The 71,467-nt window shown below is 49.7% G+C and overlaps 2 protein-coding genes and 2 pseudogenes across 2 annotated transcripts; 3 read left to right on the forward strand and 1 right to left on the reverse strand.

Moving 5' to 3' along the window:
- Positions 1-18,545: 18,545 nt before the first annotated feature.
- LOC103014712 (keratin-associated protein 10-8-like) lies at positions 18,546-19,230 on the forward strand (annotated as a pseudogene).
- Positions 19,231-21,962: 2,732 nt separating this feature from the next.
- On the forward strand, positions 21,963-22,271 carry LOC103014438 (non-histone chromosomal protein HMG-14-like; annotated as a pseudogene).
- A 280-nt stretch (positions 22,272-22,551) lies between these two features.
- On the reverse strand, positions 22,552-22,890 carry LOC103014157 (60S ribosomal protein L36a-like). Its single transcript, XM_007172749.1, has one exon. The coding sequence runs from the start codon at positions 22,888-22,890 to the stop codon at positions 22,552-22,554; it is 339 nt and encodes a 112-aa protein (XP_007172811.1).
- A 4,126-nt stretch (positions 22,891-27,016) lies between these two features.
- On the forward strand, positions 27,017-27,659 carry LOC130708078 (keratin-associated protein 12-1-like). The gene is made up of 2 exons (XM_057544949.1): positions 27,017-27,080; positions 27,139-27,659. Exons 1-2 carry the CDS (start codon positions 27,017-27,019, stop codon positions 27,657-27,659), a joined length of 585 nt encoding a protein of 194 aa, XP_057400932.1.
- Positions 27,660-71,467: the final 43,808 nt, after the last annotated feature.

Raw genomic sequence — 71,467 nt, forward strand, 5'->3', positions numbered from 1 at the left:
ACCCGCGAGAGATAACTGTCAGTTGTTTATAAGCTTCCCCGTCCCTGGTGTTTTGTCATAGCGGCTGAGCTAAGGCAGACCCTGTCTCACACCATCCCTTCCCTACCTTCCCGGGCAGACTTCTCAGAAGAGCATCCACCACCCCCAGAGTCTCACCAGTCTCCTGCTGTCACGTCTTGCAGCCCGGCACCCACCCAGAACTCTGGAAATTGCTCTAAGTTGGCCCTGGGACCCCCCTTTCAGTCTGTCCTCATCCTCCAGACCGGCAGCTCCTCAATTCTGTCTTCACACTTGACCCTTGAAACGCTTGCCTTCCTTCCACTCTCTTGTTCCCCCTCCAGGCCCCCAGGAGACACACCCGGGAAGTTTCTGGTTCTGTGCCCCTCATTTCTCCCCCCTGGATTCTCTGCCCGTTGGCATCTTGCCTGTTCTGGCTCTGGACCACCGACCGTCCACCCACCCTCTGCCTAAGCTCTGTCTCTCAGGCAACCTTGGGACCAGGAAGCTTGTCTGCTCCATCCCCTGGGGGAGCCACTCAGGCACATCCGAGAGGGACGAGACAGCCCAGGGGGAGCGTCCAGGGGTCTCAGCACCTTCCAGGGGTCTCAGGACAGATGGTAGAGAAGACAGTTCTTTGGGACCCCTCAGCGCAGCTTTAGCCCTGATGATGCCACCAGAAGCCACGGTCTGCCTTCCGCCTGTCTATTCTCCCTTCTCCGTTCTCCCTTTGCCTCCATCGGCTCCAGGGTCAGGCCTCCTTGCTTCCCCAACAGGGGGTCCTGGGAGCCCAAGCTGGTAGATATTCAGCCCCCAGGTTTCAAGGACCCTGGGTAGGTCGTGGGGATTCCAACCAGTGGAGAGGAAGTGGCTCTTGAAGGAAGGTGTCTTCTTAGCTTTTCAGTCTCCAACAAGTTCCAGGCAGACTCCAGATAGCAAGGCATAGGAAGCAGGGGGCGGTGAGAAGCTGCAGTTTGGGAAGTTTGACGGGAAGGTAGGAAAGAGATCTTCTGAGGCCTGGAGGGAGCCAGGTCAGAGAAGAGCCTCAAAGATGGAGAATCCTGTAGGCAACGGCAGGTTCCACCAAGGTGGGAAGAGGAAGGAAGGGAACAGAGAAGCACCACTGAGGAAGTCAAAAGAAAACTGGGTGGCAACAGAGGAAAGGAGGTGCAGGGGTGGTGGTGGTGGGGCTTTACACACGGGAATATTTACAGCACGCACCTCTCCCTCCCTCCCTCCCTCCCTCCCTCTCTCTCTCCTGAAATGAAAGATTAGGAAGAAGTGACAATGCCAAATATTCTTTTTCCACTATGCTTCATTTTAGGTACTTTCCCGAAAGAAGTAGATACTAATATTCTGTTTGATTGCAGACTTGATATATATTTGCAGCTCTAGGATCACGCGTTTCTGTTCAGCGAACATTTACGAATCCACGTTTCGGTGCATCCTGGCATGGGCTCATGACCTGCTTTCCGAGAGCGGCCCGCCAGGTGCATGGGGTTTGCGGTCAGACCTGAACTCGGTGTGAACTCTGCGTCTGGCTTTTCCAGCAGGTGACCCTGGTCACCTTCACCTCTCCCCGGTCTCAGATTCTTGCTGAACCACACTAGAATAATTATTGTCCTATCACCAGAAATGCCTAGAACGCACTTGCCCATCCCTGATACCTTTTTGTATTTTTCCATTGAGTGTAGCAAAATGCTTAGTCTCCAGGGGCGACTGGTGTGGTTTATGAGTCACTAGTCCCTGGAAACCAGAGCAAAGTGTAGCTCCCCAAATGCCTGGTGGTTTCCTTGTTGCTAAATTTATTGCTTTTTTTTTTTTTTTTTTTTTTTTTTTACAGCTTTCTCTTCAAATGGATTTCGACGGGTATTTAGTGTTGCATGAACTTCCCTGGGGTGTCCCCTCGTTCCTTCCCCAAGCCTTCTTCCTCTCTCATGATTTATCAGCCCCAGCAGCTCCAAGCCGCCAACTTGCCTACATTTCCTAGTACCGCAAAATCACCCTTAACACACAGCAGCTTTCCTTCTAGAACTGTCACCTACTGTTCATTTCCCCATTGTCCCTTTCCTTTCCCCAAAATTCTGCCCTAGAGTGGATCCCCTGAGAACATTATTCACATGTGGGTGTTGTGACCTGTGGTGTATCAGTCTGAAAAAAATAGGCAAACATTTTTATGGTAGGATATCTTGTGTCATCTTTCAAACAATTGTCACTGCTTCTTTTTAAATTACGTCTCCCGAAGGCTGTGTCTAAAAGGAGCTGGCAGAATTCAATGCTTGTCGTTGGGACTCCTCTCAAGGACACAAAGTTCAGTGTGGGACCCACTTGCCCTAATGGAACTTTAGATAAGATGTTATTTATTCATGTCTCGGCGTAATAAAAGTGGTCACCATAATCCAATCAAGAAGAATCTAGAAAACACTGATTTTAGATTGACTTTTCGATTTAATGCATGGAGACATATGGGGAGAAAAGAGAAAATGAATAAACTCTGATGTCTAAGCACATCCCCTTCCTGATAAAACCCATCAGTGTTTAGAATAAGGACAAAAGCCCTAATGAAGCTTCACCACCCTCCAGCCTGAAACCTACTCTCCCTGGCTCCTCCCCTCCCCTCCCCCCACTCACTTTGCACTCCCTCCAGCCTAGGGAATCCTGCACGAGCCACCTGGACACTCTTCCCTCGTCTTTGCCTCGTTGACACCCACTGAATCAACCTCAGCTCTGGCCTCAAAGCCCTCATTCCTTGGTGAAGCTTTCCCTGACTTCCCGATGGGCTCAGATCCCCTGAGTTCATGCTTTCATAGCACCCACCGCCCCCCGGCCCACAGGTGGTCTGTGGGGCAAGGTGATGTCTGTCTGCGGTGTTCTCTCTACACCTGCTCCTGCCCAGATGAGCAGCACGGGTCATGCAGAGGCCAAGCATCCTGAACAAATGACCCACCATCCTAAGTACTGTGTTAAGTTTATCACAGCGACTTTACACAATAAACTGATGGGGGTGGGATGGGCCCCACCACCATCGCATTTTATGGATGCGGAGGTTGAGGCTTAGGGATAGTAAATATGCTGTCCAAAGGCCAATGGCTGGTGAGTGATAGAGTCCAAATTCTAGTGACATTTTATCATTGAGCTGAAGATTCCCCAATTTCTTCTTAAATTAGGTCTGGCTTTGGCTGAGTTATCCACACAATTGTCCTATAATTGACTTCCCTCAGAATCCTTGGACCTTGATTTGTAATCCAAAGGGCAGATTGCAGACCTCCAGGAGAAGATGCAGGAGGTAATCAATTAGACTCTTTCCCAAGGACTTTGGCTAACTACCTGCCCTTTGCTTGGCTTCTGGAATCCATGGCATGGTGAGCTGTGTGAAAAGGCTTAGAGAAAAGCCAGAGCTGCTCGCATTGGGAGCAGGGGTGAGGCTGGGTGAGGGTGAGGGGAGTCAGGCGGGAGCCTTTGACCAGCTACCGAGAGAGGAGAGGGGATTTTAAGCAGTTTTTCCTATGTGCTATATAATTCATCCTGCGTACAGAGAATTCATAAAGGATTAAACAGCTTTTTCCTTTTTTCTTTTTACTTTTCATCAGTCATGCGGCTGGTGTTTTCTGAATACCATATCTTACGAAGATGAGCTTTGCAAAAGGAGCAGAAAGGTTCCAATTTGGAATCTTCACATTATCCTAAAGCACCTGGATACCACGCAAGGATTAAGCTGCAGCGTGTTTTATGAGACCGCGGTCACTGCAGCAGAGAAACTGGATGGGAAGAGTCAAGGTCAGGTTAGGGAAGAGACAAATAGTTTATCGGATAGAGAACAGACTTGGGGTTGCCAAGGGGGTGAGGGAGGAGGGGAGGGAAGGAATGGAAGTTTGGGATTAGCAGGGGCAACCTATTGTATATAGGATGGATGAACAACAAGGTCCTACTGTAGAGCAGTGGAAACAATATTCAGTATTCTGTGACAAACCTTAATGGAAAAGAATGTGAAGAAGAATATATATATGCGTATACCTGAGTCACTTTGCCGTACAGAAGAAATTAACACAACATTGTAAATCAACTTACTTCAATACATTTTTAAAAAAGTTCATCAGGATAGTCTGGGGAAGAAAAGTTGGGGACTTGGCTCAGGGCTGGGGCGGGAGGAATGGAGGAGAGGAGAAGGATTTGGGGGTCTGGAGGGAGAAACATGAGGATTTGAAGGTTGACTGGCTGCAGGCGTGAGAGACAAAGGAGTCGAGGACGGCACTGAGGTTTCGCCTGGAGCAGGTGGTGCTTCATTCACTACGATGACAGGAAAGGGGACGCGGAGCCCCAATCTGGATGTGGGGGATCCGCCGTGATGCCTGGGAACAGACTGGGGCCTCAGGAGAGATGCTGGCCTGGGCAGCAGATTCGGACTTTTCAGCAGACACAGAAACCCCCAATCACCAGGCAGAACTCCACTGCCCTCGTGGGTTTCCTGGTGACCACCTAGGACAAGGGTGGCGGGGCATCTCCTCTGCATTCAACTCACACAAAGCGAACCAAGGTTGCCTGTAGAAGAGGGAGAGAAAATGAGACCAGAACCGTCTAAGCAGCACAGGTGCGTGTGCCACCCTAGTTCCCCTTGTAGGAGACGAGCATGCAGGCTAGAACCCTGCCATCCCCCCAAGTCATCTAACTTTACTGATGAAAATGATAAAAGTACTCTTTGCAATTTCCTTTCCTTTAGAGAAAACGTCTACCGTATATACGTTTTAATAGCTTATGTTCCTGTAGTACTCAAAACTTTAAAAATCTGTTCACACCTTACTGTAAAGAGTCACTAATTCTTTTTTTCTAAAAAACGTGCTGAGACACGTCTGCTCTCCTGAGGTCCCCTGGAGTGGTGGCTGGAGCTGGCAGGGACTCTGTGCCCCAAATTCACTGCCGCCGTCTCGTCCAGGAGCGAGGCCTGGCACGTGGTTTGCAGAATCGATGGACAGAGGCCAACGCCACGTCCATTGCATCTGTTCACAGACGGTCCCTCCAGGGGCAGCTGCAGCAGAAGCGGAAGCAATCAGGGTTGGGGGTTACAGGGGTGGGTCTGCAGTGACAGCCAGCCCGCTCTGCTTTTTCCTGAGGAAACGATTGCAGATACAATGCTGGCTCATGACTTCCCCCGTCAGGACGATTCACCCTCACAAAACCCAGCAAACTCGGTGTTGAATTCCGGGGTGGCAGGTCAATGGCTTTCGACTTTCCTTCCTTGTGTCAGAGGTGGCGCTGTCCTGTCTCTGACCACCTGGGAAATCCATTCCAACAACTCAGGATCCCATGGGTTTGCCCCCGAAGGTGCTGGGGTCTCTGGATTCCCCTTCAGTAGACCTGCAAGCTGTCTGGGCTTTGGGAACAGATGCCAGCCTTCGAGGAGGGTAATCGATTGAGGCCGGGAGCCCAGCCACCTGAGAGGGGTGTGGGAGGGGATGAGCAGTTGGGGGCATCTTCCTTCGGGGCCAGGCGGAGGGCAGCAGCCGTGAGAAGGATGGAGAGGAGGGGCCCCTGGACAGGTCGGAGAAAAGGCAGGGGAGGAGGCTGGCCTCGGTTTCTTTACCTGTGCAGTGGGCTCCCAACAGCTCTCCTGTCTCCCTGCTGCGTTGACGACGACCCAGTTCCCTCCCTTCCTGAATGGTTTCTTGCCCAGTGAGCCACCCAGGTGCAACCAGACACAACACACCTGGGAAGGACAGAACGATGGAGCCGGTGGCGCAAGTGCGCTCTGCCTCTTGGATGAGTCAGGGGAGCTGCGGGCCGAGCGGCACCACCGGGACGGCTTCCTCCACAGCCTGCGAGCAGGGTTTAGCCCAGGCCCTTCTGAGAAAGTGGTCATCGAGTTCTTCTGCACACGTATTTTAGATCAAAGCCAGACCTCCCGTGTCACTCTAAGAGGAGCCACCCAGGCCTTCTGATGTCGCAGGGCAGAGCTTTTCCCATGCCCAGCACAGCTATGCACCCCTCAGGAGTCAAGGAGGATCCAATGTCCCACCCGCAGAGTCGCTGTCCTCTGGCAGCTAGAATCCCACGTCTGGAATCGTCAGGGAACAATTCCCCCGAGTCTACAGTGGGTTCTGGGCAGGATGGGCAGGAAGGGGGCGGGCAGCCCCAAAAGAGGGCGAGCAACGAGGCTGGAGCAGTGCCTGGTCCACAGGAAGAATACTCTCCTTTTCTCTCTTTCTTTCTCTCTGCATGTCTCCCCCTGTCTCTCTCTCTCTTTCCTGTCTCTCTCCCATCTCTCTGTCTCTGTCTCTCTCTCTGCATTTACGATGGTGACCAGAGGATACTCCACTGGAGAACCAGCACCTGTCACCAAACCACCCAAACAAAGAGCTGCGCTGGGCAGGTTACTGGAGGGCCAGCGGCCTGTGTGTACTTTCTGGGCAAGGGAGAGGGCTGTGAGGTACCCTCCCGTGACCTACTCGGCCTGGCACTGTGGGCACGTGCCTGGCTTCCCCTCGGCAAGCCACACAGCTCTGCCTCTGTGTGTTACTGACTCATCTTGTTCCGGGGGTTACAGACATCCACAGCATTCGAAAATAAAGTCAGAGCCATAGAGGGGAGTGAAGACAGCAGGCCAGGGAGGAAGGCAGGGCTGCGGCCGGCCCCCAGGGCCCGCACCCTGAGAGCGTCACCCGTCTGCCTGTGAGAGACTCAGGGACCCAGTGTCCACCCTGTGACAACCGATTCTTCAGCCGAAAGCAGCATTTCCACGTGACCTCAAGTGCCTCTGTATCACAGGTGTTTTCCCAGCACCCGCCACGGCCTCATATCTTGGGGGGAGGGGGCCCCTTATTTCCAGGGAGTGGGCCAGGCTTGGGTTTTGAACCCAGGCCCTCAGAAAGGGTGGAGGAGCCAGAAGCCAGAGCCCGGGGAGATGGAGGCGGGGCTGTGAGGCTCTGGGCCGGCACCTTAGAAGCGGGGCAGGGGGGTTGAGGTACCAGAGGCAGGAGGGGACTGGCGCCCGGGCCCAGGGGTGCTCACCGCAGGCGGACCTGGGCCGGAGATGGCGGGGTCCTGGACACTGCCAAGTCACCAGCAGCCTTTCCGAGCCCCCGCCCCACAGGGGACCAAAAGCTGAGCCCGGGCTGATCGGATTCAGACACGGAAGAACGGCGCCGTCCTTCTCTCCAGGGTGCTTCTCACGTTCTGGATTCTGTTTGCTCGACTTAGCGACATCCTGGGTCCCCTGCTGCCCCCAGAGCCTGAGTTCAGGGCCTAGCCTCCCTCCCTCCGGTCAACGACCCTGGGACAAAGACCCCGTGTCCCAGGCCCGCCCGAGCGGCGATCTCCTTACAGGCATGCCAAGAAGATAATCCCCATCTCCCGGTCCCGCGGGGCTGAAACGTGGAAGCTGGTGGGCTGTGTCCTGCGCATGCCGTGCGCTCGGTGGCTGAGGGGCCGCGCTCCCCACAGGAGCAGGAATTAAAGGGGTGTCCAGCAGGAGAACCCACAAAAGTACACCGGGGCAGCTGCCAGACACCGGCGGACGTAGACCACCGTCCTGGGTGGGACCCTGGCTGCCCACAGGTCCTGTCTGGGGGACGTGTGCGGGTGTGGCCCGGGGCCTCGGGGGGCTGCCAGGATGAGTGAGAGCCCCAGTTTCCTCCAGGGTGCAGGGAGGTTGTGACCCAGCCCCCTGTGGCCGGTGTGAGCTCCCAGCACGGCGCTGGCATGTCATCAGGGCTGTGTCAATATTTGCCATTTTGGGTTGTACGTTTTCAACAACCTGGGATTCAGGTTTACGCTTCAGGGGTAAAAGTGGGTCAGGGAAGTTGGATCCAGAATGATGTCACTGTGAGAGGTGTGGTTTCCCCCCTGACCGTGGTCAAAGCCAGAGTGCCTGGCCTGAAAACAGCACAGAGCAGGGTTAAGCAGTGTGGGACCTGGGACTGTGGGATGGGGACCCTGGGGGCCCGCGACCAGCCCTGGGACCCTCTTCCCCATCCAGGCAAGCTCCCACGCTGAGGATGCCCCATCTCTTCCTTTGGCTTCAAGGAGCTCCATTCTCTCCTGTATCTCTTGGTTCCCTGGAATTCTCCAGTTGGCCCAGAGAGAATCTCATTTTGCCAAAATACATCAGCATCTGACATCGTCAGTTCTTTAAGGCTAAAATTCTCTGAACACTCCCTGAAGAGTGCGGGAGTTTAGCAGTAAGATCCTATAATTTTTGCAAAACCCAAAGAAAACAGAGTCCAGTGGTGCATGCCAGCCCATCCCCACACAGAATTTACTTCTTCTTAAAGCACAGACCTCACCACCGGGCAGAGATTCCGGTTTCCTCACTTACCCACTGGGGCAGGCACCATTCGCTGCCAACCCAATATCCATTTCCCCACATCCTAACCATCAGGACCCCAATTATGCCCAGGCAGGTAACATGCCCAGCTAAAGGTACTCGCCTCTTCAGACTCACTTGAAGCTAAGGATGGCCACATGACAGTTCTGGCGAATAAGACATAGACAGAAATCTGCTGGGGCTTCTGAGGAAGTTTTCCTTCCCTGAAACAGGGACCACCCTTCCTTCTCCCATTGTTTCCTCCTCCTTGAACCATAGACACAATGCCTGGAGCTGCAGCAGCCATCTTGCAATCATGAAGCAATTATCTGGGAATGAAAGCCAACATTAAGGGTGGTAGAGCAGAGAGACAGAAAGAGCCAGTGTCCCTGATGGCACTGTTGGGTCACCGCACAAATGCGGGGCCTACCACGTGACTTCTTCTAACATGAGACAAAAGCATTATCAAACCTGGGTTATTTGTGGGGAGAGTGTTATTTGCAGGTGAACGCTCTTAGAATGTACCTGAGTTTATATGGGAGGCTTGGTAATGTGATCAGAATTGACCTGGATTGAAGTCAGGAGGGCATTCTGGCCAGTCACAGGTGTATTGTTGCTGATAAAGACACAGCAGGCAACCACGGACAGGCTTCCTGGATAAAGGTCCACTACTGAGGCCACGCGGCCACATTCTGCCTGTCCCCAGAGCCCTACACGGTGACTGTATGCCCTGGGGTGGTCTTGGAGTCCTATGGGATCTGCTAATGAGTCGAGCAACACAGAGGCAGAAACTCTGCTTCTCTGGACCTCAGTTCTTGTTGATTGATTGCTTTTCTTTTGTTTTTGCTATACATTAGGGTTCCTTCCTGATCCATCCTTCTCTACGCCTGGCTGAGGCTGGCAAGATGGCCAGTAGATGGAGGCGGAAAGGGCAGAGAGAGATTTCACTGGAAAACCGTTTCTAACTCTGGTAAGATAACCACGTATTGTTAGAGGTGTTTCCACATAAAACAGAACTGTTTTTATCAGAGAAGTGTTTTGGTTTTCTTCCTGTTTGATAAGAATGCACAGCAAGTATCACGGGTGTTGGTATGAAATCAGCATCCTGAACCCAAATATTTACATTCCAGGTGAATTAGTCTCGCTCCCGTGTCTGCTGGGTCAGTTCAGGTACCAGCCTGCACACAGGAAAGAATGCCCTGCCCGGGATCCAGAAGGCTCGGGGCCCCTGAGGGAGGTCGCGTGAAGCCTCTGACCCTACTTGCTCAGCGAGAGTCCTGAGAAATCAGAGTGATCCCGTGGCCCTTGCTCTGCAAATACGCAGCTGCAGCCACGGCCAGACACGCCGGGCTGCATTCCGAGAACCGACCACACAGCAGGATGCAGGTCTCAGGTCACCTGGTGAAGGGCTCCCCCCCACCACCACCCGCTGCATCCTTCAGGAAGGGCTGCTCCCGGCGTCCTAGAGGGCCAGCTGCCCAGAGAAATCCAAGCCACGTCAGTTCTGTAAGGCAGGGCTCTGGGGCTTCAGCAGACACCTTTTCTGGATCCCCTGCTCTGTCCTTCTCGCCCCCCTCACCCTGGCATCCCAAATTCAGCAATGTGGGGCATGCCCATCCACCCCTCATATGTGTCATCAATAGGATTTGTGTTTCTACTACTCCTGCAGAAAAACCTGACGGCTCTCAGGACACTTGGGGGCCGGAGATGGAGGAGAGAGGCTGGGACTTACACCTCTCCAACAACAGAAACTACACTGACTCTCCCACCCTGATCCAGGTGAGCTCAGGGAAGCCAGGGCCAAGCTGTTAATTTTGTATCTCTGGCTCCAGACATGGGGCTTGCATACAGTAGGTGCTCAATGCTTGTTCCATTGAGCTATTCCTTTTTTATTTGAAATAAGGGCATGCATTTGGCTTTGAAGAAAAGGCTCTTTTTTTGCTTTTGAAACTCAAAAAGAGATCTATAAGGCTATAATAATTTAGGCATCTTCATTTAGCTTGAGGATTTCAGATAATTTCACATCACAAGGTGTTTGATGTTCACAGTGGGCCCATTTGGGACAAAGTACTAAAGAACACACACACACACACACACATCCTAGACAGGCCGTGTTTTCTCAAGATGTCTTCCATGTAAGATGCTCCATTATTTTATGTACGTCTAAGCGAAAATAGCTGCTACCAAATAAACTATGATATGCCATCATTTGGAGGATGTCTCCCCGTTTCAGAGATGTTAAAATGTGGCCTTGAGTCAAGGAAGTATAGTTACTTATCTTGACTTTATGTGTGCCGTCATACATATACCTGAAATAAATTTAAAAACTGAGACAGTAATTACGAACTATGCGGTTTGGTACAGGTGACACACACCATGGGAATTCAGAGGGCAGAAGTGCCAGCTGGTGCTGAGTCAGATCGAGGAAGGATTTGAAAAGAAGGTGACGTTATTTGGGCCCTGAAGAGTGAAGCTCTAGCTGCAAGGAGAGGCCAGGAAGTGACATCATGGAAAATCCGCAGAGCAAAGGCATAGGGAGAGGGTCAGGGTGGGGCGGGCATAGGCAGGGGCAGCGGATGAAGGGGAGGCAGTCAGACTGACTGCAGCTCAGGTGTGATGGCGAGGATGACCAGTCACCTGTGCATGGAGCTCTTCGCACACTATCACATCTCCCCCATCACGCCCCACAGGTGAGGCAGTTTTCCCCAGGAGCACACGTCGTGTACTCAGGAAGTACTCCCAGGAGAGCCTGGTAAAGGGCTGGGACAACCAGATCAGGGACCAGAAGAAGGTCAAGTCCCAGCCTGATCTCACAGGGGTGCTGAGCGTAGAACACATCTCAGAGAAAGAAGCTGGGTGCGCCCCTGTCAGCCTGGTCTGGGAGCCTGGGTGGGTGCAGATCCCCAGGCATTGCCGACTCACTAAGACGTGTGGCAAAGTGGCTCCTTCAGGCAATCCTCCAAGGAGACCTGCAGATGACGGCTGTTCCAAGCAAACCCACAAGAAAGCCAGGAGGTTCGCAGGTGTGGGGAATGGGTTTTGGGAGCACCTGGGCACAGCTCCAGTGGGGTCAGCCCAACAGGCATCATTCCCCTTGTACAGGTGAAGATGACTGAGGTCTCTAAGGTGACACTACTGAGAGCTAGAAACAAGCTCTCTGACTCTGAATAAAGCACTTATCCATTCAATGAGCAATTTTTTTTCACTTTTTTTTTTGCTACAGCCAACTGCTGAGCAAAGGATTTGATTAAACAGTAAAGAAACTTGAATTAAAATGGGAAAAACAAAACCATCAGTGAGCTGTGGAATTTTTCAACTATCTTTTTTTCCCTTTGTTCTACATTAAAATAGAAAGATATAAAATGGACAACCTGGAAGAAATGGACAGATTCTTAGAAATGCACAAACTGCCGAGACTGAACCAGGAAGAAATAGAAAATATGAACAGACCAATCACAAGCACTGAAATTGAAACTGTGATTAAAAACCTTCCAACAAACAAAAGCCCAGGACCAGATGGCTTCACAGGCGAATTCTATCAAACATTTAGAGAAGAGCTAACACCTATCCTTCTCAAACTCTTCCAAAATATAGCAGAGGAAGGAACACTCCCAAACTCATTCTATGAGACCACCATCACCCTGATACCAAAACCAGACAAAGATGTCACAAAGAAAGAAAACTACAGGCCAATATCACTGATGAACATAGATGCAAAAATCCTCAACAAAATACTAGCAAACAGAATCCAACAGCACATTAAAGGGATCATACACCATGATCAAGTGGGGTTTATGCCAGGAATGCAAGGATTCTTCAATATACACAAATCAATCAATGTGATACACCATATTAACAAATTGAAGGAGAAAAACCATACGATCATCTCAATAGATGCAGAGAAAGCTTTCGACAAAATTCAACACCCATTTATGATAAAAGCCCTGCAGAAAGTAGGCATAGAGGGAACTTTCCTCAACATAATAAAGGCCATATATGACAAACCCACAGCCAACATTGTCCTCAATGGTGAAAAACTGAAACCATTTCCACTAAGATCAGGAACAAGACAAGGTTGCCCACTCTCACCACTATTATTCAACATAGTTCTGGAAGTGTTAGCCACAGCAATCAGAGAAGACAAAGAAATAAAAGAAATCCAAATCGGAAAAGAAGAAGTAAAGCTGTCACTATTTGCAGATGACATGATACTATACATACAGAATCCTAAAGATGCTACCAGAAAACTCCTAGAGCTAATCAATGAATTTGGTAAAGTAGCAGGATACAAAATTAATGCACAGAAATCTCTTGCATTTCTATACACTAATGATGAAAAATCTGAAAGTGAAATTAAGAAAACACTCCCATTTACCATTGCAACAAAAAGAATAAAATATCTAGGAATAAACCTACCTAAGGAGACAAAAGACCTGTATGTAGAAAATTATAAGACACTGATGAAAGAAATTAAAGATGATACAAATAGATGGAGAGATATACCATGTTCCTGGATTGGAAGAATCAACATTGTGAAAATGACTCTACTACCCAAAGCAATCTACAGATTCAATGCAATCCCTATCAAATTACCACTGGCATTTTTCACAGAACTAGAACAAAAAATTTCACAATTTGTATGGAAACACAAAAGACCCCGAATAGCCAAAGCAATCGTGAGAACGAAAAATGGAGCTGGGGGAATCAGGCTCCCTAACTTCAGGCTATATTACAAAGCTTCAGTAATCAAGACAGTTTGGTACTGGCACAAAAACAGAAATATAGATCAATGGAACAGGATAGAAAGCCCAGAGATAAATCCACACACATATGGTCAACTTATCTTTGATAAAGGAGGCAAGCATATACAGTGGAGAAAAGACAGCCTCTTCAATAAGTGGTGCTGGGAAAATTGGACAGGAACATGTAAAAGTATGAAATTAGAACACTCCCTGACACCATGCACAAAAATAAACTCAAAATGGATTAAAGACCTAAGTGTAAGGGCAGACACTATCAAACTCTTAGAGGAAAACATAGGCAGAACACTCTATGACATACATCACAGCAAGATTCTTTTTGACCCAGCTCCCAGAGAAATGGAAATAAGAACACAAATAAACAAATGGGACCTAATGAAACTTAAAAGCTTTTGCACAGCAAAGGAAACCATAAACAAGACCAAAAGACAACCCTCAGAATGGGAGAAAATATTTGCAAATGAAGCAGCTGACAAAGGATTAATCTCCAAGATTTACAAGCAGCTCATGCAGCTCAATAACAAAAAAACGAACAACCCAATCCAAAAATGGGCAGAAGATATAAATAGACATTTCTCCAAAGAAGATATACAGATGGCCTACAGACACATGAAAGAATGCTCAACATCATTAATCATTAGAGAAATGCAAATCAAAACTACAATGAGATATCATCTCATACCGGTCAGAATGGCCATCATCAAAAAATCTAGAAACGGGCTTCCCTGGTGGCGCAGTGGTTGAGAATCCGCCTGCCAATGCAGGGGACACGGGTTCGAGCCCTGGTCTGGGAAGATCCCACATGCCGCGGAGCAACTGGGCCCGTGAGCCACAGTTACTGAGCCTGCGCATCTGGAGCCTGTGCTCCGCAACAAGAGAGGCCACGATAGTGAGAGGCCCGCGCACCGCGATGAAGAGTGGCCCCCGCTTGCCACAACTAGAGAAAGCCCTCGCACAGAAACGAAGACCCAACACAGCCATAAATAAATAAATAAATAAATAAATAAATATTAAAAAAAAAAAATCTAGAAACAATAAATGCTGGAGAGGGTGTGGAGGAAAGGGAACACTCTTGCACTGTTGGTGGGAATGTAAATTGATACAGCCACTATGGAGAACAGTATGGAGGTTCCTTAAAAAACTACAAATAGAACTACCATACGACCCAGCAATCCCACTACTGGGCATATACCCTGAGAAAACCATAGGTCAAAAAGAGTCATGTACCACAATGTTCATTGCAGCTCTATTTACAATAGCCAGGACATGGAAGCAACCTAAATGTCCATCGACAGATGAATGGATAAAGAAGATGTGGCACATATATACAATGGAATATTACTCAGCCATAAAAAGAAACGAAATGGAGGTATTTGTAATGAGGTGGATGGACCTAGAGTCTGTCATACAGAGTGAAGTAAGTCAGAAAGAGAAAAACAAATACAGTATGCTAACACATATATACAGAATCTAAGGGGAAAAAAAAAAAGGCCATGAAGAACCTAGTGGCAAGACGCGAATAAAGACACAGACCTACTAGAGAATGGACTTGAGGATATGGGGAGGGGGTGGGGTGAGATGTGACAGGGTGAGAGAGTGTCATGGACATATATACACTACCAAATGTAAAATAGATAACTAGTGGGAAGCAGCCGCATAGCACAGGGAGATCAGCTTGGTGCTTTGTGACCACCTAGAGGGGTGGGATGGGGAGGGTGGGAGGGAGGGAGATGCAAGAGGGAAGAGAAATGGGAACATATTGTATATGTATAACTGATTCACTTTGTTATAAAGCAGAAGCTAACACACCCTTGTAAGGCAATTATACTTCAATAAAGATGTTTAAAAAAAATAAAATAAAATAAAAATAAAATAGAAAGATATAGATAGATGATAGATAGATAGATACATAGAAGATAAATAGATAGATGGTAGAGTGATAAAATAATACCGTAAGGAAAGTATAAGACAAAAAACAAGTCGGAGAAAACAAAAACAAAAACAAAAACAAGTCGGAGAAAATATTTACAACTTGTACCACAGAAAATGTGCTATATCACTAATATAAGAGCTGCCAAAAATCAGGGAAGAAAAAGACCAACACGTCAATATTTTAAGTGGGCTAGAGATATGAACAGCAACTCACAGAAAATGAAATGCAAATGGACTTGGAAAAGATGCTCAAACTCATATTAAGAGAAAGGTAATATTTTAAAAACCACAAAAGATACTATTTCCTAGCTATCGGAATGACAAAAAGTCAAAAGCTTGATGACACATGCAGTTGGAAAAACTGTACAAAATAGGCATTCTCACACACTGCTTGTGGGAGTGCAAAATGGAACTACCCAATACAGAGGGCAATTTGACAGGGTCTACCAAAATTTCATGTTGATCCAGTGATAAACAATAAATAATAAAATGCTAGAAATGTATCCCAAAGATACACCGGCAAAATCAGTAAATGATATCTATTCATTGCGGTGTTACTCAGAATAGCAAAATACAGGAGGAAAAACAATTGTCCATCAATAAACTGTGTTCCTTTCATATATAGAGTGCTATGCAGCTGTAAAGAGGAGTAAGGAAGGTCTTGAAACCCTGCTACAGAGTGTTCTCCAGGACGTATCAGTAAGGGAAAAATCAAAGTGCAGACCAAGGTGTATAACATGCTACCTTTTTGTAAGAAAGGAGAATAAACAAACACAGATTTTTGGTTACATTAAAAAAAAATGGAAAAATAAATCAAAACTCAATAAACCATTACCCATAGGGGGAATTTAAAAAAACAGGTGGAAGTGACTGGAATGAAAGCCAGACTTCTGTGAAGGCATCTTGCAGGGAGTTATTGAAGGTGGTTCCTAGAACACAGATTCCCACGGGGAACGTGATGGGCAGCCAATCAGCTTAGTGGCAGCAATTGTGTTGGAGCCGTCTGGAGCTGACTTGTACCAAGTTGCAAGAGGCAAGTATTAAATATTCAGGAATTTTGCAAGCTGGTTGTTAAACTACTGGTAACTTTGTACTGGACATGGTCAAGGTGTGCCTGTCCGAGGACTGGCTCAGATCCGGGAGCTGGGAGAGGGACCAAACTTTCTATTGGGGTGATTGTCCTTCCCTTCCTGGTCAACCAGCTTAGATTTCTGTTATTTGGGGGGGTGGGGGGTATTTTGTTTTGTTTTGTTTTTACAGGTTTTTGAAGAGTAGGCGAGTGATATGTTGGGAAACTAGCCTTCCAAAAAAAGGTCGTGATTTGCAGTGTTTCCCAATTTCCTTGATGGAAATGCTCCCACCCCAGAAAGAAGAATCTTTCGATCAAGACAAGTGCATGTAGTAATAATTATCCCAGTTCTTCCCCCCGCCACCGGCCAGCATTCGCTCATGCAGCAATACTGGGGAAGCGGAAGGATGGTTGAGCGCAGAGTTCACTCCTGAAAGAGCATTATGGGCTGTCGACATGAGACAGAGGGAAGGGAGGTCCTTAGTGGAGTCCTGGCAACATCCAGCTCAGAGCGGGTCCACCGGGCCCACAAACCAACCCATCGGTCATTCCTGTGTCCCTGGAGGTGTAATTGGAATGGATGTCCTCGGTGTTTAAAACAACTCCAACATTCATTTCCAAGCTTTGGAAGGAATTATCATATTAAGAAAGGTAAGCCTCTGAAATTGCTTTCCCCTACCCTCCCCCACCCCAAGTCAGGATAGTGATTCAAAATCAGCATTGCAACCTGGGAGGAGTGGCAGAAATTAGTGCTGCTTTAAAGACTAAAGGATGTGGGAGCGGTTCCCGTAATACCTCCATTCGCCAGTCGAGACCCTGCAAAAACCAGTCGGATCCTGGGAAATGACAGTGGACAACTGCAAGTTCAACCAGGGCGTAGCCCCAGTTGCAGCTCCTGTGACAGATGTGCTATGTTTGCTGGAGCAGCTTAACCGAGCATTCAACTGATGGATTTAATAAAATTTAAATAAATTGGATAAATTGGATTTCATAAAAATTTTAAAAGTCTATGGGACTTCCCTGGCGGTCCAGTGGTTAGGACTCCACGCGTCCAATGCAGGGGGTGTGGGTTCGAGCCCTGTTCAGGGAACTAAGATCTCGCCTGCCGCGGGGCACAGCCAAAACATATCGGGCTGGCCGAAAAGTTCGTACGGGTTTTGCTATATACCATCTTACAGAAAAACCTGAACAAACTTGTTGGCCAACCCAATAAATAAAGAAATTTTAAAAATACTAATAATAAAAAGTCTATGTATCAAAGGACACTATCAAGAGAGTGAAAAGACAGCCCATAGAATGAGGGGAAATACCTGCAAATCATAATTCTGATAAGATCCTAGTAACCAGAATACATTAAAAACTCCTATAACTCGACAACAGAAAGACAAACAATCCAATTTAAAATGGGCAAAGCACTTTGACTGACAATTCTCGAAAGAGGATATGCCAACAAGCACGAGAAAGGAAGCCCAGTATCACTGGTCATTAGGGAAATGCAAATCAAAACCACAAGGAGATGCCACCTCATGTCCACTAGGGGGGCTATAATTTAAAACAAACGAATAACAAACAAACAGAAAAGAAATATCAATAAGCATGTGAAGAAATTGGAATCCTTGTACATTACCAGTAGAAATGTAAAATGGTACAGCTGCTATGGAAAATAGTCTAGCAGTTCCTCAAAAGTTTAACACAGCATTACCATATAACCCATCAAATCTACTTCTGTTTTATTTGTAAAGACTTTTAAATTTTATATTGCGAATATTTTCTGGTGGTTCAATATCTTCACTTTGTATACCAAAAAGATTCCTTTTGGGTTCTGATTGAACTTACATCAGCGATGGATCCATCCAGGGAGAGTGGAGATTCTACAGCCTCAAGTTTCTTGCCCACAACTCTCTCGGGTCCCAGTGGACACAGGGTGCGTGTGTTCTTCGGTAAAGTTTACTATTTTGTTCACAACTTAATTTCCTAACATTCCCCTTAGGCGCTTTATAGTTTGGGCTGCAGTAGTGCTGGGCATCTTTCCCTGTCGTGTTCTCACACTGGCACAGCTGGCATGAGGGAGGGGCTGCCTGTGGCTGGGAGTTTATCTCCCGCCCAGCTGGTACCTGGATGTGACTTAAGAACCGTGGCAGTCACTCAGCAGAAATTTGCGTCGTATGTTCCCTACAAGTTTTCCGGAGCCAAAGAACAGATGGGAAAACAGATTCTTGCAACATACAAGTTTAATGACTAAAAGCTGATTGTAGAAAACACAGCAGCCCTAATGAGGGTCTCGTGCAACCAGCTCCAGACATCAACAAGGAAGGGCAGGCGTGGGAGCCTCCTGCTGGGGCCACGCGCACACCCTGGGGTGGGGGGTATAAAGGCGGACATCCCCAGCACCTCACACACACTCACACACACTCACAGTCCTCACACACACACGCTCACCCTCACACTCACACCCACACTCACACCCTCCTCCAGCCCCCCCACCCCCACCATGGCCGCGTCCACCCCGTCCATCTGCTCCAGCGCCCTGAGCAACGGCAGCGGCTCTGCCTGCCCGGTTCCTGCACCGGCTCCTGCTGGCAGGTGGACGACTGCCCAGAGAGCTGCTGCGAGCCCCCGTGCTGCACCCCCAGCTGCTGCACCCCGGCCCCCTGCCTGACCCTCGTCTGTGCCCCAGTGAGCTGTGTGTCCAGCCCCTGCTGCCCACCAGCCTGCACCAGCCCCTGCACGGCCCTGTGCTGCCAGCAGTCTAGCTGCCAGCCCTCCTGCTGCACCTGCTCCCCTGCCAGCAGGCCTGCTGTGTGCCCATCTGCTGCAAGCCTGTCTGCTGCACACCTGTCTGCTGCAAGCCTGTCTGTTGCACACCTGTCTGCTGCACACCTGTCTGCTGCAAGCCCGTTACACACCTGTGTGCTGCAAGCCTGTGTGCTGCAAGCCCGTGTACTGTGATGCCACCCCCTGCTCAGCCCCCTCGTGCTGCCAGCCCACCCCCCGCCCCTCGTCCTGCTGCAGACCCTCCTCCTCCGTGTCCCTCCTCTGCCGCCCCGCCTGCTGTGCCCACCTCCTCCTGCCAGCCCAGCTGCTGCTGCCCGGCCTCCTCCGTGTCCCTGCTCTGCCACCCAGCGTGCTCCTGCCCCACCTGCTGCGTCCCCAACTCGGGCACGTCCTGCTGCTGACCGGCTGGATCGTCTGCCCCCCACAAGCTGCTGTCTCTTGGGAGCCCCTGCCCCTCTGCTGGCGCCGGGACCTCCCCTCTCCCCCTCGCTTGACACTCAGTGGCTGCCCAGAGGGGACCCCCAGAGGGGGTCCTCCTCAAAGACATAGTCTCGAATCCGAGTTCAAGCAGCTGAGAGACCACAGGACCTGAGCACGGGTGCCGTCTGCACGCCCTGTGTCCCTTCCTACCCCAGGGCCCACCCCCCCCAAAGCCGGCAAGGGGGACGGGCGTGGGGGCGGAAGGCTCGGACCCTGAGCGGGCCCTGGGCTCCTCCCATGCCCACCCCGCTGCCTGTGCAGGTTAAAGGTGCGTGCGGAGCAGCAGAAACCCTGCTGGGTCGGGATCTGAGAGTCCAGGACGAGCACTGTTGGAGGGAGGTGCCCACCCAGAGGAGGGCTGCCTGCGTGCTGGTCTGCGCACGAGCGCCTGTGGGCCCCGAGGGCGGTGCAGGGTCGGTTCAGACATCACTCGTTCTACTCAAGATTTCAAGGCCTGAGTGAGGAGGCACAGAGCAAAAATGACACCTTGTGAGCAAACCCTCAGGACAGTAGGAGGATGAGCCTGCAGTCTCAGTGGACCACCAGCACTAGAGTCAAGTGGGCAGCAGTCAGACTGATGACATCAGCATCCAGAACCCTACTTATCCCCCAGTCACGAACAGGCTGATGAGGTCCGTAGGAGCAGAACAGTGGAGGCCAGGCAGGAGGGACCAGGAACTGAAGGTTCCTCCTGGGGGGTCCTGCACCCACCGCAGCTCAGCTCCATCCAGGGAAGAGGGGACAGAGCAAACCGCGAAGAGGACCTTTAAACAGGAAATGGCCAGATTGCAAACCTGCCTCAGCTCTTAAATCTCTTGCCCGAGTTTATTCAAGACCTGTACCCTTTACCTGTTCATTCAAGTTTTAAGAAAATATAACCATCTCCATATGGACAATGGACAAAGGCCTTGATGGACTCTGCATAGCACAAAGAGTTAAAAAGACATAGAGAAGGTTCCACTTCACCCCAACCCAAGAAAAGTGAGGTACAGGGAAGTTAACACACGTGGAAACCAGAACCAACAACCCACAGGGACACCAAATCGTCCATCAGAAGGATGAGCAGGGCGTCTTCGGGGTTCCTGACAGGACAGCAGTGTCGCCACGGACAACACAAGCAGGCACACGTGGCCGCATGTGCACCAAGTGACACCAAGCAGAAAGCAGGCTGACTGCTGGCGCTGTGGGTGTCCACGCCGGTCAGGCCACAGCGCAGACGCGGAAGGAGAGAATCGGTTAGGGACATCCAGGTCTCTACTTTGGAGAGCTTCTCTAGAACATGTTTGTAACAAAACGACATTTCTAAATCCTCCGAGAGCCTCCAGATCTCAGGCGTGCACCTCTGTCACCGTGACACATCTATCATCCATGTGACTAAGACACGGACAGTCACCACCCTCAAAGGCATCCCATGAAACATGAGCAACCCGCGAAGCCTTTCTCCCCTGCCTGGTGGACAGCGCAGGTGACACCCTGGGGGTGTCCGGGAGGGTGTCGGAAAGGCCAGGAGGTGACATAACTTGGATACGGGTGAAAATAAACAGGCCTAGCAGGGAGGTTTGGTTTGAAAGCAAGGATGGTGAGAAAGTGCCGGAGTAGTGGGTGCTCTAAGAATTCCTTCTGCACTTCACACCCTCATGATCATGTGACATCACAGTGATGGAAGTTTCTAGATATGTGCCTTCCAACAGGAAGGATGCCCTGATGGCGCTCCTTGGGCTACTTCTTGGTTCCCAAGGAGCTCCCCGCTGGCACCCGGCTGTGGCAATAGCTTCCTTGTCTTGGGGGCGGTGCCTTCTCTGGGCATCCCCTCAACCCCCTCCCCAGGGTGGCCCCAGTGCCCTTGCGCTCGAGGGGCCCACGTTCACACCACAGGGGCTGAGCCGGCCCTTTCTGGGCCATCCCACACGCGGGCCTGCACCGTCCTCCCATAATCGCCGTGATTCCGGACACGAGTGGGGCCTTTGCGCACGGTGAGCTCGTCAAGTGTCAGGTGAGGCGGGATCCTCAAATTGGACTCTCCTGGTTCCTGAGGAACCAAGAGGTCAGATGCCACAGGACAAGGGGAACGGCGGCACGGCCACGCGGGTGCACGAAGGAGGGGCCGGACTCGTCTTGCAGCTTTGAGCTGCCCCTCTGGTGGGTTGAATTGTGTCCCCCAGCCAAAGACATGTTGAAGTCCTAACTCCCAATACCTCTGAATGTGACCTTAGTTGGAAATGATGTCCTTACAGATGTGATCGTGTTAAAATGAGGCCAGTGGGCTGCGCCTTAATCCAAAGACATATGACGGTGTCTTTATCAGAAAAAAAAAAAAAACAAGGAAACTCTGGACACAGAGGCATGAGCAGAGGGAAGATGTTGTGAAGATGAAGGCAGAGATCGGGGTGATGCCTGTACGAGCCGAGGAGCCCCAGAGATGCCAGCAAACAAACGCCAGGAGCCGGAAGAGGGGATGGATTCTCGCTCGCCGCCCTGGGAAGGGACCAGCCCTGCCCACACCCTGATCTCCAATTCTGGCCTCCACACCGGGACACCATACGTGTGTGCTGTTTAAGACAGTACCCTGGCAGCGGCCAGGCGGCCCAGCTTTGCAAAGGCTCCCCCCTGCACCACAGCCCGCAGGCACCCGGCACGCGCTGGCCCTGCAGCCATGACGCCCAAGAGGAAGGTCAGCTCCCCTGAGGCAGTGGTGAAGGAGGAGCCCAAAGGAGACCGGCGAGGCTGTCAGCTAAACCGCCTCCTGCAAAAGTGGAAACGAAGTCAAAAAAGGTGGCAGGAAAGAATGTATCTTCAGACAAAAAAACTGCAAACAAGAGGGAGAAGGGGAGCAAAGGGAAAACAGGCTGAAGTGGCTAACCAAGAGACTAAAGAAGACTTACCTGCAGAAAACGGAGAAACTAAAAACGAGGACAGCCTGACCTCTGATGAAGGAGGAGAGAAAGAAGCCAAGTCTGATTAATATCACACACACCCAGTCCTATCAGTGGTCCCTATTTCCCTTCTTGTACGACCCAGAGGAATATTTTTATCAACTATTTTGTAAATGCAAGTTTTTTAGTAGCTCAAGAAACAATTTTTAAAAGGAGGGAATCCTACCTCATCCCACTTTTTTTAAGTGTAAATGCTTTTTTTTTTTTTAGTTTCCCAAGGAGAATTTTCTGGATGGCACTAGTTTATTTCCCCTCCAAAAAAACCAACTGAAGCTAAATGAAGTAAACAGTCTCAAATTTGTATTGTCTTCATAATAAAACAAAATATGAAGCTGAGAACTGGATCACTTGGCCCTTTCTCTTCTTATCTCTTCCCAGTTCAAAATGCCTGCATCTCTCAAGAGCCAGCATTCTCTTAGATCTGCAGTTGGGCTCAACGCATTCAAGCCTCAGCACAATCTTCTTTGTAGTTTCAGCCTTTTTCCGGAAAATCGGCTTAGTCTGCCCACCATAGCCACTCTGCTTCCTGTCAGAACGCCGCTGTCCCTGGGCATGCAGAGAATCCTTGCCCTTGTACTGTGTCTCTTTGTGGGGCTGGTGCTTGCCACTCTTACAGAAAGTCCGGTGGGTTTTAGGAATGTTCACCATGTTTGAGAGAGCGCTGTCGGCACGGAAGGAAGGTAAATGCCTTTTTTTAAGATGTGAAATCACTTGCTGTTTATCTTTTGGTACAATGAGAAAATAGTGGGATATTGAATATGGGAGGTTTTGATTGTCTTGAGTGTCAGCTTAACATTCCACTGATGGGGGGTAGCTTCTATATCCTATAATACAAAGCATACTACATGGCAATTTGGAGTCAGTTGCGCATTTAATGTGTTGAACACTTTAAATTACTTCTCTTCCCACGTTGTTTTTGGTAGAATTGTTTCCTAAAGCAAAGCACTCACCCCTTGACCTTGGCTCTCCTGGGCAGAATTTTGTGCACTCTGTAACAACTTTGGTCGTGGTAGTCCAGTTCTTCTAGTAACTTTGTTAATGTGCTGTGAACCATTGACAATTTGAGTATGTAGTGTATGTGATATTAAATTGTGAAATAGTGGGACTTACGATGTAACAGCATATCAATATTTGAAGATATTGGTACTTGGTATCCTGTCAAGGAAAATTGCCTCCAAATTTTAAGCTGGAAAGTCACTCGAATAACTGTTCAGAAAAGAATCACAACTACATGATTTTTTAGATTTTTGGTACGTACGTTAAGAATTGTGTACAAATTGAAATGTCTGTGTACTGATCCTCAAAACAACCAGCAAAATCCAAATACTTTGCAGCCCTGGACGTTACCCCAGCCTCTCCCCAACTCCAGCCCCCTAGAGAGGGTGGAGAAGCCAGGAGGGGGTCTCTGTGTCAGGGGTCCAGGCCCGTGCCTGCCGAGGTCAAGAGCCGTCCCTGGAGAAAGCTATGCCATGTCCCCCGCTCCTGAGGAGGAGGGACTGGGGCAGTTATGTCCTCTGCAGGCAAAGGAGGGGCTCCCAGGGGGTCACCGGGAGTGTGACAGAGTCCCCTGCAGGGAGGCCCAGCACTGCCCAGTGCCAAGGTGCCCAGAACCTGTGCTGGATGCTCAGGGGCAGGGTGGCCTGAGAGTCCCCACACGCGGGAGAGAGGACAGGGCCGACTCAGGCCAGGGGAGAGAGCCTGGAGGGGGACAGACCTGGGCAGAAACAGCATCAGCTACAGCGAGCGCCAGAGAAGGGCAAGGACCAGCTGGAGGGGCTTCCTCCCGCGGCTGGGGGCTGAGGGTCCTACCGCCCAGCAGGAAGGGCCCCCGAGGAAGAATGAGCTCCAAGACTGCACAGCAGGGCGAGGGGAGCCGGCTCCGCAGCCCCGAGTGCCTCCCCTCCTTCCCTTCGTTCCCCGACCTCTGCCCACGGCACTGATGGTCACGGTGCAGCTGGCAGGACCACAGAGGGAGGGTGGAAGTCCGAGGCCGTGCCGTCAAGAAGCTGGACTGTCCTGCGGCTGCCCTAACAAGTGCCAGGGACACGTGGCTGAGACAACACAAAGTGTCACCTCACAGCTGTGGAGGCCAAATCGGGAGTGAGTCTCATGGGCCACAGTCACGACGTGGGCTGCCTGCTTCTCGCCGGAGGCTCTGGGCAGAATCCTCGTGCCTTTCAGCCAGAGGCAACGCATCCTCGGCTCGTGACCTAGCGTCTGGCTTCCCTCTTCCCGCGGCCTCCCCTTCCGTGGCCGTCTCCCTGGCCCCTCTCCCAAGTCCCGCCCGGATGGCTCAGGACCATCGCCCATCACAAGACCCTTATTTTACTCCCGTTGGCAAAATCGCTTTGCCGTGTGAGGGGACGCGTCGCAGTCCTGGGGGCGGGCTGTGGGCATCTCGGGGGGACCACGGAAGGTCCCCACGGGGCTCCTTCCCCCCCATCGGGAGGCGGAGGAGCCCTGCTTGCCAGTGGAGCATCTCGTTTCCACTTAGACTCGGGGTGGGGGGACGCGGGGCACCACGTATCAGCTGCGGAGCAGAAGACCTTTTCACCTAAACGGGGTCAGTTCAGGAAGTTAGTGACTTGCCCTCAATCCACGCAGAGCAGGGTGAGGACTGACCTTGTGAGTTCGGGGGACAGAGTGGGGTCCCTCGGGCTGAGCGCTGGGAGCTCGCCCCTCGGCCAAGAGCCGTCTTCCCATGCTCGGTCACCCAGGGCAGGGCAGGAGGGCTGGCAGCACCCAGAGGACTGGCAGGAGGGGGCCACACACACGATGGGCTTGCAGCTCACGGGCACACACACAGCAGGCTTGTGTCTCAGAGGCACACGGCAAGAAGGCTGGCAGAAGCTGGGCACACAGGAGACCGGCTGGCAGCCCTCAGAGCAGCTGGCGTGGCACACGGCGGCATGGGGCTGGGTGTGGTCAGGGCAGAGGACAGGGCTGGTCCGGAGGCTCCTTCCCCGTGGCAGCTTTCATACCCGGGCTGTGGCGTCCTGGCCACGAGGCACCCGGGTGTCTTCCTTGTGGCGGCCCCCTCGGGTCTCTTCCTGGAGTTTCCGGTTGCAGTGACTCAGTTCAGGAAGCTCCTTCTCAGCTGGAGGCTGACGGTGACCCAGCGGCCCTGTGATTTCTGGAATCAGAGCCTGGCTTGGATGGGGAAGGGCCGTCAGGTGGGGACGGGGGCCCCACTTCATGGTTTTCAAGGCCCTCCCCAGTTTTACACACCCTGTCCTTTGTCCACACAAGTACGGCCACACTCACTGCACCAGCATCCCCCATTTCGATTTGGAAACTCAGTGATCCAGAAGGTTCTCCCTCAGGATCGGGCGCCTCACTGGGGGCTGTGGCCACGTTATGGCCATAATCGTAACGGCGGGTGATGATTCCAGCTTTGTGCCAGGGCTGAGCTAAGCATTTTACGTGGACTCTCTCGTAACTGATCAATTATCAATCCTGCCACCATTCAAGGGGCAGGGGATACCCCATTTGCACAGATGTTCAATCAGGAAGATCTGGAAGGATCCCAGGATGTGTGCACGTTCTCACCACTGCAAATGGAGAAGCAGGCATTGAGGCTGCTCGGCCTCACTCTGGAATCCATGGTCTTTCCATTGTGCCTAACGGTGCTGGGACCTTAGGGGTGGTCTGAGATTCTTGGATCTGTAAACTGGAATATTTTAAAATCAGATTTGGGGATTCTGTCCCGTATTTCTTCAAAATATTCTTAGGCTTCAATGTCATTCTCTTCTCCTTCTTGGGTTGAAATTACTTGCATGTTAGCCTTTCTGATATGGTCTCATAGGCCCTCTTCATTTTTCTTAACTCTTTGTGCCTCTTCTTCAGATTGGATTCTTTCTACTGATGTGTCTTCAATTTACCGAATCTTTCGTCTTCCCTCCATGATGTGAGTCAGTCCCCCTGCACCCGTTCCCCAGCACCCCATGCTGCTCCTGGAACACGCCGGTTTCTGCAGCAGGGTCCTCACACCCCCCTGCCTGCCTCTGCCTGGAGCCCCGCCCCCGCCCCTTCACTGCACCCAGTGCCGGCTCAGCATCGCCTCCTCCCCGAGGCCCCCAGACCACCCACCAGCACCCACGTCTCTCTATCAGCTGAACCTGCTTTCCTTTCCAGGCCTCAGCGCCCCCCAGAATGATTCCATGCATTCATTTTCCATTTATTCATTGCCCTGGAAGGCTCATGAGGCCGGACGTCTCTGTTGCCAGCCCACAGTACAATCTGTTGCATGAACAAATCAGTTCTTGTAGATTACGATAAGGCAGAGCTGGCGAACTTTCTGTAAAGGGCAGAGAGTAAGTATCTCAGGCTTTGCAGCCACATGGTCTCGCTCACAATGACTCAGCGCTGTCAGGGAAAAGCAGCCTTAGACACACTAAATGTACGGACGTGTCTGTGCCCCAGAGAACTTCATTCACACACAGGCAGCAGGACAGACTTGTCTCACAGACGGCAGTTTGCAGACTCCTGTTTCAATGTTTTCCTGTGTGAAATAAAAACCCAAAATATATGACGGCCTCAAAGTCATCATTGACGGCATGAGATAAAAAGGAGTAAAAGGGTGCAGCACTCTGAGTGGATCCTGGGGTGCTCTGTGCACAGCGATGGCCTGGAGAAACACCACGAACCCCACGGGAAGGCAAACCAGAGCATCCTGTTTGCAGAAGGAGGAACTGGCCTCAAAGCCAAACTAATTTATGGTGGAGAGCAGCACAGGAGAGCGTGTCCCAGGATAACAAGATGCTGGGGAAGCACGATGGCCGCAGCCACGAGGAAGTCAACAGCTGTGCTTCTGTGTCGCTGGGACGCCCACGGCCCGGGTATAAAGGCCCCGGGGGAGGCAGCCTGCAGACATCACCACCCTCCTCCCGACACCAGCGCAGCCCCACACCACCGTGTGCCACACCAGCTGCCCCTCGGGCTGCCAGGCCGCCTGCCGCGTGCCCAGCTCCTGCCAGCCGTCCTGCTGCACGTCCAGCCCCTGCCAGGCGACCGGCATGCCCGTGAGCCGCAAGCCAGGTGTATACGTGCCCGTGAGCCGCAAGCCGGTTGTATACGTGCCCGTGAGCCGCAAGCCGGTTGTATACGTGCCCGTGAGCCGCAAGCCAGGTGTATACGTGCCCGTGAGCCGCAAGCCTGCCGTGTGCCTGCCCGCGAGCTACAAGCCTGTGCGCGCGGCCTCCTCCTGCCACTCCTCCGTGTGCTGCCAGCCCTCCCGCCCCGCCCTGCTCTGCAGACCCGCCCCCTGTAGCACCCCTTCCGGCTTCCGATCACGCGGCTCCTCCCAGCGGCTCCCACTGCAGACGGGGTCACACCTGCACCCCTCCCGGCAGGAGTCCTCGGTGGGCCTCCAGGTTCTGCACGTGGCAGGCGACAAGCACGCTCAGCCAACCCTCTGAACTCGGGCGAGGGGGTGGCAGGATGATCTGGACCCTTCTGTGAGCTGGCTCATCCCCCCTGGGAAGCCCTGGTCCCCAGGGTCCTCCTCTGTCCCCAGCAGGAAACCACGCCCCACGTGAGCCACATAAATCATGCTTTCTCAATGCAGCCTGTCCCCCTGTTTTAGCTTCATATATTTTTGAAGTTTCCTTCCTGAAAGTATATACAAATCACAAGCACGGAAGACCCTCCTCAAAGAGCCCCCTTCCCGATGGCTCAGCTGAAGGTGGAGGGTCCTTGGTGGGTGGAGGGTGGGGAAGGTGTGTCCTCACATCCACCACTCGAGACTCACATAGTAGATGGGGAAGGACTTCCCCTCCCTCTGAGTGGGGCACAGGAAACAGGCCTGGGTCCAGGGTCCCACCTGGTGCCTAAAGGATGTCTAAACAGGGAGGGCTGGAAACACTCACACAAACCCACCACCCACACAAAGGGGGTCCGGCCATCCCAGGGAGAAGAGGCAGAAGTCTGAGAAAGCCTCACCCCCAAGCCCCAGGCACACAGGGCCTGCCAAGGCTGACCCTGGGCCGGGACCAGAGACCCCTCCCCCGCCCGCCCCCTGGCTCCAGCCCGGCCAGCACAGATGCCTGAGCAGCGTTGTTCCCCACCAGGGAAAGGCAGATGCGTGTAGAGGTCCCTTCTGTGTGCCGGGCATGCAGGACAGCTGAAAATATAGGACAGAGTGAAAGCACTCTGCTCCCCAGCCCTTATCCTAAGCACAAGGCACAGGTCCCCACAAGGAATCTGAAGTTGCTGGCACCCTGAAGGTCCTCAAATAATAATAAAACCCAAACCGAAGCTTCCCTGGTGGCGCAGTGGTTGCGAGTCTGCCTGCCAATGTAGGGAACACGGGTTCGAGCCCTGGTCTGGGAGGATCCCACATGCCGCGGAGCAACTAGGCCCGTGAGCCACAACTACTGAGCCTGTGCGTCTGGAGCCTGTGCTCCGCAACAAGAGAGGCCGCGACAGTGAGAGGCCCACGCACCGCGATGAAGAGTGGCCCCTGCTTGCCGCAACTAGAGAAAGCCCTCGCACAGAAACGAAGACCCAACACAGCCAAAAATAAATAAATTAATTAAAAAAAAAAAAAACAAAAAAACCCAAACCAAGGTCAAAGCAAGTTGATTCAAACCTCCCCCCACACTGCTGACCTGACAGGATAAGAGACGAGACATACCCATTCCCAGAAGGAAACACTGTTTGTGTCCATTTAAATTAACACATGATATCTGATATTCAACAAAACTAATAGATATACAAAAAAGCAGGGAAAAATCAATCCATTGTCAACAGACAAAGCAATCAACACAACTAGACTGAAAATGACCCAGATGTTGGAGCTGTAGGAATGAAAGTTTAAAGTAACTATGAGTAGTGAACTAAGTGAGACAAAGAAAGACAAATACTGTATGATCTCACTTATATGTGGAATCTAAGGAAGAAACAAAACTCATAGATACAGAGAAGAGATTGGTGATTGTCAGAGGTAGGGAGATGGGTGGGCAAAATGGTAAAGGGGATCAAAAGGTAAGAACGTCCAGCTATAAAACAAATAAGTCCTGGGGATGTAATGTACAGCATGGTGACCATAAGTGGAAAAACATTTAGTTTTAATTATTTACTTTTATTTAGAGAAATAAAAGAGAGAATTATGAAAACAGAGTGATAGTCTATTAAAATAGAAGAAAGAAACAGACTTCAGGAGAAACAAATAGAACTTCTAGAAATAAAAAGTCAAGTCATGGAAATTTAAAACTCAGTTAAACAAAATATTAGACACAGCTGAAGAGAGAATTAGAAAAATTAGAAGGCAGTTATTCGATATCGCTGATCACTTTCTGGGAGTGATAAGGGAGGCTTTCTGGGAGGCTTCAGCTGAAGACGATAGTCTTGACCATGGTCAGACTGCCTTTTCAGGGAAACTCACATCTAATAACTGGTCCAGGGTAATAAAGACCTGGGCTGGGGCCCCAACTCAGGACAGCTCTAAAAGACCCTCCCCTCCACAGATGTTGATCCTGAGAGAGCTCCCTAATAAACCTAATATCTGGGCACCTCTGTCTGCAGCAAAGGACCTGGAAGCAATGGCAGCCCTGTAGCAATGAGTGCCCCAGGATCTCACATGTGGTTGCTAAATCTCATTTCCCACTAAAAAGGACCAGGTGCTCCCTGAAAGAAAGGTAGGCTACTGGGGCAGGAAATGAGCTTAACGAGTCTGGGACACCTTGAGCCCCAAAGCAAGGAAGCTATCAAAGACTACTGAGATTATATCAACAGGACACAGGAGCCAACCTGAAGGGGCTCCCACTGATGCCCACTGAAGAAGGAGTAATTTCATCCTCCAAAAGAATATCTCCTGCTGTAGAGTGAAACACACCAATTATATAAAAATCCTTAAGTGCATAAAATACACAAGATTTTATGCATATAAATATATACATATACATAAAAATATATATATGAGTATATATATACATTTATAAGCATGTATGTATATAATTAGAGATCTACAGAGGTTACTAGGAAACCAAAAATTATTCTGAAAATTGATTAAAAGGACAGAATAAATCATGTATCTGGACTTTCCTGGAAAAAGAGTATTTTAGGGTAACCAAATAGGTGTGGAAGGAAAGTTCTTTATAGAAGGATTCCAGGTTATAAATGTAGAAGGGGTGATAGACTTAGGTAACCGCCACCTTGCAATGCCCAGTGCCATGATAGATCTAAGCCCAGATTCTCAGTGGCTGCTGAAACTGAGCTGAAAGGCTGGTGGGGAACAGGCTGACAGCAGCCATCCCAGGGATGACAGCAGCCCCCAAACCGAGGCACCCAGACATCATCTGCCTTTTGATGTCATACACTTGGAAGCACACAACTCCTGTGAAGTATTCTCGCCAAAGGAGTTGAACCTGCATTTCAGCCCATCCACAGATCTCCCATTCTACAAGAAATACAGGAGACGGAGGATTATTTTAAAGAACATCTAAAGACACAAACAACCTAATCCAGAATGTGGAAAACTCTTCAGGACAAATAACTGAGTTTCTTTAACAAACGCACGCTGTGAGAATTGCTGTCAATCAGAAGGGACTTAAGAGAAGCAACACCCATGTGCTTTGTGTGAGCCTTGTTTGGATTCTGATCTGAAAATACCAACACTTTAAATGTCTTTTTTTTAGACAATCAGAATAAATTGAATAGAATAGGTATTAGGTAACCACTGTTTACAACTCAGTATTTCAAACTTGTATAAATGTTCATAGTATATACATTACATAAGTCTAATAGTGTTGACTGGAAAAAATGCACAACTTGAAAGTCGAGAATTATGTTTTATTTGGTGGACATGCTGCAGAGTTCAAGCCTGGGACACAGCATCTCAGATCACTCAGAGGGACGGCTCCGAAGAGGCAAGGGGGGAACCAGGATATGTAGGAGTTTTTGCAGCAAAGACCAGGTAGTTGGAACATCAAAAGGTTACTGTTAATTAAAGAAAATCAGACATCTCAAGTTAAGGAATTTAGCGCTTTTCTATGTATGGGAAGATGCAAGAGTCTGGGCTCACTGAGATCATTCCTTTGATATGCACCTCAGCTCTCTGGGACCAGTCTCCTGCTTTTCTCCATCCCAAATCCCCACAGGGTGTACAGCTGCGGGTGGCTTCCCTGGCTGAGAGGTGGGCAGTGGGCAACCCATTGGTCTCCATCCCAAGTTCCCTCAGGACTCACCATCCCAGCTGCTGTAACGTGATGGCTTGATGGCTGCAACATCCTTTGTTTACTGATGTGGCAGGCAACATTATTCATTCAAAATAGACACATGTCTATCCATACACACACAGCTTTTTGTAATATACTTATACTTAATCAATTTGCTCCTCTTGGTAAAATATCAAGAGCTTCTTCCCACCTCCACACACATAGATCTACCTCATTCTTCTTAATGCCTGAGTAATATTTCATTACACAGACATGCAGAAATAACAGCATTCCTCTATTAATCACCTTCATCTAGTCTCCTTTTTTTGCTGTTGTTGCTATTGCAATGTGGTCATAAACACCTTCACGCATATCTCTGTGCAAGCATTTCTGTTGGGCTGATTCCTAGGAGAAAATATCCACTTTTTAAAGGAAGTGGAAAGGACCTGGAAAGACCGCTGCCCCAGGCTGCAGTCAGTGTATACACAGCAGAGCTTGATGGAGTCCAAAACCTGGTCTGCGTCTGTCTGTCCAAAAGCTGATCACATCTTCCATCTCCTGCCCTGCCTCCTGCTCTGGGGACTCTTTTAGACGCTGCAATGAACTGACCGTGAAAACCTGGGAAGGGGGCTGCAGCAGCATCCCACCTGGCTGACAGCCCCTGCAAATGTCTGCAACCTGCAGTCAGTGAACTGGGAGATCGCGAACCTCCCCATGGTTGAGCGACACTTCTCAGTTGGAATCCAGTAAACTGATGGAGCCCGTCACCGCCCACTCGGGCCGTCCTGGCAGTAACCAGGTGATGGCAGAGGATGAGACGGGCGGGCATGGAAGAATTCCCCCCGGGATTACACTTGGTAACACACACCAGCCGCACCCAGGGGCTTCAAGTTCTCTTCCATTGAACTGAGGACCCAGGGGAAGAGGGGACAACGATGCCTCTTGAGTGGGTGGCCCCGAGAGAGGCTCCCCTGTCTTGTCCCCTTCCAGGGGGCAGTGGGGCTGACCTGGAATAAGAAGGCTTCTTTTCTGGTATCTCCCCCAACCTGTTTTGTCCATCTCCGCGAAGGAGGCGTTGCCTAGCAACTGGAGAGGGGCAATGACGTCCTTGGACTATTCTGTTCCGCTCCTGTGACACTTAACTCTGGTTGATTATTAGCACACGCACTGGGGAGGCGACAACCAGCCTTAAAGATAAACGAGTTCTATAAAGTCACCAAGGGGCAGAAAAGGGACTTCTAGCCTGGTTTTGGGATGGGGTCTGGCCCATACGAGATTTTTCAATTCTCAGAAAGAATCTTTCTTCCTAAACCTACAAGATTCCTTGGGCAAGAGGACAATAGGTGCTGAGAAAACTCTTTGAAATATGAGCCATTCCATTTACTTTCTAATCTGCAAAGCTGCACAGCAAATGCGATCTTTGCTGGTCTCCCTCCCTTGACAGTTACAGCCTTTATGCTTTCTAAGTATATTAAGCAACTGGAAAATAATATCGTGTAGGTAACTATGATATACCATTAATGGGCTTTCTGTGTCTTTTTGTATAAGAATGTGTTAATAATTTACATTTTAACTCAGTACTGTTGACACAATGGTAGAAAGACTTTTCAAAGAGCCGTTTCTATCACCAGGTAAATAATCCTAGATAAGCTTTGCTTACCCTGAGACTCGGGTATCTTGGAAACTTTAAGGTATGCCCTTTGGCTGCTGTCCTCCCATAGTAAATTGGCACAAGAAAAAAAAAAACAACAACAAGCCACCCGCTTGTTCACACAGAGGAGACGTCAGGCGCTTTCACATAACTCATGGTTCTGGACTTGTGGACGAGGTATGTCGCCTGCCATTTCAGTAAACAAAGGATGCTGTGGCCATCAAGCCAGCAGCCATTGCAGCCACCGGAGACTGTGCATCCTGAGGGGATTCAGGATGGAGAAAAGCAGGATACTGGCCCTAGATTGTTAAGGTGCATATCAAAGGAATGATTTCCATGAGCCCCGACTCTTGCATCTTCCCATACAGAGAAAAGCACTAAGATCATTAACTTGAGGTGTCTGGTTTTCTTTAATTAACAGTAATCTTTTGATGGTCCAAGTACCTGGTTTTTGTTGCAAACACTCCTATACATCCTGGCTCCTTCTTGACCTCTTCAGATCAGTCGCTCGGAGCATCTGAGAGGCTGTGTCCCTGGCTTGAAGTTCTCAGTATGTCCGCCAAATAAAACATAATTCTCAACTTTTAGGTTGTGTGCTTTTTTTCAGTCGACAGCCTCAACGGAGGGCAAGAGTCATGCTTGCCCAGAGCTCGGGACAAACCTCAAGGATTTCTTCAACCCTGCCACTCAGAGTTCCTATAAAAAGGGAGGGAAAGAACTGACCCCACCTCCACACTCCCTATGGTGGGAACCACTGTTGAGATTTTGGTGCATTTTTTAAAAATCCGTTTTCTGTATTGCGTGTGTATGTTGTTAGGGGTGGAGAAGAGTTTGCTTCTTCTTGTTATAAAGATGTGGCTATACTGTTGGTATAACCTTGTTTCCTGCTTTTTTCTCATACGTCTCGTTTGTGACGTAGACCTATTAGCAGAATTAATTGCTATGGTGGCCATCAGCCTCCTGTTTGCAATCCATGATGCTGTTTACATAATGCTTTGCTATTTAAAATAATCTGCTGTATTGGAGTAGGGAGGACCCTGAAAAATAACAAATCAGAATTTGGATTTAGATGACAGTGGAGGGACGTCTCGCCAATGCTGCAAAGCCCCATTGAAAAAGGTTTGAACTTGGGAGCAGTTCACGTCGGCTCTCCTCAAATTTCAGGCTGGTGTTGTTTCTGATCATTTCTGTGATATTCTAATATGTTTGCAGGGTGTAAACTTTGACCCTTTTGGTCAGATGACCAAAACCCCAAGTATACACTGGGATCCCTGCAGTAGTTTGTCTGGTTTCCTTGTTTTCTCCACTGGAGTCTTGATTCCCTTCTGGGTAAAATCCTGACATTTCCATCATGCCGCCTCTTGACTGAAAAAAAATACAGAACCTGAAAGTTAAGAATTACGTTTTATTTGGTGGACTTTCTGAGGACTCAAGCCCGGGAGGCAGCCTCTTAGATAGCCCTGAGAAACTGCTCCAAAGAGGTCAGGGAGGAGCCAGGGTATATAGGAGCGGGTTTTTTTTAACCTTTTTTTAAAACTTTTTAAAAAAATTAAAGCATAGTTAATTTACAATGTTGTGTTACTTTCAGGTGTACAGGTGTACAGCAAAGTGATATATATATACACACATATATGTTGTTATACAGGAGTTTTTGCAACAAAAACCAGATAGTTGGAACATCAAAAGATTACTGTTAATTGAAGAAAAACCAGACATCTCAAGTTAATGAATTTAGGGTTTTTCTGTGTATGGGAAGATGCAGGAGTCTGGGCTCATGGAAATCATTCCTTTGATATGCACCTTAATGATCTGGGGCCAGTATCCTGCTTTTCTCCATCCTGAGCCCCCTCAGGACGCACAGTCAGGGATGGCTGCAGTGGCTGACGGCCTGATGGCCACAACGTCCTTTGTTTACTGATATGGCAGATCTGTCCACACACCTGTTGGAGCTGATGACAGGCAGCTGTGGCCACAATAACCTACCCCCCAAACCGATGAAGAACGAACAGGAGACCCCCTCACAAAGCGCCATCAGCCAGGTGGGGCGCTGCCTGAGGCCTCACCCATGCGGGTGGTTATGGGGTGAATCACGTCCCCCAAAAGAGATGTTGCAGTCCTAACTCCTGGTACTCGTGGGCGTGACCTTGTCTGGAAGTAGGGTCTTTGCAGATGTCACAAAGTTTAGATGAGGTCATGTTGGATTGGGGCAAGCCTATAACAAGTGTCCTTAAAGAAGCAAGAAACGTGGACAGATGCAGAGGGAGAAGGCCTTGGGAACATAGAGGCAGAGACTGTAGTGAAGCATCTACAAGCCGAGGTCACCAAGGACTGCCAGCGGCCCCCAGACGCTGGAAGAGGCCTGGGAGGACCCTCCCTGACTGGTTACAGGGAGAGCAGGACCTACACCTTGATCTTGGATTCTGGCCTCTAGAACCGTGAGGCAATAAACGCCCGTTGTTTAAAGTCACCGTTTGTGGCGCTTGGTCACAGCAGCCCCAGAACACTGGTAAAGGGGTGGTAAAGCAGGGAGCTTGGGGGACAGCTTCCTGTGGCTGTAGGACCCTGGGCTCCCGGGTCTCAGTGGGGACAGAGGGGAGAGAAGCTCACGGGCTGGGAGTGGACCCCTCAGAGCACTGCCTCCAGGAACCCCACTGGGGGGCGGAGCTCTCTCAGCATCCTTCCTCCAAACCACCACCTGGGGGTTCCTGAGCCCCACGTGCTGTCCCACCAGCAGCAGTGGGCCTGCGTCAGCAGCCAGTGACGTCACTGCCCTCTCTATCCCGTCACCAGGGCAGGCTGTGAAGCAAGAGGGCTCAGCGTGGCTGGACCTCGGGTCCTGACCCCTGTGGGTCCCTGGGAGAGTCCCCTGGAGTCGATAGTGACAGATCGAGCCATAACATGGAGGGAGTGACCTCGGCCAGGATGGCCAGCCTGATGGCCTGTGAGCCCTCAGAGCAGGCCCCGCCCCGCCACCTCCTTCTCAGGCCCCCGCTGACCTGCATTCACGGGCTGCTGTGAGAACCAGAGCCCCAGGGGACAGGATCCAGCCACGAGATGCAAAGTCCCTGAAGTCCCACTCCTGATAGGATTCAGACTCAAACCGAGGCTCGGGGTCAGGGCGATGACCTCCGGTCGCCATGTGTGGCCGCCAGAGCGTGGAGCACACCTCGGGCTCTGTCCCAGGAGGGAGCCCTGGGCCCTCCAGAGTGTGACAGCAGGAGGGGAGGAGGTGGAGAGAGGGCCCTCAGCCCGAGGTGTTCTCCAGTGTACCAAGGTCATCCGTGGCTCACTTCGCCGGTCTACACCTGCTCCCTTGCAGGCATCCCTGGGCCCACCTGGAGCCCGACACAGAGGTCACAGGCACCCAGAGCCTGACTACACGACCAAGGGCACCTCTCTGCCTGGCGGCCACCATCTGTGAAAGGCTGAATGATTGTCCCCCAAAGACACCCACGTCCTTCCTAATTCCTGGAACCTGTGACCCTGACCTTATACAGCAAAAAAGGACATTGCAGATATGATTTAGTTAAAGCTCTTGAGATGAGGAGATGATCCTGGATTATCCACACGGGCCCTAAATGTCATCACAGGTGGCCTTACAAAAGGAAGGCAGAGGGAGATTTCACACACACACGCGGAAGAGGAGGAGGCCATGTGACCACACGAATGGAGATTCAAGTGATGGGGCCACAAACCAAGGATACCGGGCAGCCTACAGCAGCTGCAGGAGACAAGGAACAGCTTCTCCCCTAGAGCCTCCGGAGGGACCACAGCCTTGCTGGCACCTTGGCACGCCTTGCCAGCCCAGTGATAGCGATTTTGGACTTCTGGCTTCCAGAACTGTGAGAGAACACATTTCTGTTGTTTTAAAACACCTCAGTTTCTTTCTTTCTTTTTTTTTTTTTAATTTATTTATTTATTTTTGGCTGCATTGGGTCTTCGTTTCTGTGTGAGGACTTTCTCTAGTTGCGGCAAGTGGGCGCCACTCTTCATCGCAGTGCGCGGGCCTCTCACTATCGCGGCCTCTCTTGTTGCGGAGCACAGGCTCCAGACGCGCAGGCTCAGTAATTATGGCTCACGGGTCCAGTTGCTCCGCGGCATGTGGGATCCTCCCAGACCAGGGTTCGAACCCGTGTCCCCTGCATTGGCAGGCAGACTCTCAACCACTGCGCCACCAGGGAAGCCCCCTCAGTTTCTTTTTTTTAAAAAAAATATTGAAGCGGAACCTAATGTTTATTTTTTTTAATTAATTTTTATTGGAGTGTAGTTGATTTACAATGTTGTGTTAGTTTCTGCTGTACAGCACAGTGAATCGGTTATACATATACATCTATCCACTCTTTTTTTAGATTCTATTCCCATGTAGCTCATTACAGAGTATTGAGTGAGGTGTTTTCTTAACAGCAGCCCCAGGAAGCTCATCCACCCTCACGTCTTACAGGCTCTGACTCAGGACATTTCAGCTCTACGTACAGGGAGACCCACAAGATGTAGAGTCCAGGAGAAAATTCCCAACAAAGTGACCTCCTTCAAGGGCACCCTCATGGCTTTCTGGCCCCAAGCACTCTCTCTTTGCTCCTGCTTGTTAAACCAGAGTAAGGAAAACAGAAAGAAATCTGACTTCTAAGGGGCTCCTCTTTCATCTGCAGCATGCAGACCCCCAGCCAGAAAGACAGGCCCACAGATGAGGAAAGGACACCTTGATCTGGCCCGTGGGCGGGTCTGGCCTTCACAGAAGCGTCAGTTCCTGGAAGAAATAAGGCTACAGCAAGGAAGCTCTGGCCCCGCTGAGGGCCAGGCCCCTGCAGGACGGGCCGTGCTGAGGCCGAGGCCTTTCTCCCTGTCCCTGTACAACTGTTTGTCTTGCATTTGTGGCCCAGTGAGAGGCGGGTGTCACGGCGACACCTCTGAAAGGCCCCACGTCGAGGGGACCGCTGGAGTGTTGTCATGGCAGCTGGCTTATTCTTTGGTGTTCAGTCAGCTGCAAACCCAGGCTGCGGGTCACTTTGCCAAGAGTCAGCCCTGACAGGTTTCCAGAAGGTATGAACAGAGCCAGTAGCCCAAGGACATACCTCTGCCTCAGCTCCAAATACCCACAGGTCAAGGCAACTTAACCTTGGCACTTGGCATTTCCCCAGTGAGAACGTTCTTCACCCAAGTCATCAGGCCCAGTCCTTTTCCTCCTTCACAACTGTGGCCAGTGCTGCCTCCTTAGAGTAAACCCCTCAGCTTCGAGAAAGACCAAGATCACGGCCAGCAGGAAGATTGAGCCGGTGTAGCCAGATGATCTGGGTCAGCACCAGGCTTTGTCCCTCATTCATCAACGGGGGAAAGCCGCTCACCTTCTCCAAATGTCTGTGTTATCAGGGCTCAGTGACACAGGACACAGGGCAGGACATCCCAAAGTTGGAGGTAATTGACGTCAGGTGCTGAGCACAGGCCAGCACAAAATTGGTGAGTGTTGGTCAGTGCTGCTGCTTCCAGCCGGTCCACCCTGATGCACAGTGCTGGGGCTGGTCAGGCTCCAAGACAGCCCCCAACCATGATTCTGCCTCTTGCCGTTCATGTCCTGTGTGACCCCACCCCAGTGACTACCTTCTAAAGAATAGAAAACAGCAGGAATGACAGGACGTCACTTCCGTGTTGAGGTCTCAAGACCGACTTCCGTCCTGCAGGGCTTCTCTCTGCTGTGCTCCCAGCTTGCACACTCCAATGAAGCAGCAGTTGTGTTAGGCTCTGGTCCACATGGCAAGGAACTAGGGCAGCCTCTGGCCAACAGCCAGCGAGGCCCGGAGCCCCTGGCTGACAGCCAGCCTGCCAGGCACCGAATCCTGCTGAGGAGCGCCGCATGCAGGCGGATCCACCCCAGTGGAGCTTCAGATGCCTGGGCCCCCACACGGACACCTTGACTGCAAGCTTGGGAGAGGCCCCGACGAAGAGTCAGCCCAGCCATGCCTGAATCCCCGCCCCACGGAGACTGAGATGATAAATGTCGTTCTCAGCCACTACACCCCGGGTTTATTTGTTAGGCAGCGATAGCTAACTCGTACAGAGCCGTGCCCTCTCTGTGCCTGCAGAGTGTATATGCCACTGTCGGAAACGTGTTTCTTCAACTCAGCCCAGGTTTATTAATAACTGCCACCTGCAAAGCACAAGAGCTGGTCCCACTCTCCAGAGATGGTAAATCCCCCAGGGTCTGTGGAAGGGGTGACGGGGCCACAGAGAACTGTGAGGCCCATGGCCTGCTTGAGGGGGAGAGACGACCTCATAGACAGACGGAGCTGAGAACAGAGATAGTGGACCGCTGGACAGATGGTAGGGCTGGGCCTCTTGTCCCTGAAATGCTCCAGGACCAGCCATAGGTGGCCGCTGCACAAAGGCCCCCCCAAGTGCTCCCTGTGGGGACCTCCCTAACGAGGAAAGTCCTGGATCATGGGGGTCTCTGGGGCCCTGCTCCTGCACCCTGGCCAGTGTCCATCTGTCTGTCAGTGCCCAGTGCCAGGCAGTTGCAAGAAGTCAAACTCTATCTCTCCATCTCCAGCTGGCCTGAGAATTGAATGACATAAGACGTATTAACAGGAGAAAAGCAGACACATTTATTCCATGTAAGTTTATTCCATGTAAGACACAGGAGCCTTCATAAGACAATGAGGACCCCAAGAAGGGGCAAAACCTACATGCGTTTATACCGGGTTGAACAGAGAGGCTATTGTGGAAAAGTGACTAAGTTCACGGTGAGGCAAGGGGAAGGGAGGCGCTATTCTAACGAGGTCCGTTTGTACAGAACTTCCTGTCCTCCTGGTACCGGGAGGGCAACCCTCAAAGGGGACTTTTTGTTGTTGTTGTTGTTATTGTTTTTTGGCCTCACGGCACGTGGGATCTCAGTTCTCTGACCAGGGATCAAACCCGTGCCCCGTGCAGTGGAAGCGTGGAGTCCTAACCACTGGACCGCCAGGGAAGGCCCCTCAAAGGGGACTTTTATCTCTCACCTTCAGGAGGAAAAGGGGGTCCAGAGCACCTTCCTTGCACTGTCTGTTTTTCAAGTGCCTTCAGCTAAATTTGATCCCTAAGTCAACAGGGCAGCTCTGGGGTGACCTATTCTGTCCGCCCCACAAGGGGAGAGTTTTTATGAAACTCTTCCTCATTAAGTGAAACGCTTGGCTGCACAGAGGTCACCCCTGTGAAAGGCCCCGGTTACCTTCCCCCGGCTCCACCCAGAGTCCTGTGAATACTTTTGTCAAATAGGAGAAGACGACCCTCCTCGGGACATGTGCAGGCCGGGCAGCCAAGCAAGACGGGGTGTGGTCTCCCCACTGGCTATGCCCGGATTGGTCACGCGCTGGCCGCCCGGTCATGGGCCTGGCATCTCTGTTAGCTGGTCTGAAGTCGGCCAAGCCCTCAGAAGATTGCACCAAATAGCTGAATGCAGAAGAAAAAAACATCCTGGTTTCTACCCCAGCTCAGCCACTAGTCACTCATGAAGGTGTCTTGGGAAATTCCCTGGATTTCCGGGGCGAGTTCCTGCAGCTTTAAAATGAAGAGAGTTAACTCAAGTCAGTGCTTCTCAAACTTCTCCACTGAACTGCGCGCGCCTAACGCAGGGAAAGCTCGGGGCCCCTCCCGGGCATCTTTGGCCCTGAGTTGCCTCCTCAAAGTTCAAAGTGTCTTCAGAGACTTATGTTTTATCTTTAAAGGCCATGAAATATTGTCATTCTGTTACACAGACTGTCCACGTTTGTTTTAAAATTAAGATAAAGCCTCAGTCCCATAAATTGCCCCTCTGAGATGTCTGGTTTGACCACGTGATGGTGGGGTTATACCTCTCGCCAGCCCGACTCCACCCCAAGGCGGTCCCAGCCCCTCTGTCCCTCCCACAAGGGAGGGGAGGGTCAAGCACTCACCAAACCTCCCATCCCCACCCCCATGCCAAGCTGAGGGGTCGAGAGGATGACTCCCTGGGTTCGAGTCCCAGCTCCATCACTACTGGCTGTGTGACCTTGAGCAAGTCACTCAACCTCTCTGTGCCTCCCTCTCCCAGCACACAAAATGGAGGTGACGACATCTACTGGCAGGGCTGTGGTGAAACCTCAAGGAGCTGTTCTGTGACGCTCTTAAACGACGCCCAGCACACGGCAAGTGCTTCATGTGACGAGCGTCTCAGCCCCTTTCACCTCGAGAGCCTCTTCCGCCTGCCCCCTCACCTCTTATCACCTTCACCTCTGCCTTCAAGCCCAGATCAATTTCTCTTCCGTTCTGTTTTACCTTTCCCTGGCTTTCTTCTCCCCTTACCTCTCTCTCCCTCTTTTTTCATTCTACTTGTGACCCTAAGATGACCTCAGGGGCTGGGGCTCAGCATCCAAAGGCTTAAGGTCACGTGCCCTTGACTGTTGGGCTTCCGGTGCAGGAACCCATCCTACCGTGGCCACCAGCACGCTTCGAACCCTGCGTCCAGCACGGGCACTTCGCTGACACGAAGGGTGGCCTCCTTCACAGTGAGATGCACGGGGAGCTGCTTACAAAGCGCACAGGGCCATGCGTATTGGCAAACAGAGGCGGTCAAGATGTGTTCCCGTAGAGGACCGCTAGGTAATTCATGCTGCATTCACAGCGTAGAGTGCCTGGGAGGCGTACCTAAAGCAGGGGTCTCCTGATATTCTAGCACTGAGAAGCTTTATTGAAAATTTTTAAATATTGCACAGTGGCCTCCAGACCAAAAGCCTGAAGCTGTTCTGCTTGCAGCAGGGCGGGGGAGCCGGAGCACCAGCCCTTCGCGTGCCCCCCATGGTGGCCCCTCAGCCCCCTTGCGCTGAGACTGCAAACATCGCGGTAGAGGCCATGGCATGGCGCAGGGCTGTTCATGCTGTGCTAGCAAGCGAACGAAGCAGGACCCCAAGGCCTACAGTTTATCTCACTCTTTGGCACAGTGCACGTTAACTCTCTCAGTCCGTTCGGGCTGCTGTAACAAATGCTGCAGGCTGAGCTGATAAACAAGCAATTCATTTCTCCCAGTCCTGGAGGGTGCAGCATGGTCAGTGGGGGTCCTCTTCCGGGCCTCACACTTCTCACTGCGTCCTCACATGGGGAAAGGAAAAGCTGCTCTCTGGGGTTTCTTTCATAAGGGAGACATTCATGAGGGCTCCACCCGGGGGTCCTAATCACCTCCCAAAGACCCCACCTCTTAACATCACGTGGGGCATTAGGATCTCCAGATTTGAATTTTTAAAAATATTTGTTTATTTATTTACTTATTGGCTGCATCAGGTCTTAGTTGCAGCACGGGGGATCTTTCCTTCTGCCTCGCGGGCTCTTTGTTGCGGTGCACGGGCTTCTCTCTAGTTGTGGCCCGCGAGCTCCAGAGAGCGTGGGCTCTGTCATTGCAGTATGCGGGCTTAGTTGCCCCGCGGCAGGTGGGATCTTAGTCCCGTGACCGGGGATCAAACCAGCGTCCCCTGCATTGCAAGAATCCACTGGACCACCAGGGAAGTCCCAAGATTTGAATTTTGAGGGAACACACACATTCAGACGACAGCACTTACCTACAGAAAACACTGGAAAGACACCAATTTGTTACAGGTGATTTTCTCTGGATGGTGAGATTACAGGTGGTTTAAAGCTTTTCTTTTTTCTTGAAATTTTCAAAAAAATTTACCATAAACTCATATGACTTTTATATTAAGAACAAGAGTCAGTAAAATTCTCTCTGGCAGCAAGAGCAGCTGAAATCGATGCCCGTAGCTGAGGGCAGTGTAGGAATAGAACAGCAGGGACAGTGCTGCAGGACCTCAGGCCCGGACCTGACACTGAGCACGGCGAGTTCCATCGCACGGGCCCTGGGAGACAGTGGGGGTTACGCCGGGAGGGGTGGATGGACCGTCCCTTTGGGTATACTGTGGGGGACACATGGGGGTACTTAGAGGAACCGGACGGACGGGAGGGATGGAACGGTGGGTGGGATGCAAGCAGGGTGCGTGGCCTGCTTGCATTCCGTTGTGAGGGGCTTCACAAGGCCGCCCTGCAGGGATGGTCCACGCGCACAGCCCACTCTGCATCTCCCTTTACGGAGCCAGCAAAGCGATGTGTCATCGACAACCCAGTGTTAAAACACCGCCCTAGGCACTGTCCTTGGAATCAGCTGCAGCCGCCTCGCCTTCCAGGCTCCCACAGGCAGGATGGAGAGACAGAAAAGGGGAGGGGGGAGGAAGCAGGCGGAATGGGCCAAGGTCCAGCTTGCGGGGGTGAAGCCAGCTGAGTAGTGCGGGACGAGGGTGTGACCCCCGGCTGAGTGGCAGGAGTGGGTGGGAGGTTAGGAAGAGCTGAGCCTGGGGTGTGAAAAAGTCACTGAGGACAGCCTGGGGGGAGGAGCGGACCAGGAGGAGAGGGGTCAGTGGCGGGGTGATGGAGGAGGGGAGGGGGGTAAACAGATGGGAGCACGTGCCGTGATTAAAAAGGAGCAGAGCCCTTCCCTCATAGGTCCTGATGTGGGGTGACGTGTGCCCCCCAAAAGATACACTGAAATCCTACCCCCCAGCACCCTTGAAAGTGACCTGATTTGGAAATAAGGCCTTTGTAGATGTAGTCAAGTTCAGATGAGGTCAGGCTGGATTAGGGTGGGCCCTGATGCAGCGACTGGTGTCCTTGTGAGAAACTGGAGACGCACAGATGCACGAGGAGAAGACCGTGTGAAGACAGAGGTAAAGACTGGAGTGACGCAGCCACAAGCCAAGGGCTGCCGGCAGCCACCAGAACCTGGGAGAGGCAAGGCAGGATCCTCCCCTGGAGCCTTCAGAGAGAGCACGGCCCTGCTGACACCTCGAGTGCAGACTTCTGGCCGCCAGACTGAGAGAGAATAGGTTTCTGCTGTTTCAGCCCCCAGACTGTGGTACTTTGTTACAGCAGCCCCAGGAAGCCAACGCTGGTCCTTGCGGACACTGCCCATCGCACGGTGCCTGCCTGGTCCCTGACGGACACGCAATGAGCCTGTGAGCCGGGACCACCCCGGACCCTCAGACAGGCCTCACTGCAGGGGGCCTGCACCTGCACACACACAAGCACACCCCCCCAGAGACGAGCATCGGGCAGAGGCATCTGAACAAAGCAAGATCAGCAGGGAAGGGCGCGGGAGGTGGGATGAGATCAGGAGACGGAGCCCTTGCAAAGGGCCGTCTGCACCCCGAGAGCACGTGCCGACTGGGTTGGGGGGGGCGTGAAGCCAGTCCCTCCGGTTGGGCGGCAGAGGCGCACAGGCTTGGGGCGGGTGTGTCCACGTAAGCCTCAAGCCACCCTGCCCTTTGGGCAGCACCGGACACCTCCTCTTGCCACCTCCCCAACCCCAGGACAAGCCCCAGGGGGCTGGGGGGACAGAGCACTCCTGGATGGAGATGTCACCGTGTCCTTCCTAGGACAGCGGCCGGGTGAAGAGGGTGGTGTGTGCAGAAGTCGCCTTGCTGGGTGGTGGGGGACAGGGAGGGGGCTTTGTGCGACTGCCCGGGTCACAGCCTACGAGGGCAGCCTGGGCCAGGCGCTTGTCCTAGAGGGACCGGGTGGCCCTCACAGGGTGGAAGGGCCAGGGCCACCTTGGGGACTGGAGTGTCCTGCATAGCAGGTGTTAAATGAATCCAACACGGAGGCTGTTAAACAGATATGGCTCGATGGCTGCGTAAGCAAACCAAGATCTAAGCCTGCAAACGCCTCCCGGTTCTGAAATCAAACCCGAAGGACAACCAGTCCTAACAGCCACCTAGGCCTTCAGCTACACCCATCAGGAACGGCCCGCTTTCGATGTCTCCGCCTCTGTCTGCAAGGGCTCCTCGCCACTGCTGGTTTTGGCGCTGCCCCATTCCAATCAACTTTTGCTCAGATAAACTCTGAAAATGTTCATGATGCCTCCGTTTACCTTCTCACAAGGAGAGAAGCGGCGCCTGCCGGCCAGAGCAGACACTCACCGCTGCCCTGGTGGGGAAGCAGGTAGCGACAGGCCCCTGGAAGGGATTGGGAGGCTCTTCCATTCTATATGCAAACGAGGAAAGCGAGGCCAAGAATAATGAAAGTTACAGCATCATTAGTTGAGAGCCAGGCTCCGGGCTAGTACGCTGTGTCATTTAACCACCACAGCCCCAGGAGGGTGTTCCTAGTGGCCCACTTTACAGATGGGACAACTGAGCCAACACAGGACCTTCCCTAAATTCTTGAGGCTGCAGAGGCGCAGCGGGGCTGAAACCTGGGACGAGGCTGGTGGTGTGGCCTCCCGCTGCCCCGGCTTACCAGCGCCCCTCCCCCGAGCCGGGATTCTAACCCACGCGGTCCCGATGCCCTTGCCCAGCGTGGAGCCAGACAGTGGGCAGGCCAGGCTGTCCAGCCAGGACGGGAGGACAGAGGCTGGCGGGCCAGGCCCTGAGCGCTGAGGAGGCGCTACACAAAAGCTGCTGTGCTGTGGGCGAGGCCAGCCCCAGGCCAGGTCTCCCGGGCTGTGGATGACCTAGGCACAGAGCCTGGAACTGTGGCCTGGTGGCTTCAGGGAGGAGCCCAAGGATGCTGGAAGCCCCGGGCACACGCCGTGCTGGCGGCGGCTGAGATACTAGACGTGTTCAAGCCTGACACGAGATACCAGGAGAAGACACCACTAGCTCGGGGCATTGTTCTTCGGATGCTTTTGATTCGGGATTTTTCTCACTGTCTCAAGTTAAGGAAGTTTGGGGCTCTGCATTCTTGAGGTTTCACAACTCTTCCCCCGGAGCGGTGGCTGGGTTCTCATCCCTCCCCGTTCCCTGGGGAACCTCTCTTGCTTTTGCCCGTGGCTCCAGAGGTCCTGAGGGGGTGAAGCTGATGCTGTGCTTGCCTCGCTGTGTGCGGGCTTCTTTCTAACCTTGTCCCCCCAGAAAGCGATATCCAAGTCCTACCCCCCAGTACCTGTGGGTGTCACCTTATTTGGAAATAGGGTCTTTACAGAAGTAACCAAGGTGAGATGAGGTCAGGCCAGAGTCGGGTCCCTTAACTCCCTCCCAGCCAGGCCTTGCTTGTCTGACCCTAGGCTGTTGCCTTACTCCGCACTCCTCCCCACCCAGCCCTGACTATGGACTTGACCGTGGTCCTAAGCAGCCTGGCCCAGACCCCCTATCACCCCACCTCCTGCTACTCCTTCAGGAGAAGCCTTGTCCACTCAGATCAACGCCACCTGCCAATCCATTCCCGCCCGCCCGCTTTAGCCTGCTCTCACAGCCTGGAAACCTCCATTCATATGTCTCCTCCTCCAGGAAGGCTTCCAGGAAGCCCCCGTGTTGTGGAAGAAGCCCTCACACTGGCATTTCCCACACTGTTGGGTTAATCATCGTCCATGCATGGGTGTCCTCTGCTGGACGGCGGCTTCCCTGCTAGCAGGGACTGCGGTCATGCTCGTGGAGCCCCTGATTAGCACGGGGGCTGGTTCCCACAGGGACACCATGAAGGTCAGGGGAGCAGAGAGATGATTCAACAAGGGCGAGGGGTTAATTCACTTCCACTGTCCATGTGTTTTCCCATTTTTTGGCCCTGAGGCAGCGTCTTTTCCTTGGTCCCAGAGTTCCTGTGCGGTACTTAGTGATGGGGATTAGACTGTAATAATGAAACTCATCTATTCATCCAGGTTCTGGCACAGAGGCCGGAGGAAAGCGGGCTAGCACCAAAGACTGAATCAAAAGGGCAAGTAGTGGGGTGAGTGGGTCAGAATCGCTGTCTGGGGACAGGCATGGGGGAGATACAGGAAGGGGAGGTGGGGGGGAGCCAGTGGGCCCTGGGTGGGTACCCCTCCACGCTGGTCCTCTGGGGCGCAGGCTGGGGATCCGCCCCCTACAGCCAGTTTTCGACTCTGTCACAACACAGCGTCTCGAGAATCTCACGTCACCACCCAGCTGCTCTAAGCTACCTGCTCCGGCTTGTTAGCTGAGAAAAGCTTGATAAAATCTCTGTCCTAAGTATGACGTCAGCAGCGCAGGGATTGCAAACATCCGTGAAGAATCCAAAGTCCCCCAAGCCGCTTAGACTCGAGGGGGATTGAGTGAGGATGGTGCCCCCTTAGCTGCTTCAAGGGGACACTGGGAGATACGCCTGTGCTTCCAGCCCTCACGGGAGCTGCTGGCTTCCGCCCCTGGGTCCCCGATCACATGACCTCCTCACCAGCCAGCCACTCTCAGCTAGAGGTTCTCACCACGGTCACCACTCTGCTCTCAAAGCTTAGAAATGTTGGCTTTTTTTCTTTTCCTTTATTCTCTTTTAAGAAAATTGTGTGTGTGCCTATGTGTGTGTGTATAAACATATATATGCATATAGTTATGACTGAATTGTGTCCCCTCAAAATTCATGTATTCCAGCCCTACCCCCAGCACCTCACCATGTGACTTTATTTGGAAATAGGGTCATTGCAGATGTCATTAGTTAAGATGAGGTCACACTGGAGTAGGTGGCCCCTAATCCAGTATGCCTGGTGTCCTTCTAGAAAGGGGAAATTTGGACAGAGGACACAGGGAGTTGCCACGTGAAGATGAAGGCAGTGATCAAGGTGATGCTTCTACAAGCCTAGGAGTGACAAAGATTGTTAACAAACCCCCAGAAACTGGGGGAGAACCTGGGATGGATCCCCCCTCAGAGCCTCATAAAGAACCAACCCTGCCGACAACTCCATCTCAGACTTCTGGCCTCCAGAAAGAACTGTGAGAGAATAAACTTCTGTTGTTGAAGCCACTCAGTTTGTGGTACTTCGTTGCAGCAAACCTAGCAAACTAATACTTACAGACATATACAAAATACATGCCTATTGAATAAATATGGAAAATATAAAAATCATAAAGACGAAAATAACAAGCCTAGATCTCAGAGACAGCACACTTTTTGGTGGATGTCCTTCCAGTTTTTTGCCCCATGTGTGTAGGTATCAAGTTGATCATACTGTGTACTTTTCCTTTAAAATATGACTATTTTCCTGTATTATTATTTGTTCCTTGAAATGGTTATATAATATACCATCAAATAGCTAAGCCATTTCATTTCATTATTTCCAATTGTTTGCAATTTAAAAGAATTGCAAATGAACATCCTCATGTGTAAATCATTTCCTGCATTTCTGAGCATTTGGGTGAACCTACCCAAGCTGCAGGGAAGGCCTCCACTGTTTGAACCCAACTGGGTGAGTCCATCCTCTTAGCCCAGGGATCAGAGTAACCTTGGCCTATGGTCATCTGTGTGAGATGGGTTCAGAAATGAACCTGCAGCCTGCCTGCTGCCATTGAGGCATGGGGGACATCTGCCCTCACAGGGGTAGAGGGAACACAAGGTTCTTGGCTCTTCTAAGAGGCATTTGGGAAACCAGCCTGCTTTTCTCCTGGATGATACAGTATAAAGATGTGATGCTTGGAACCACTGCAGCCTTTCTGTCACCGTGAGGGAAATCCCTTAGGGTTGAGCCGAGACACAGAAGGCAAGCAGACCCTCGATGACACCCATCCCCAGACTTTCCAGGAGTGAAAGCCAAGGGATCTGGAGTTAAAGCTGGATTGAGCCAACACTTGCATCATAGAAAGTTGTGATGGATGCAACCAACCTCTGACAGCTGCCACAAGCGAGGAGAAAAGCTAATAAAAGCACACTGGCCCTTCCATTCATACTTGGCTCTTCACACTCTGCTTTGTCAATACTTGTCTCATCGTCCTGTGGAACTTGAACTTGGAGATATTAATAAAAATCCCTCAGCAGACCCATTCAGACATCGGTTCACCAGACCAGGTGGCAGACCCAGCTCATCGTGGGTGTCCACGGGGTTCCATCCATGTGGAGGGACCATGGGTCAGGCCGGGCTGGTGAGGCCTGGGCAAGCACTTTCGTTCTCCATGGCTGGAGGAAACAGGCTAGAATAAGGCTGTGTAAACAGCAAACTGTACGAAAGTGGGGCAGTCCAGCCCCTCCTCTTTTGTTTTTCTCCAATGTAGGAATTCACTGGTGTAGTGGGTTGAATGTTGTCCCCCCAGAATTTATGTCCATCCAGAACCTCAGAATGTGACCTCATTTGGAAACAGGGTCTTGGCAGATGTAAGTGGTTAAGAACCTGGAGATGAGATCATGCCGGGTTATCCGGATGGGCCCTGAATCCAATGCCTGCTGTCCTTGTCACAAGAGGAGCAGACACAGAGACACACAGTGATGGGAAGACAGGGCAGAGGCCGGAGTGATGTGCGTATAATCCAAGGAACGCCAAGGGCTGCCAGCCACCTGCAGGAAGCTGGAAGAGGGGCCTGGATCAGATTCGTCCTCGGATCCTCCAGAAGGAACCAACTTGCCCACAACCTGCTTTCGGAATTCTGGCCTCCAGATTGGTGACGAGAATAAACTCCTGCTGTGTTGGTCGCAGAGTTTGTGGTCACTCATTCTGGCAGCCCTAGGAACCTGACACCTGGGAATTCTGGCTCTAAATCTAAAGGCCACCCCCAGGCCCCCTGCTCAGTAAAGAACCCCTGTGATCATAAAGCGTTATCAGGAAGCATGTCTGGAGAACTGGTCCAGCCTCACTCATCCTGTGTCCCGTGGCACCTAATGCCCCTTAAGACAGGAGGAGGTGCTCTGAGAGAAAAAGTGTCAGGTCTCATGGAGCTGGTGGCCACCATACGTTGCTCTAAAGCTCCCTGTTATAGGGACATTCATATTAGCGTGTCACCAGCTCTGAGATGGATGGCCTGGAGGAAGTAGAAAACTTGGAGAATTTCTCCAGGCAGAGTTTCTGTTCATAGACTCTTTTCTTTCATCAAACACTTTCAAATACATCAAAGAGCCAGAACACACTGTGGGCCTCGACGCTGTCCTGCACTGTGATATACCGTCTTCCTGGTGAAAGAAGGGGACACCAGAATCCCAGGCAGATCTGAGTTACATTCGCAGACCAAGCAAAGTCATTTATTTCTTTTTTCAGCATCGCGTTGAGCTGATGCGATGGCACGGGAGGTGGGATCTGGGGAGAGGGACATACATACGCGCTAGGGAACTTCATAGCTGTTCCTGCCCAGAACCCTGTCTTCTGCTCACCAGTTCCTCCTTGCCGAGTAGCTGTGCCCAGGTCAGGAAGACAGAACGCGGCCCGGCCCAGAGCTGTGGATTCAGGGCCGCCTGAGACGCGGCTGGTCTGATGGAGTTGGTGTAAAATGCACACAGCCTACTAGAGAGTGGACTTGAGGGCACAGGTAAGGGGAAGGGGAAGCTGGGACGAAGTGAGAGAGTGGCATGGACAGATATACACTACCAAACGTAAAAAAGATAGCTGGTGGGAAGCAGCCACATAGCACAGGGAGATCAGCTCGGTGCTTTGTGACCACCTAGAGGGGTGGGATAGGGAGGGTGGGAAGGAGACGCAAGAGGGAGGAGATATGGGGATATACATATGCATATAGCTGATTCACTTTGTTATACAGCAGAAAGTAACACACCATTGTAAAGCAATTATACTCCAATAAAGATGTTAATAAATAAATAAATAAATAAATAAATAAATAAATAAATAAATAAAATGCACACAGGCCTCCAAAAACGGTGCAGAGCAAGGAATGCCCCATGTCTCATCCACAACATTTTATATCATCACATATTGAAATGTTACTATTTTGGATCTATGGAGTTAAATCAAACATACTGATGAAATTAATTTTAATAATAGATTTTAATTTTTAACTGTTTTTGAAGTGGCTGGCGCTACATTCCCACCAGACAGAGCTGCGACTAGGGCTCGGGTGTCCTGACTGCCCAACTGCGGGAGGAGGGGGCCTCACCTTGGACCCTCTCCCAGGCTTCCCCAGAAGAAAGATGTCAGCTTGCCCAGCCTGGGAGATGAAGGTGTAAGTTCCCAGAGGCATCTGGTGCTCATACTTGGGGTACAGGGTCTAGATTGGGGCCGCTGGAGGAGAGGCAGGAGTGGGGAGCCTTCACCCGGCCGAGAAGCAGAATCCCCACTTTTCCTCTCTTGCCACTCACTGACCACTGACTCCACCTTATGGAAGGTGGACTTCACGGTCCACAGAACCTTTGGTGGACGACGTTGGGAACAAGTGTGGGCTCCGCTCATTAATCCTCATCCGGTAGAAGCAAGTCTGCGTGCTGCGCTTGGTGGCTGGAAGGTCGTGCAGTCCTTGGCAAGTTCTTGGAGGACGCGGGCTGGCTCCGATCGCTCTGGGACCCCTTCTGGCCCAGCACAGTGCTGAGGGCATGGTGGGTGGTCTGAAATGCCTGGAGGATGTGAATGAGAACTATTGCCTGCCGTACCAGTAAGCAGAGGAGGTGGCAGCCATCAAGCCATCACATAACAGCCGCCCAGATGGTGAGCCCTGAGGGAACTCGGGATGGAAAACAGGAGGCCCACCATCTAGCCCTCAGCCACTGCAGCCCTCCCCCGAGCCCCTGGAGGAGACTCAGGATGAGAAAGCACAGACTCCTGGCCCCAGAGAGCTGAGGTGCACAGCAAAGGAAGGATTTCAGTGAGCCGGGACTCTTGCATCTTCCCATACATAGAAAAGCACTGAATTCCTTAACTGGTGACGTCAGGTTTTCTTTAATTAACAGTAATCTCTGATGTTCCGACTGCCTGGTCTTTGGTACAAAACTCCTCTATATCCTGGCTCCCCCCCCGACCTCTTCAGGGCGGTCGCTCAGGGCCATGTGAGAGGCTGCCTCCTGGTCTTGAAGTCCTCAGAGAGCCCTCCAAGTAACACATGATTCTCGGCTCGTAGGTCGTGCATTTTTTTCCGTCGACAATAGAAAGCAGGGGTTGCTGCCTTTCTGCCAGCCCTGCTCACAGTCTGGGCAGCTCCCTCGCCCCCCAGAAGGCCTGGGGGCGTGTGGAAGAGCCCTCTAGGATTACAATCTAACCTCCTTTTAAGAGTAAAAGACATTTCCTCTAGCTGCGGGGGATGGAGGCTGGCATTCCTCTCCAGCTAACAGAAGGCAGAGCAGTTACAGGGCAGCATGGGGCTGACCTGGCGGTCCCCGGCCAGCAGGGGGCAGTGTGGCACGTGTCTGCTCACCCGGGGCCCTGCCTCTGAAGAAGGGATTGCTTGGCGGGGTCCCCCTATTAAATAGAAGATCCAGATCTGTGGCCATAATCATTTACTAAGAAAGTTCAGGCAGCGCTTGGGGGCTTTTGCCGCTGCAGGCGTTTCCAACACTGACTTGATAACTTTAAAATACACAAGCAAATCTAAATAAAAGTAAAAAAGACGGACCTCAGAGAAGTTTCTGGGAGGTCCCAGCAGCAACCTGTCCTGGCAGGGGAAACGGAAGCGGTCACGGGCCTTAGCACCTCTCCCCACAGGCCAGCTTCTGCCAACGGGGAATGACCCTTAGGACTTTAGTCCTTGAGGAGGTGCCCACACACAACTTACTAATGTATCATCTATCATTTATTGCACATACATTAATTCTCCCCCTAAAGCATGAACCCTGTTCTGGTCGTTTCTCAGTGCTTCTGAGGCTGAGGGGTGTCAGCCTCAGCCCGTAGAGGCACATCTGGACCCCGTGCAGAAGGGGTTTGGGGGTCTCAGTGTGAGGCAGGAGATGCCGCACCCAGAGAGGGGGGCCCTTCAGCATGTCACCAGGTGTCAGCCCCTCAGGGGCAGGGACGCAGCGGGCAGCTGGGGCTGCACCACGTGTGTGCTCTGCATGGACCTGTAGCTTCTCTGCACCGAAGGCTCCTCGCCTCAAACTGGGAGGAAGCATCTCTGTGATTCCCGTTTGCTGGAACCTGGCTGAACCTGAGCAGGACAGACACCTGGGTTCAGAGCTGCAGCTTCCAGACGAGGGAGCTCTCTCCCTTGCCTTGACGGGTGAGCCCCTACACTTTCCACACCTTCTGGTCTAAGCCAGCGGTGACCTGGCCCTCCCCTGGCGGCCTCAGCTTCCACAAGCCCAAAGCACAGGATGCTGGACGCAAAGCAGTATCCCCACCCGGGGAACCGTGGGGTGGGCAGTAGAAATGTTGAGGCCCACCTCCCATCCCTTTGCAAACACGTGCTCCGTATTTGGGAAGATGGCGTAGAGGGTCCCTGTCCTTGTTTGGAGCACTGCAACAACTGAAGAGGCAAGAACATTAAATTTTTTTCTTTTCTTTTTTTCTAGCAAAACTGGTCCCTGCTGAATGCCTTGAATTCTGTTGCTCAAGTCCCAGACTTCCTGGAGTTGCTGAGAGTGGTCGAGGCTGAGCAAAGTGAGGGCTGCGGGCTGAGCTCCCTGTGGACTGTGCACTGGGGGCAGGGAGGGTCTGTCTAACTGACCTGCACCCTCCACACTCGCACACACATCTGGCCCACAGCACACCCGGGCTGTCCAGCTGGGAAGGGTCTCAACTTCATGGAGGGCATCCGTGCAGCCGGTTCAGAACGCACCCTTCTCGTAAGAAAGGCAGAGCCACCCAGATTCCTTTCCCGCCTCTCTCTGCCAAGACACACATACGTTAATTCTCCCCCAGTTTTAGGTTGAAAGGAATGTGTGTTTGCCTGCAGCGACTTTAGCCTCGGGACTTGAATGGGGCTTTGATCTGGATCCTGGAGCGCAGTGTGGGAAGCTCGCAGCTCCTGGGCCTGGGAACAAGCCCAGACATCCCCGCTCCAGGCCTCACCTCTGCCTCGTGCCCTCCTCTGCTCCCCTCTCTGCAGTGCTCCGCAGAGGGGCCACCCTGGAGAAGATTCCCGGGAGGAAGATCCAGATGTTCGTGTGCAAACTGCCTTCTACCTTCTGGCCTTCATGCTCCAAGAGACTGCATGCATCTCCCTGAGCTTACCAAGTGGAAGCTCCCTTCACGCCTCTCCGTGTCACTTATTTAAATCAGCCCATGTCTACTAGGCATTTATTCATTCACTCATCCTGCAAACCTGTCCTCCATCCCTCCCACACCGCGATGCCGGGCTTCATGATGGGATGGAGAATGGACCACTCTGAGGCTCTTTCTCGATGGACACTCCAAGCCTAATTCAGAAAACATGCTAAAAATGGAGGCTGAAAGAGTGAGACTTTCTAGCCTCTGTAGTCGGTAAATGGGAGAGACAGAGCATCCTAGAGAATGGCAACTTTTCTGAAAGATCTTAGTTTATAGAGCAGTTTTAGGTTTACAATAAAATTGAGAGGTAGGTACAGAAATTCCCCCTTGACCCCATGCCCCCCGCTTGCCTATCTTCCCTGCATGATCAACATCACTCCCAGAGTAGCACATTTTAAACCAAGGATCAGCCTACACTGGTACATTATAATCTCACCCGGAGTCCATAGTTCATATTAGGGTTCACTCAGTGTTTTACATTCTGTGGGTTTGGACAAATGTATAATGACATGTATGCGTCATCGCAGTATCATATAGAGGATTTTCACTACCCCAGAATTCCTCTGTGCTCTGCCTATTCATCTCTCTCCCTACGCACTCTCTGACAACCACTGATTTTTTTTTTTACTGTCTCCATAGTTTTGCTTTTTCCAGCATGTTGTATAATTGGAATCATACACTATGCAGTCTTTTCAGATTGGCTTCTTTCACTTAGTAATCAAATGCATTTAAGGATCCTCCACGTGTTTTCATGACTCCATAGTTCATTTCCTTTTAGCACTGAATGATATTCCATCATCTGGATGGGCTTCCAAGATCTTGGTTGCTTCCAAGTTTTGGCATTTATGAATACAGCTGCTATAAACATCCATGTGTAGGTTTTCATGGGGACATAAGTTTTCAACTCCTTTGGGTAAATACCAAGGAGCACAGTTGTTGGGTTGTACGATAAGAGTATGTTTAGTTTTGTAAGAAACCTCCAAACTATATTCCAAAGTAGCTCTACCATTTTGTACTCCCATCAGCAGTGAATGAGAGTTCCTGTTGCTTCACATCCTCATCAGCATTTGGTGATGTCAGTGTCCAGGATTTTGGCCATCTTAAGAGGTGTGTAGTGATATCTCATTGTTGTTGTTGCATTTCTCTGATGACATACGACGTGGAGGGGAATGGAAATTTGATGAGCCAGCCACTCAGGTCTGCCAAAGTCATCAAAAGAGTGATTCCTTCATCCGGTATATATTTACTGAAAATATTACTGTCAACTATTACTATGTCAAGTATTTACTGTCAAGTATTACTCTGTCAAGTATTTACTGTCAAGTATTACTCTGGGTTCTATTTAAATAGCATATGCACGTAGGTGAAATAAATAGGCTCCTAGACACATACAAGATATATTTTTATAAACACAAAAATATAAAAAACAATTAAGAAGGTTGTACCACTTCAAAAAAAAATCAGAACTTTGCATTATCCATTTTTTAAAGTGTGCTTTCAAAAAACTGTACCTGGATATTCCAGCGTGATTGCTTCCTCTGGAGCCTGTGGTCTAGGAAGAGAGACAGTAACCAAGGTAACAGCTCCAGGAGCTGCAATGGGAGAGCCCACGTTGGCGGGGCAGGTGGGAGGAGACCTCCATGAGCCAAGACCTGGAGAAGCCGTCCTGCACAGAACAGAGACCCTGAGTGGGGAGGAGTCTGGCTTGTACCAGTCCCCGAAGGACCCTGTGTGTAGGCAGAGGAATGACCCCACCCAAATGTGCCCACGTCCTAATCCACATCACCTGTACTCCATGTTACAGCACACATCGAAGGGAATTCAGGTTGTAGGCAGAGCTGAGACTGCTAAACCACTGACCTTAACATAGGGAGGTTTTCCTGGCTTATCCGGATGAGCCCAAGGTAACCACAAGCGTTCTTAAAAGTGGGAGGTTCTTGGGCTTCCCTGGTGGCGCAGTGGTTGAGAATCTGCCTGCTAATGCAGGGGACACGGGTTCGAGCCCTGGTCTGGGAAGATCCCACATGCCACGGAGCAGCTGGGCCCGTGAGCCACAATTGCTGAGCCTGCGCGTCTGGAGCCTGTGCCCCGCGACGGGAGGGGCCGCGATAGAGAAAGGCCCGCGCACCGCGATGAAGAGCGGTCCCCGCACCGCGATGAAGAGTGGCCCCCGCTTGCCGCAACTGGAGAAAGCCCTCGCACGAACCGAAGACCCAACACAGCCAAAAATAAATAAATAAATAAATAAATAAATAAATAAATAAATAAGAAAATCCTTTAAAAAAAAAAAAAAAAAAAAAGTGGGAGGTTCTGACCCAGAGTAGCTGCCTGTGAAAATAGAGGAAGGGGCCCCAAGCCAAGGAACACAGGCAGCCCATAGAAGCAGGAAAAGATAAGAAAACAGATTCTCCTCTGGAACCAGCAGGAACTAGCCCTGCTGACACCTTGATTTCAGCTCAGCGAGACCTGTTGCACACTTGTGACCTCCAGATGCTTAAGATGATAAATTTCTATGTGCTAATTTTTTGGTAGTTCGCTACAAGAACTGTAGTAGGAGGCTGATAACACCTAACAAAGCCACTTTCCCCTTCTCTAAGCTTTAGCACAGAACCATGAAATAAACGAGCATGCTATGACCAGGAACATTCTAGAAACGGTCAGGACCTGCCGTCTGTGGGTGAGGCTGCCACAGCAGGAATGCAGTGTGTGGTCGCCTCCTCTCAGTGCAGGGAGGGTGAGGAGAGGCAGCTGGGTCCATGGGCAGCTGTTTCTCCAGCCAGGCGAACCCCAGGTCCCTACTGACCAGCTACGCAATTCAAGGCGGCTACTTAGCCTGGCTGGGTCTCAGTGTCCCCTCCGCTGCCAAAAGGGCATAAGAATCTCAAATTTAGGGTCGTTGGGACGATTATTGAGGGTGAGTGCAAAGCATCTCACACCATCCGGCTTTTAATAGGATCTCAAGAAAGAGATGCTCTTGTTAGGTTTGCACACTTATTTTTTTAAAATAGAATGCCCGTCATCTGCCCTGAGAGGGTATGAAACAGTATATAAGTCAAGACAATTGCATGAAAGTTATAAAGTGAGAACAGAAACTATTTAAAGAGCGTGTTCCAGGTGTCTGCGATGAGCTAATTCCTGCAGGTGAAAGCTGCACTTAGCTCATGCGTCCAGGGTACAGGGTGGAGGACAGGCCAGGTGTCAGGAGGCTCCTGTCGCCCACAGAACACCTGCAAGCTTCACCTAGGGGCTGCCTTCTTTCTGCTGAGAAACTCCAAAAGATGTTAAAGATATATCACATATGTTTACGTGTATGTGTTTTTGTAGGGAACACATTCATATGGTTTAAATATATTCATATACATACATATATTATAAAATGCATGTATACATACACATATGAACTCACCACATATTACGTATACAGTGAAAGGTCCCTTCAACTCTCTCCTCCGTCAGCCCCTTCCCATCCCCACCCCCTCCTTAGACAACCATGTTACTAGTTTTCTTATGTATCCTTCAAGAGTTTCTTTAAGGAAATAATAAGCAAATAAAAAATAGACATTCTGGGGCTTCCCTGGTGGCGCCGTGGTTAAGACTCCGCCTGCCAATGCAGGGGACAGGGGTTCGATCCCTGGTCTGGGAAGATCCCACATGCCATGGGGCAACTAAGCCCGTGCGCCACAACTACTGAGCCTGAGCTCTAGAGCCTGCCAGCCACAACTGCTGAGCCCACGTACGACAACTACTGAGCCCGTGAGCCTAGAGCCCGTGCTCTGCAGCAAGAGAAGCCACCACAATGAGAAGCCTGCACACCATATCGAAGAGTAGCCCCCACTCACCGCAACTAGAGAAAGCCCGCGTGCAGCAACAAAGACCCAACGCAGCCAAAAATAAATAAAAATAAATAAATTTTTTTAAAAAATAGACATTCTTATTCCCCGCCTCCTCTCTTTTTATACAAAAGGTTTTACTATTACAATGCTGGCTAATGTTTACACGGTGCTTATATGCCAGACATCGTTCTAAGTTAACCTTCACAATAGCCCTGGGTGATGAATAAGTTATTGACTCTGGTTTATGGATGAGGAACCCAGGCACGGGGAGGTTAAGTTACCTGCCCAACGCCATGTAGTCAGTAAATGATCCAGTGTCTGGGAGCTTCGCTTGCCCCGGATCCCATCTCTGAAGCGCTCACCTGGCCTTGCCCTCTTCTCTTTCCTTCTCTCTCTTCCTCTTCCTTCTTCCTTCCCTCTTTTCTTTCTTTCATTCTTTTTTTTTTAAACTGAACAATACACCATTCCTTAGTATATAGAAATACCTCCTTTTATGGTGTTTCACTTTATTGTGCATCATAGATATTGCATGTTTTAACGAATTGAAGGTTTTTACAAATTTTGGCATCCTTATGTCGAGCAAGTCTATCGGAGCCGTAGTTTTCAATATCATTTGATCACTTCACGTCTCTGTATCACATTTCTGTAATTATCACAATATTTCCAGCTTTTTCATTATTCTATTTGTTAGAAATATCAAAACTTTAACATATGAGGAGTTGCTTCTTATGGATGAGCAAAGACGGTGGTTCCTTGAGATGGAAACTACTGCCAGTGAAGATGCTGGGAAGACTCTTGAAACGACAACAAAGGATTTAGACTATGGCAGAAATTATAGTTACTAAAGCAGAGGTAGGGTTTGAAAGGATTGACTCGCATTTTGAAAGAAGTTCTCCTGTGGGTAAAGTGCTATCAGACAGCATTGCATGCTACCGAGAGACTGTTCGTGAAAGGAAGAGTCAGTCAATGCAGAAAACTTCGCTGTCGTCTTATATTAAGAAATTAGCACCGCCACCCCAACATTCAGCAACCACCACCCTGATCAGTCAGCAGCTGTCAACATGGAAACAGGAGTCTCCACCAGCAGAAAGGTTACGACTCGCTGAAGGCTCAGATGATGGTTAGCAGATTTTAGAAATAAGGTATTTTAAAATTAAAGTCTGTATATTTTTCTAGGCATAATGCTATTGGACATTTAATAGAATACAGTATATTGTAAACATAACTTTTATAAGCACTGGAAAACGACAGAATTGGGATGACTCACTTTATTGCAATATTCACTTTATTGTGGTGGCGTAGAACTAAACCCGCAGTATCTCCGAGGCCGCCTGTATTCATTCCCTACTGCTGTTGCAATAAATTACCAAAAACGTAATGACTTAAAACAACCCAAATTTATTATCTTATAGTTCTGGGGGTTGAAAGAGTTGAAAATGAGTTTCACTGGACTACAAATCATATGTTGGCAGAGCTGCATCCCTTCTGGAAACTCCGTGGGAGAACCCATGCCCCAGCTTCCAGGGGCTGCTCACTTCCCTTGGCTCGTGGCCCTTCCTCCATCTTCAAAGCCAGCAATCACGTTACCCAGACCTCTGCTTTCCTCTTCACATCTCCTCCCCCCACCCAGCCCCTGCTTCTGCCTCTGCATCAATTAATACCCTGTGAATGGGACCCACCTGTACGATCTGGGTTCATCTCTCCATCGCAAGGTCCTTAATTTAATCACATCCTCAAAGTTCCTTTTGTCACGTAAAGTAACATAGTCATGAGTTCCAGGACATGGACATTTGGGGGGCCATTATTCTGCATATCATACCTAGGGAGCCCCTTGTTTTTTTTTTTTTTTACAGATAAGTAGTCTTCCACAACAGGGAAGTTCTGTAAATGTATTCACCCACGCCTCTATGAACGGGTCTTTGGCGTCTTTCCAATCTTGCACCATTATTGAAAATGCTGCAGTGAACAGTCTTGTACATGACATCCTTCTGCACGTGTGCAAGTAGAGATGGAGGGTAGATTCACAGAAGTAAGATTATTGGGTCAAAAGATGTATACACCTTTGTCATTTTGTTGGAAATTGTCAGCTTTCCCTCCAGTCTGAATTCCCACCAGCACTGTGTTTCCCCACGCCCTTACTTTTACATCATTGCCAATCCAGAAGGAGCATGTCACATAAGGCCATGTACACCTGTATTTGAGACAGCATCATGTTTTCATCTGGCTTGGCAGGAGAGGGGGGAGTGTTCTTTTTTTGGCTCTGGAGAGAAGCCAAGGGCATTGTATTAGCTTATTACTCAATGAAGTACTTTATTCGGGGGAAGGGCAAAGCTAAAATAGTCATTTTGTTACTTTTTGATGATTTTCTAACTTCAAGCAGTATGGAACTTGGAAAATAAAAATGGATGGTAGGGCTTTTAACAATGTCTGTTTGGTCATAGGTGTCTTAAACATATTTTTGGCAGGAACTAGAAATCAGTCAATTTAGCCCAAGAGTGCTAATTCCATATTTTGTGTTGCTTATTGAAGAGAGACCAAAACGCTCCAGTTACCAGATGAGAAAATAGTCATCGGCATTCAGATATTTTCACAGAAGAGCAGAGATGGCCTCATTCAAACACAGGTCACCTCTTCCCATGCACCCTGTGGGAAAGACCAAAAGATTCCCTCAAAAGAGATTTGAATCAGCTTAAGTCCTAGGACAAGCATTTAATTAGGAGCCCAAAGTTCTGCTCCCCAATGCATGGAGATTTTCTGGCTCTTGAAAATTTTGAGATAGTATGCTGTTTATTCATAGTTCCAGCAAATGAAAAACAACCCACGTGTCCAGTGAGGGCAGAATGGCCAACGACTGTCCCCTGCTGGCCCTGCCTCACAGGCTTCAGGGACAAGACTCCTGTGACCCCTGCAGCATCCCCAAGACTGAGCTCTCTGGACCAAGGCAGAGAGCTTTCAGGCAGGTGGCAGTCTTCCTGCTGGCAGGCCAGGTCTCCAGTGGGCTCTTGGGTCAGCTCTGAGGGCTGGTGTGACGCCCGCATCACTAATCTCCTCCCTCTGACAACATCTTCTTATCCCAATACTGTGCTCTGGTCTCCTGCCTCAGTTTCCATTTATAGGCCTTCTGTGATCTGGCAGGATAATTCTAGGATCCTGTAAAATCCTGTCCAGCTCTTGTTAGCCCCTGGTCTCTTGGACTAGATTCCCCATCTCACTGCCAGCTACACTTGGGCCCCATCCTATAAGTGAAAGAAGTCCTCCAGGGGCACAATTGAACTATGACCAAGAATCTCATACCACCTGGAGCCTCCCACCAGCTCAGACAAACTTCCCACCTCTCCATCCAAGACAGACCAAGCCTACAAGTACAACATTCATCTGGGGTTTCCCTTAAACCGGTGTTTCTCGAGCTTGTATTTATGGATCCCCTAAAAGAAAAATTGTATGAACTTCCAAGTTTTTGTTGAGTCATTCTAATGTTATTGTTACTTATACATGTAGCAATACTAGAATATGGGTAAATATATTACATTTATAGTTCATATGTAACTAAAACCCAAAGAGATTTATAAATGAAATGAAACAAAACTACAATACCAACACCTGTCAAATTAACAATAGAAACTTAATGAGATGGATGATGCTGTTTTGTTAAAAATAAATCACCGATGTTGGATTTAAATTTTTCTTTTAAAATTTTCTATATTTCTGTTTTATATTTTAGTTGATTCCTTTGGTTTTGAGAATAATGATCCCTCTTGGAGTTATGGTTGTTGTAATTATTATTTCTCGTTTTAAACAAAAAACCATTTAACCTCCAATCCATCACTTTGATGATCCGAAAAATGTAAGAGTCCACCCCAAAATATAATAAAAAATAACTCATAATAATAAAGTCTACACTGGGTGTTTTTATTTTTTCCAGAAATAAACCCACACACATATTACTTACTGCTAATGACATGCTGGGAGTTTCTACAAAGAGACACAGGATCCCCACCATTTGTTCACCCCCAGCAGGAGGACCACCCTCAGTGCTACAGTGCAGGTCGGGGTCTTGGTGGTCACCACTCCTCCTCTGGTCTGTGTCAAGGTGACCATGGCTCACTCAACTTGGTCGGCTGCAAAGCTTCACTCATATATTTGGCCAATTGACTACGATTATAAGTAGATAATGAGGGCTGGTGGCTGCAGAAAATTTAAGGTGGTCATTCAGACGATCTAAACATGTGTACAACACAGACACATGCACATGTGCACACTCATGCACACTTGTAAAAATAAGAATGGAAGCACAAAATTAAGACGGCACTGTGATGTTGACCCGTTTCTGAAACACTGTGCTAAAAGCCTAGTAAACAAAGACTTGAAAGTGTGATAGCATTTGCTGGTGAGTATAAGAGCAGAGTCACACTCCCATACACCACTGCAGGGAATGCAAACTGGTGCAGCCTTAGGAAGAGCAGTTGGCAAAATCTAACAAAATGTAAAACTTTCACACCCTCTTGACCCAGCTCCTGAAATGTGTCCGTCACTCACCCCAAAGCACCAAATTATGCATGCTGGATATTTATTACCACATTGCTCAGAAGAGCCAAGTTTGAAAACAACCCACATTTCTAGCAGCAAAGGTTTTATTGGCATAGTATGGCACAACTACAGGCTGGAATAGTATACAACCATGGAAAGAATGAGGTTAATTTGTACATCCTTACAGGAAGGATGTTCAAGACACATTGCTAAGCAAGCTGCAAAAATTCTAAGTATAAGAAGATCTCATCATTGCTTTAAAAAATGAACATATGTTTTAAAATACAAAAGAATTTATAGCAAATTGTTAAAATGGTTAATTTGGTCTTTTTCCCAAGATTGCTTTGGCTAGTCAGGGTCTTTTGTAGTTCCATACAAATTGTAGGATTATTTGCTCCAGTTCCATGGAAAGGGGCATGAGCATTTTGATAGGGATCATGTTAAATCTGTAGATTGCTTTGGGTAGTATGGACATTGTAACAATATTAATTCTTCCAATCCATGGATATGGAATATCTTCCCATTTATTTCTATTATTTTCAACTTCCTTCATCAGTGTCTTACGTTTTCCGAGTACAGGTCTTTCACTTCATTGGTTAAATTTATTCCTAGATATTTTATTCTTTTCGATTGGGTTGTAAATAGTACTGTTTTCTTCATTTCTCTTTCTCACAGTTCATTATTAGTGTATAAAATGCCACAGATTTCTGTATACTAATCTTGTATTCTGCAAATTTACTGAATTGATTTATTAGTTCTAATAGTTTTTTGGTGAAGTCTTTAGGGTTTTCTACATATAACATCATGTCATCTGCAAACAGTGACAGTTTTACTTCTTTCCTTCCAATTTGGATGCTTTTTAATTATTTTTCTTGTCTGATTGCTGTGGCTAGGACTTCCAATGCTATGCTAAGTAGAAATGGTGAGAGTGGGCATCCTTATCATGTTTCTGATATCCTTATCCTTATCCTTACCATGTCTTAGAGGACAATAAAGGTGGAAGTATCATGCCCCTGACTTCAGACTAGACTACAAAACTACAGTAATCAAAACAGTATGGTGGGGCTTCCCTGGTGGCGCAGTGGTTGAGAGTCTGCCTGCCAATGCAGGGGACATGGGTTCGAGCCCTGGTCTGGGAAGATCCCACATGCCACGGAGCAACTAGGCCCGTGAGCCACAATTACTGAGCCTGCGCGTCTGGAACCTGTGCTCCGCAACAAGAGAGGCCACGATAGTGAGAGGCCCGCGCACCGCGATGAAGAGTGGCCCCCACTTGCCGTAACTAGAGAAAGCCCTCGCACAGAAACAAAGACCTAACACAGCCATAAATAAATAAATAAATGGATCATCACATTTAAAACAAACAAACAAACAAAAAAACCCAGTATGGTACTGGAACAAAAGCAGACACATAGATCAATGGAACAGAATAGAGAGCCCAGAAATAAACCCACACACATATAGTCAGTTAGTCTACCACAAAGGAGGCAAGAATATACAATGGAGAAAAGACAATCTCTTCAATAAGTGGTACTGGGAAAACTAGACAGCTACTTGTAAAAGAATGAAATTGGAACATTGTCTAACACCATATACAAAAATAAACTCAAAACAGATTAAAGACTTAACTGTAAGACCAGAAACCATAAAACTCCTAGAAGGAAACAAAGGTGGAACACTCTTTGACATAAATTGTAGCAATATTTCTTTAGATCTGTGTCCTAAAGCAAAGGAAATAAAAACAAAAATAAACAAATTGGACCTAATTAACCTTAAAAGCTTTTGCACAGCAAACACAACCATCAACAAAATGCAAAGACAGCCTCCTGAATGGCAGAAAATATTTGCAAATGATATGACTGACAAGGGGTTAATACCCAAAACATACAAACAGCTCATACAACTCAACATCAAAAAGCAACTTGATTTTAAAATGGACAGAAGACCTGAATAGACATTTTTCCGAAAAAGACATACAGTTGGCCAACAGGCACATGAAAAGACGTTCAACATCATTAATCAACAGAGAAATGCAAATCAAAACGATAATGAGGTATCACCTTACACCTGTCAGAATGCCTATCATCAAAAAGACCACAAATAACAAATGTTGGCGAAGATGTGGAGAAAAGAGACCCCTAGTACACTGCTGGTGGGAACGTAAATTGGTGTAGCCGCTGTGGTAAAGAGTATGGAGGTTCCTCAAAAAATTAAAAATAGCACTACCATACGACCCAGCAATTCCATTCTGGGTATTTATCTGAAGAAAATGAAAACACTAATTTGAAAAGATACATGCACCCAAATGTTCACAGCAGCATTATTTACAATAGCCAAGATATGGAAAAAACCTAAGTGTCCAACAACAGATGAATGGATAAAGAAGATGTGAGATATATATATAGATAGATATAGATAGATATAGATAGATATAGATAGATATAGATATAGATATAGATATAAAATGGAATACTACTCAGCTATTAAAAAAAGAATGAAATCTTGTCATTTGTAACAACATGGATGGACCTAGAGGGTATTATGCTTGGTGAAATAAGTCAGACAGAGAAAGACAAACACTATATATGTTTTCACTTACATGTGGATGCTAAAAACTAAAACAAATATAACAAAACGGAAACAGACTCACAAATACAGAGAACTAGTGGTTACCAGTGGGGAGAGGGAAGGGGAGAGGGGCAAGATAGGTGGTGGGGATTAAGAGGTACAAACTACTAGGTACACAATAAATAAGTTGTTACAAGGATATAATGTACAGCATACAAAATATAGTCAATATTTTATTATAAATTTGTATGGAGTATATTCTATAAAAAATATCAAATTACTATGTTGTACACCTGAAACCAGCACAATATGTCAAGTATACCTCAATTTTTTTAAAATAGTTAATTTGCAGGGAGAAGTATGGAACTATGGGAGATTTAACTTTCTACTTCATATAGTAAGAAAGCAGAGTAACTTTTTATTTTCTAATACTGCATGCAAGTGTGCCAGGCATTATTCTAGGGGCTGGTGATACAGTGATGAATAAGCAGGATGGGTCCCTGCTCCCACGGGTAGCTATTCTACTGGAGAGACGGACGATAAGCACGTAGATACGTGATGAGGCAGGAAATGATCTGTGCTGTCATAGAAAACTAAGGGAGGGATGCGAAGGAGGGATTAGGGCGCTAGTGCAATGGCGTGAACGTTTTCAGTCAAAATCGCTCCTCCTCCGCCCTTCCCACTTGTCTTCCCCAGAGAAGATGGAGAGAGGGACATGCTCCCCTGGTGACAAGACAGGAGGCATCAGCATCGATTCCGGGCAGGAGGCAGATGAACCGGTTCCCTTATTCTCGGGGCCCGTCTGTCCACCCCTTCCTGGGACGTGCGCTGTGGTTTGGGGTTACAGGCAAAGCGCAGGCGGGACCAGGCTCATTATAACAGATTATAAAAAGGAGGATCTTAAAATTCATTGCCCAAATCAATAGACTCTGTTGCTTCATGAGGAATCTTTCGAAAACTATCTTTTATAAAGACTCTGTTATGTGCCAGGTGTTTTGCTTAGATTCACTCTAAGCTTTAGAGCATCAGGTAAGGCAACTATTCTTATTATAGAGTCACAGGAGCCAATGACTGGCGTTAGGGGGATTCGAACCCAGGTCTCATCTGGTAATTGGTCCATGCATATAACACCATCCTGCCTCTCCCCACTGGGCAGGTGACGATGAGCCGACCCTCTCTTGGTGCTCGCCTCACATCCCTTCCACCATCGCTCACCCACCCAGGCTCATTTCCAAGGGCCCTTCCCTCCGCGTCGGCTCTGACTCAGGACCGTGGAAATTCCCTCTGATCTTCCTCGTGGCTCAGCAGGCATGGGCAGCCCAGGCCCTAGCAGCCGTCTCCTGGCAGGTGCTGTGTCAGCACTGCCCCTGAAGTGGTGACACACACACGTATGTCACAGCTAGTGTAACACACACGCAGACACAGGCAGAGCCGAGGGCCTGGGGGTTTGAAGACTGCCTCAAAGGAAAGAGACAGATGTTCAGACTTTGCTCACATCACTTCAGGAACTCTGACAAAGCCCCCAGCCCAGAATGTCACCTGGAAAGGTTATTGACCAACGTTGCTTAGCCTGAGTCTGACAAAGTCACAAACACACATTCCCGGATTAATGCAATGTGATGTGAGGCACAATCTCACACACCCATCAGGTGGACCAGCTGTGGATTCAGATCAGCTCCAATCTTTAGCAATTTTAAAGGTATACGTTCTTGAAAAGAGTCACTCAGTTTCTCTAAGCCTCATGTTCCTGATCTGCAAGATGGGCGTGTTAATTCCTCACCCAGAGGGTCGCTGGGAGTATTATCCGAGGTACTGAGTAGGGCTCACCTAGCACAGCCTGGCCCGTGACAGAGGGGCAGTAACAGGACCCTCATCTCATTGGCCCCTTCCAACGAAGAGGACAATTCCACTGCACAGCTGACCTTTTTCCTTCACCACTAAATTCTAGAGCAGAGGCGTAACGCTGAGGGTGGCAATGCCTAAGTGTCTCCTTCTGCCCCCATGACCTCCCTGTTTGCCAAAGGTATTTTGCATAATTTCTCTTTTGAATCTTCCTCACAAAGTGGAAATGATAGCTTTCCTAGCTGGCCTCTATGACGACACTTCTAAGATCCTCAGAGAAAGCAAGCTCGTGCCTGACTGGGGTTGTGCTGAGCCCTGGAAATCCTGGCGCTGCCTTTGCAGAAAGAGAAATACTCGCCTCGGGGGACTGCCTTCCGCTCGTGGAAGCCGGGCAATTCGTTTTTGAGGAAGCTCCTTGAGCTAAATGATCAGTGCTGCTCTCTCCATATCTCCAGTTACTGGCGACCCTCTGCTCTGTTGGGCTCAGACAGTGTGAAACTGAACTTGTGCGAAATCAATTTTTCAAATCCATTTTGATTCTGGTAGAAAGCCATGTGCAACAGCAAGGAGAAGCACCCAGTGTTCCCTGGGTTCACCAGCCTGTCCGAGGTGAGTAGGTGACTCATCAGCTTTCCCCTCCATCTGATGTGAAACACCAAAATCCGTTCATGCCTCTGCACCAGGGGCTGCCAAATGACAGTCCTGGCCCCTGTGCCTATTTTTGTAAATAAAGTTTTATTGGAACACAGCTACGCTCGCTCACTTACATGGTGCCCATGGCCACTCCTGCACAATGACAGCTAATCTGAGTATTTGTGACAGAGACTGTATGGTCCTCAAAGCTGAAATTATTTTCCATCTGGCCCTTTACAGAAAAAAGTTGCAATCCCTGCTCTGCTCCAAATATCCATTAACTGTTTTATTCCTCTCTCTCTCTTTAGGGACTTCCCTGGCGGTCCAGTGGTTAGGATTCCACACTTCCACTGCAGAGGGCACAGGTTCGATCCCTGGTCAGGGAATTAAGACCCCGCATGCAGGGAATTAAGATCCCTCATGCAGCGCAACAAGGCCAAAAAAACAAAAAACTATATTTTTAAGAACAGTTTTAGTTTGCAGAAAACAAAAAATGTGCAGACATACCGAGAGCCCACATCCCCTGCCCCCAATTCGTTTCCCCTACTAGAAACATCCTCATTTATATGGTGCATTTGTTACAATTGATGAACCAATTTTATTTGATACATTATTATTACCTAAAATGTTCATCATTTACATTAGGGTTCACTCTTGATTTTGTACACTCTACAGGTTTTCACATATTGTTCTATTTCTTCATTAAAAATTTTTTTTAATTACGAAAGTAATTACCTGTTTAACACAAGTTGGAACAATACAGATGATATAAAGAAAGCAGTGGAAGATTCCCCCACCTGCCTTCTTCCCTTCGTGAGGGCGATACCCACACGACCGATGTGCGCCCTCCCCGCCCTGTTCCTGGGCGCACAGCAATTACACGCACAGAGGTCTGAGATTTTTCTAAACACACTGTGCTAGACACGGTATTTCCCACGACACTGTATTCCACGGATACTGTCCTCAGATTTTATAATGGCTGCTGAATGTTCTATTGAATGCATGCGTCAAGGTTTATTTATTATATTATTATTATTATATATATAATTATATAATCCGTCTTCTTGTACACCCACCTTGAAGCAGTTTGGGGAGCATCTCTTCAGAATAGATTCCAGCCCAGCCCGAAGGTATGGGCATATTTAACTTTGAGAGAAACAGAACAAAATGCCATCCAGAAAGCTTGTGGCATTCACACGCCCATTCTCCTGCATGCAGCCTGGGGCTGAGAGGCGAGAGGTAGATCCCAGGGCAACCGGGGCACTAGAAGGAGGGTTCCCACGGGTTAGGGCAACCCAGGGAGGCTTCCTGGAGAGGTGGGTTACGTATGGGAAGGTGAGCAGGACTCAACAGCGTCTGGAGGAGTAGAGGGGGGTCATCGGGATGAGAGCCCCCTGAGCAAAGGATGAGGAGCCCTTTACGGAGCCTGAGGTCACAGGTTGCTCCTTACAAATTGCATCAAACCTATGCCTTCTGGGAGGAAAAGATTCGGTAGTCAGGCCCGGAAAGTGGGTATGAAGTGCGCCTTCACCGGGGCGGAGGGAAGAGGCGCTGAGAAAGGGCACCATTGCGCGCGCGTTCACGAGGCCAGGCACGGCCTCGCTCTCGGGGGCCCCCCCCCCAGGTGCCCAGTGTCGGGGGAGTGGGAGGAGAGGGGAAGAAAGCAAGGGAGAGAGAAAAGTGGATAGGAGGGTGGACGGGAGAGAGGGAAGAGGGAGGGGAGAGCGGAAAACATTGGCCTCCAAGTAACCCCCGGAAGACAGGACAGAATGTTCCCAGCCATTGACTCACAGTGGCCCCAAACTGCAAACAACCCCGAGGGGCATTTATGATAGGACGGATAGACCGGGGTGCGGGCGTGCACAGAGCACCACACAGGCGGGAAGGAGAGCCAGGAGCTGCTCCTCATAACAGCATGGGGGGTGAGGGCACGGGGGCGGCTCTGGGGGCCGCACACGGCCCTGGCACCTGAGCTCTCCCCTCCCCCGCCCCCTGCCTCCTTTCCACCATCCTGACCTTGGCGGTAATAGCCTCCTGGTCACGATGTCCACCTAAGCACATCTCCCTAAATAGCAGGCTTCCATTCTCTTTTAGCAGGTTTCTTCTCCTCAAGGCACTGGGAGTGGATTTCCCCAGGAGGTGCTGGGAGAGGGTCACATGGGATTTCTCTACCTTGTGATGTTTCATGGAGCTGGTGCTTTTCTGTTCTGGGCACGTTCTTCTATGCGTATCCTATTTCACAATAAAAAAGGTTCTGCGGCTTTAAAAATCTGTAAACCACTGGCTTCTCCTTCTCTTTATGCTATTTCTATAATATGTGCAATATATAGTATCCTATACATATTGTGTGTGTGTATGTGTATATACATAGAGACAGAGACAGACAGGGATATATACTGATAAATACATATATATAGTATATAGTACAGACTATATAAATAGAGGTACCCTGTATATACAGGTATATATGTATACCTATATATACCTCTATTTTTATATATATATGCACCCAAGTATATATGCATATACATATATATAGTATGGATTACAAAACAGAGGTATCCTGTATATATAGGCATATATATATATATATATATATATATATATATATATATATAAATACAGTACCCTGTATAGACAGGTATATATGTATACCTACATATACCTCTACTTTTACGTATATACATCTAGGTGTGTATATATATCTATATATGTATAGATATATATACAGGATGCCTCTATTTATGTAATCTGTACTATATACAATAACAGAAATAACAAAATGAGAAAACGCCCCCAAACATGTGGAGGTGGCAGAATCGTGGCCTTCAAGTTCTGTGATTTTTCAGCCCGTCTACATGGAGATGTTTCCTGAGTCAGCCCCGCAGCGGCCTGGCCGGGCAAGCACAGCCATGACTGACGGTTAATCTTCCTGGGAAGCCGGCTCAGCGTCATTCATCTTTAAAACCCCTCGAGTGACTCATCCCACGGGGCCTGCACAGGACTAGGGCTGTCAATACCTTTATGAGGCAACGTGTTTGCCCTCACTTCCCAGGCCAACTTAAGAAAGGGTGAGCAATTCAGGCAGCTGTGATTACAAAGAAAACCAAAAAAAAGCTTTCCCTCGTCCCATGCTCCTGAAGAAGCCGAGGCACGGAGGGCCGCAGGTCACTTCGACATGATCTTAAGCAATTCCTGCCGAGAGATTTAAAGTCTTGCACAATCATTAGCAAAAATCCTGACGGTCCCGTTCACAACCACAGTTTGAGAGTCGAAATTATCAACCCGCTCAAGAGCCACGCGTGAATTGTGGACGGTCTAGATCACTTTCCCTGAATCAGTTGCCCGGAATTTTGTTGCATTTTTATAGATCCTTCCTTCCCCTCATAAGGTGTTAAATTCCTGGGGCTACCGTAACAAAGCACCACACACTGGGCGGGGGGGCTTAAAGGAACAGACATGTCTTCTCTCACAGTAGCCAGAACTCGGAAATCAAGGTGTCGCCAGGCTTGGCTCCTTCTGGAGGTTCTGAGTGGCATCCGTCCCTCACCGCACCCCCAGCTCCCGGCGGCTGCCAGCAGGCCTGGTGTCCCTGGCTTACAGAACCATCTCTCCAATCTCTACTTCCATCTTCACGTGGCATGTGTCTCTGTGTCCAGGTTTCCCACTTCTTCCCAGGGACACCAGGCATGGCACTTAGGGCCCACCTTAATTCACACCCAGTGTTATAGGACTGATGCTTATACGATTTGGGGGCCCTCGTTGAGGAAAAGAACACAAAATTATTAAAGCAAAATTAGGTATAAATGTGAATTCATATTTAGAATGCAAACAAATTACAAGAGCTGCGGACATTCGGATGCCTTCCTTCCGCCATCTCTTTAGGTGATTTACCAGAAGTGGCTCTGTAGATTGTCTTCTGGCCTTGCTCCCTGCCTACAACACTCTATAGCTCCCAGAAGCCCTGCACATTCTTAGGGAACGTGCAGATGAAGGTCCTGGAGCTTAAGCTCATTTATTTCCAGGTAAAGCCCCCTCTGCCTGCAAAAGGAGGTACACTTTCAGGCCAGGCGGGTAGGAAAGGAAATGGGGCCAGCATGGGTATCAGAGTCTCGACAGGAGGGTGCAGCGTGCTGGCTCGGCCTGGATGTTGCAGTCGCCATGGCCTGGGAGCCTGGCCCACTGGACGGCGGTGACCATGTTC

The sequence above is a fragment of the Balaenoptera acutorostrata genome, chromosome 4 (genome assembly GCF_949987535.1).
Source record: "Balaenoptera acutorostrata chromosome 4, mBalAcu1.1, whole genome shotgun sequence".
Lineage (NCBI taxonomy): Eukaryota > Metazoa > Chordata > Mammalia > Artiodactyla > Balaenopteridae > Balaenoptera > Balaenoptera acutorostrata.

Excerpts from the sequence above, each read along its gene's own strand:
- LOC103014157 (XM_007172749.1), bottom strand. The coding sequence starts at position 22,890 with ATGGTGAACATTCCTAAAACCCACCGGACTTTCTGTAAGAGTGGCAAG.
- LOC130708078 (XM_057544949.1), top strand. The coding sequence starts at position 27,017 with ATGGCCGCAGCCACGAGGAAGTCAACAGCTGTGCTTCTGTGTCGCTGG. Across the intron at positions 27,081-27,138 it reads CTGGGACGCCCACGGCCCGG|CGCAGCCCCACACCACCGTG; the intron begins GTATAAAGGCCC and ends TCCCGACACCAG.